Here is a 62766-nt window from a genome sequence, read left to right as displayed (position 1 = left end):
TGGTTTGAGGAGAGACACAGAAAGAACGAGATTGAGAGAGATGAGAGAAGAAGGAAGAGAAAGGAGGGAGGGAGGGAGGGAGGGAGGAGGGAGAGAGAGAGAGAGAGAGAGAGAGAGAGAGAGAGAGAGAGAGAGAGAGAGGGAGGAGAGAGAAGCAAAGAGAAAAGTTACAGAGGCGAGAGGACAGACGGAATAGAAAAAGAAATCAAAGGAGGAATCAAACCACCCGAAAGTGTGTTAGTTTTCCTTCATCCATTCTTTTTGTCTTCTTATTCCTTTTTTCCTGTTGTTTTTTTAAAGCTTTTTCAGTTGATTGGGGTGGGGCAGGGAGTATGGGGCTCTTCACCCCAGTCCCTGGCACCCTCTCTCAGCCCTGCCCACCCGCTTCCACAGGCCCTGCCCCAGCTGCCCCCCTCCGGCTTTCCCGAAGACCACGTCCATGAGGTATTTGTGAAGAGAAAGAAGCATCTGTCCTTCCACCCGCCTCGGGGACCAAGGGCCTGGACAGGGCTTGGCTCCGCCTCGCGGCTCCTTCTTATTCTTGAAGAGTTCTCTTCTTCTTTCCCTTAAATATATATATAAATTCTTTTTTCTAGTTTTAATTTATTGTTTGTTTGGTTTTTTGTTTTTGGTTCAAAACTTTGTTGGCCTCCACAATAGCAGGGGGCAAAGCGGCTCCCAGCGGCGTCTCTCCTCTGTCTGTCGTCCTGCAGATGTGTCCGGGGCTGGGCAAACCCAGGGTCCAGCCAAGACTAGAGGGAGGTCTCATGGGAGCAGCGGCCACCACAGTGCCCTCTCAGATGGGGACCACAGGTCATGGCACTGTCCCCGCCACACGGACCCTGATGGGGATGCCATCTCGAGGAGCCTCACCGCTGGGGTGAGTGCGTGTCTGCATGTGTCAGGGAGAGGAAGAGGCATCTGCCAGTATCAGAGGGGCACAGGGTGGGGCGGGGGGTAGGGGGAGTGAAGTGAGTTCTCTTTTTGGTTTCTGGTCAATGTCAAAGAACGTGAAGGATTCCACGGATAGGCACTGGAATATGAATTTTTTTTTCAGGGAAACTGACAGACAAGGATGGAAAGAAAGACAATTTGGATGCCCTCACCTCATTCCCTCTTTGCCTGGAACTTCCATCTCCCCATAGGCCGGGGAGGGGGGAGGTCCCAGAGGGTGACCCGGTGAGGGGGGACATGTGAGAGCTAGAACTTAGCAAAAATGGCCTAGCCCACCCTTCAAAGGGAAATGGGGGAAGTACAGGGGTGAAAAGTCATCCCAGGCCTTCCCCTGCACTCTCCACTGGCTGGGGGGAGGGAGGAGGTTAAAGCGAGACCCCCTGCCTGGGTGGGGAGAGCTGGGGGGAGGGGGAAGGAGAACGCATGGTGGGGACACATTCTGTTGAACACAACGCTAAAAATTCTGTACATCCTTTGGATGAAGCTACTGAATATTTGGTGTAAGGTTGTTCAGGCCCTTTCTCTTTCACCTTTTGGAAAAGAACATTTGGTGGTGGTTCTGAGCCCCACCCCTCTACCCCAGGCTGCGCCTTCTTCACTGGCCCAGGGCTGGGGGCTGGCGCGAGGAGGCTGGCACGTTCTCTTTTTCCTTCTTTGGCCCCCGAGGGGGGGAGGCAAGGTTGCAGGTTGGCCCCACAGCCAGGGGCTCAGGGTGAGGTCCGCCCTCAGGCAGGCGTCTCGGCCCCTGGCTGGGGTTCTTATTTGGTGTCCTAGCTGTGAGGATGAGCACACTGAGGTCTGGCTTGCAACTGGTTTTTGGTTTGTTTGGTTTGGGGGTGGGGGTGGGGGGGTGTTTGGTCTGTTTTTGGTTTTTGTTTGTTTTTCACCTCTGGTTCCTTTGGGGCAGCTGGTTTTTGTTGTGATTATTTTTGGTTTTCTTTTTTGTTGGTTTCTCTTCTTTCTTTCTTTTTTTTTTGGTTGTTTGATTTTTTTTGGTCTTTTCTCCCTTATCACTCCTGCTCCAAGGACCTCCTACACTCCCATCGCTGGCCTCCTCGCTGTCTTCTAGACGGGGACCAAAGTGGGGGTCAGAGGAGTAGGAGGGGAGGCATGGCGGGCCCTCACTCGGGCTTGGACCCTGCCTCCGGCCCCCCTGGGCCTCCAGGGGTCTGTGCTGTGGCCTCACTGCAAGTGGAGGAGGAGGACGAGGAGGAGGAGGAAGAGGAGGAGGAAGAGGAGAGACCCGGAGACTTGCTGGAGATGGAGGCTGCCACAGCCGCAGCGGCTGCCGAGACCAGGCCCACGCCAGGCGGGGCGCTGAGCAGGGGCAGCCCAGCGTGGTTCAAGAAGAGCGGTGAGGTCACCAGGCCAGGGCTCCCCGGGGCCGCACCAGCTGCCCCCAGCACCAGGTTCCCGCTGCCGTCAAGGCTGGTAAGGGGCAGGGTTCCACCAGAGGCCAGGGCTGGCAGGGAGAGAGAGAGGCTGGGCTGGGGGCACCTTCCAGCATCCTGCCCACAGTGCCCCCTGTCTTCCCATCAGCCCCAATGACCCCCATGAGCAGCCCTCACACCTTCCCCAAAGGTGAGGTGGGTATGAAGAGGTGAGCAATGCAGTGAGCAGGGGCAGATGGCATGGCTGGAGCAGCAATGGAGGGGCTCGAGGCCCGTGAGGGCAGGGCTGGTGACCATGGGAGTGACATGAGGCAGCACGCACCTTGGATAGTAGCCAAAGGGTTGTTGCTCATGAGGGCTGGACTCAGCCCGGAGCTCAACCCCACCATTGTGCTTCTGCAAGAGGCAAAGCAGAGGCATTAGCAGGCGCGGGGCCGGCAGAACTGGGGCTCGGCTCCCCACCCAGGAAGCAGCAGCGACCCTGCTTCTCCCCACAGTCTCCCCAACTGCCCACTTACCCCGCGCTGGGGTTCAGGCCCGACAAGCCGATAGCCGAGTGGCTGCCTTGAGGGCTGGGATTTGTGCTGTTGGTGGTGGCCGGGGGTGGGGGAGTGACAGAAGGAATGGAATTGAGGGGGGGCGCGGCCCCGCCCCCGCCCCCACCCCCTCCGGCTGTCCGGCTGGGGTGGAGCGTCCCCACAGCTGAGGATAAGGTAGTAACTGCCAGAGAGAGACAGAGAGAGGGAGACTTCAGCTTCCGCTGGTCCTCCACTCAGGAGGCTGGGTCACCTCCTGCCTGCCTCCTCCAGCCACAGTCTCCCAGCATCTCCTCAATCAGAGCCGACTCAGGCCTACTGCCCTCTCTTCCCAGGGCTATTTGCCACGGTGGCAGCAATCACAGTCATCGAAGTAAGAGCAGCTGTCACTCACTGAGCCCAAGCTCAGTACCCTGCCCTGAACCTCAGCCCACGGCTCTTTTTATACAGATAAGAACTGGAGGCGCCCAGAAGCCCTAAGGATCCCTCCAAGAGCCAGGCATGCATGAGGGGTGCAGCTGGGCACCAGCTTTCAGCTCAGGAATTGGCAGGTTGAGAGGACTCTGAGCCCAGTCAGGCCAGACAGCCAGGGTAACAACTCCTGGCTTTGTTGTGTCTCACGTGTGCCCTTGAGCAAGCACCTTCACCTCTCTGGCCTTCAGTTCTCTCATCAGGAAAATGGGATGATAAAATGGGTGTGAGGATTAAATGAGGCAATATCCTATATCATAAAACCCTAATATGCAAATCGACCAAACGGGGGAACAACCAGTCCCTATGACACGCACTGACCACCAAGGGGCAGACTCTCAATGCAGGAGCTGACCCCTGTGGTCAGTGTGCTCCCACAGGGGGAGTGCCACTCAGCCAGAAGCCGGGCTCACGGCTGGCAAGCACAGCGGTGGTGGTGGGAGCCTCTCCCACCTCCGAGGTAGCACTAAGGACCCCTTGGGGGATGTCTGTCTGCCCATGGGTAGTTGGCCTAAGCTGGCAGGTGGACATCCCCCGAGGGGTCCCAGACTGCGAGAGGGCACAGGCTGGGCTGAGGGACCACCCCCAGTGCACCAATGTCGTGCACCGGGCCTCTGGTTCTTTATAAAGCATTTAGAACAGTTCCAGGCACACCCTTACTACTTTTATAAACCTCCACTTATTATTTTTTAACTTGGGAAGGGGCAATATGGTGGGTTTTTAAAAACAGTACTCTTATGTATATGATGCTGTGTCCCAGGAAAGGAGGGCTTTGTACAAAAGAGTGTGTGTGGCCCGGCTGGTGTGGCTCAGTGGTTGAGCGTCTACCCATGAATCAGGAGCTCACGGTTCAATTCCCAGTCTGGGTACATGCCCGGGGTGCAGGCTCGATCCCCAGTAAGGAGTGTGCAGGAGGCAGTCTATCAGTGATTCTCTCTCATCATTAATGTTTCTAGTTCTCTCTCCTTCCTTCTTTTCTAAAGTAAAAAAAAAAAAAAGTGTGTGTGTGTGTGACATTTATATGTATATATATATATGCATGTATATGGCTTCTGCATGTATTATACATTCGTAATAATCTTATAAAAACTGAGGCCCAGAGAGGTAAAGTCACTTGTAAAGCTCACACAGTTTATAAATGCCAGGAACAGATCCCAAGTATATCACCTTTCAGCAACTCCATGCTTTTCTCTGGCCAGGAGGGGGGAGCCTGCCCTCTCCCATCTGTCCTCCCTGCCCCCTCATCCCCAGGCTCAGCCTTGAGGCCCATGGACACCCTGAGCCACTTGCAACCCTTGGGCTCAGGCCTGCGTTGTGTTCTTCCCCCCCACCCCAACCCGACCATCTTCTGCCCTCCCTGACCTGTTGTGCTCAGACTGCTGGAAGCTTGGGACATCGGCAAGGTCCCAGCACTCCCTTGGGGTGTGACCTGGGGAGAGAGGAGAGAAGGCATGGTCAGGCCACTGTCTCCCACCAATCCCTGTGGTGCTCCTTTGGGGATGGCCCCTCCTCCTCTGCCCCCAGGATGGTGAAGGGGCTCTGGGTACGACGCTCTATTGGAGTTGTGCCAGGTGGTTTCCGCTTTCTCCACCTGTACCCTAGGTGGTCCTGAGCCACCAGCAGGAGCAAGTGATTCCCCATTGAGGGCCCTCCCCACCCTCTGACACCGTGCAGTGGCAAGTCTGAAGTGGGGGATGATGGCAGGGCGGACTCTGCATCCGAGTCAAATGGCTTGATTTTCTGGGAACACCCACCAGTCTCCTTGGCTTCCCTGCCTCGTCTCATCCTTCCATCAGCCCCAGGAGCCTCACACTAAATGGGACCCCGTCTCTCCTTAGTGCTGCACTGCCCACGTTCAAGTTCAAGCTCCTCAGCATATAACTTGGGTGTCTGGCCCCTGCCTCCTCCCACCCTCCCCTACTCATTCAATACATTCCAGTTCCACACACTGAAATGTACTGGAGTTCCTCAAACTGGGCTCGACAGTCTGGCTTCCAGGCCTTTGTGTACGCCGGTCCCTTTGCCTGTCCTTCGCGTGGCTGGCTCTCTCTTGTCCCCTATGACTAGCTCCCATGGTCTGGTAATCCCAAGCAGGTCTGCTGTGTGCACACCCATGGCTGTAATGTGCCCCCCCCCACCCCCCGCCTGTGTCCGTGTGGCTGTGAACCTGTGTGGGGAGGTGCCTGCATCCCCTACCTGGTCTCTATCCCTGTGTGACAACGTCCTGTGGTAACTGTCTGGCAATGCCGGTATGTGCGGGTGCTTGTATCCCCCACCTGAGACCACAGTTCCCTGGAAACTCGGCGTCCCCGTGTGACAGGGCTCCCCCCATGGGCCACTCCCTGCCTCTGCTCTGGGCACGGCGGACAGCCAGGCAGGTTGTGCTTCACACAGGTGCCTGCTGCGGGGCAAGGAGGCGGCAGAGCTCTGTGCCCCCCAGGGCTCCGGTACCAGATGGGGGCTGTAGCTGGCCGGCTTCCCGGGGCTGGGCAGCATGGGGGCCGCGCTGCAGGGGTTGATGCGTTTCTCCTTCTGGCGCCGGTTGCAGAACCAGACGCGGATCACTTCCTTCTCCATGTGCAGCTGCTCCGCGATCAGCAGGATCTCCTCTGAGGTAGGCTTCTGGTTCTGCGGGCAGAGGGCTCCTTAGCCGGGGCCCTTCTCCCCGGCCCCCCCCCCCCACCCCACCCCGCTGCCGCCCTCGGCGCCGCCCAGGACCGGGCCTCACCGCTAGAAAACTCTTCTCTAAGGCGAAGCGGACATTTGTCTCGATGCTGGTCCTCTTCTTGCGTCTCCGGCCTGGGAGCCCATCGAAACCCAGGCTGGGGCTGCTCAGCTGGTTGGGGCTGGGCAGGCTGGAGTCCACAGACATAGTCTCTGTGCCCGGGAGGAGACGGGGGCATGAGAGAGTGCCTCCCTCCGGCCCGGCCCCGCGCCTGCCGCCCACCTGGGAGCCCCAGTCCCACCTGCGTCGTTGAGCCACTTCTCCAGGAGCGGCTTGAGTTTGCACATGTTCTTGAAGCTCAGGTTGAGGGCCTCGAAGCGGGAGATAGTCGTCTGGCTGAAGTCGTTGCCGTAGAGCTTGCCCATGGCCAGGCCCACGTCACCCTGGGCCGTCGGGGCAGGGCGAGGACTGCGGTCAGAGCTGGCTCCCGGTATTGGGCTCGCCCCCCGCCCACCGGCTCTCCCCGCCCCTCACCCCCACGCCCACCAGACCTGCGTGAAGCCCAGCTTGATGCGGCGTTGCTTGAAGGTGCGGGCGAACTGCTCCAGCTCCTCCAGGTCACTGGGCTCCTCGGGGTGGGAGGGTGGCTCCAAGCATTTGGGGGGCTGCGGGTGCGAGAGGTGCGGGTCGGGCAGCGTGGGGCGGGTCACGGCCTGGTGGGGTGGGCAGGTGGGCGGGATGCAGGACGAAGGACCAGGATGGGGCTCAGCAACGGCTGCGCAGTCCCCCTTCCCCCGCTCCCTCCCTCCCTGCCTGCCTTCCAGCTTCTGCCCGCAGGTCCGGCCAGCCCCACACTGGGCTGTCACGTCCCAGAGTGACTGCGTGGGGCCTCTCGCTGCTGGAACCCTGCAGATCCCCTCCCAGCCTGCAAACTCCCAGAAGGAGCAGGCGGGGTCTTGCAACCGCGGGTTCTTTCCCTGGAGCTGGGGGCCATGATTCCATCTCCTCTCCCACAGGGAGTCAAGGACCGGCTCTGCTAGGAATTGCTGGGGAACTCAGGGTCCCCCACCGCTGCTCTGCCTGTCGCATGGGCTTGTTGGGAAAACTTGGTTAAAAAAATGGTATTTCCCTAAACACGAAAGCTCTGAAGCAGGCGGTGGGTGCAGGGAAGCTGGCCACACAGGTCGCTGATCCATTATCCAAAACCCCTGGGGCCAGATCTGTTTTGGAATTCAGGAATTTCTCATATTTTAGAAAGCCTACAGGGGGCATATATGATGTGACACCACCATCAGGGTCCAGGCATCACCCCGGTACTCAGACACATGAACATTCTCAGCAAAGCCCGAATCACACAAGAGGGATAAAGCAAAGTCACTCATCATCGCCTTGAATCAGGGTCAAGACAGGTTTTGCAGCCAAATGACTTCCGGTGCCCACGTGACAAGAACTTGGACTCTCCGAGCATTTCTGGATTTCACAATTGCACTAGGCCCTCTATTCGTTCCTAAACTTTTAGGGTTTTCTAAAGAGTTCATATAATTCCTTGAAAGGACTGTTACAAAAATGGGTAGAAGGGAGTTTTGAAGTCTGTGACGGATTGTGAACGATTCTTTATGCAAGTCCAGAACCCAGGCAGCAAACCAAGGAAGACCATGGGGACCAGGCAGGGGGCGGCCGAGGCGGCTGGAGAGCTCACGCCCTGTTTGAGGGGACCCCTGCTCTGGCCAGTGACCAGCTGCCATCTGCCACCTAAGCCACACGGACACAGACCAGTTCTGCCAGAACTTCCGGTTTGTCGAGAGAAGCCGGGAATCTGGCGTTTTCTGGGAATTTTGTCAACTAATTCCGTTTTTAAAAATACAGTGTGAGCCCCCCAGTTTTCAGTGCCTGATCTGGAAGGTGGGTGTGAATTAGTACCCAGCAGACCCTTCTTCAGAGAACCTTCCATTTGGAGTCCGGGAAGAGACCCAAGGCATTTGAACCCAAAGACTTTCAAACCTCCCCAGGTTCCTGTGCTTGTGCACAGGTGCACTCAGGGGTAGTGGGGGGTCGGATCGAATCTTCCATCGACTTCTCAAAGGAGTCCGTGTGCCTGAAGGGCTAAGAGCCACTGATTTGGTGGAGTCCCCTCATGCCACGATCTTTAACCTCTTCCATCTCGTGGCACACATAAACTAATGACTAAAATCCTGCGGCACACCAAAAAAATGTATTTTTACCCATCTGACAAAAAAAAAAAAAAAGGTATAATTTTGATTCATTCACACTAGACGGCTATTGTTGTGTTGGCTGTTGTCATTTTTAAATTTGACAATCTAAGGGGGAAGAGGTCAGTGCCCCTGACTTACACAGTCAGGTGTGGCACGTTTTAAAAATTCCTGCGGCACACCGGCTGAAAAATCACTGCTGCAGAGGAAGATCCAGACAGCGAGAGTGACTTGCTTAAGGTTCCACAGCAAATCCGTGGTAGACACTGCTGGGTTCCCGGCCTCCCAGCTCCTGTCCCGGCCTCTGTGGCTGGGGAGTGGGCCAAATGGAGACTAGACCCTCGGCCCCACCTTACCCTCGTTCACCCAGCCTTCCGCTGCCAGGCCACGGCTGGCCCAGCCTGGCACGCTCAGTGGACACTCACCTGCGCGGGCAGCCCGGCCCGGGGCTGGGAGGTCAGTAGAGCTCCCTGGGTTTGCTGAGGTAGCTGGAATAGATTTGGCGTCGGTAGCAGGCCTGGGGAGACAAGCGGGGGGACGCACAGGGTGAGGGGGAGGCGCGTTCTGGGCGGGCAGTGGGGAGGCCACCCGGTTGGGGCCTTACCTGGCTGACTCTGCTGGGCCTGCGGCAGCAGGAACTGAGCAGGGGGCTGGAGGTGATGACCCGGCACAAGCACCAGCTGCTGGAGCTGGAGAAGCTGCTGTATGTCCTGGTGGGAGGGGGTGGACAGAAAGACAGCCTGAGTCCCCCTGCCTCACCTGAGCCTCGGGGGATGCTGCACGGGGTGGCCTGGCACCAGGCAGTGAGGAGGGAGCACAGGCTCTGAGCGGCATCGCTGAGCCAAGAGCACCTGGGAGGTGTGTTCCAACCCCAGGCTTCTGGAGTGTCCTACCGGGGCCGTCCCAGGAGGGCCCACTCCCTGTTTACCTTTTCTTTCCTGGTTAAATATTGACCTCGTCTTACCATCCCACGGAACAAATAGAATTGTTTAAAAATGTAAATCAGACCAAGTCCTTTTCAAGCGCTCCCGAGACAAACGGTATCGCGTCTGGAATAAACTTTAAAATATTCCAGCACCTCGTGGGCGAGGAGGCTAGGTGGCCACTTTGGGAAACTCTCTGGCACTGTTATGGAATCCCCACCCCAGACGCCCAGCGTGTGACCTTCCTTAGAGATCAGGGGCCCCCATCCACGATGACTAGTTTTCATATGAACAGGCGGAAGCTGGATGCAGAGACAGACACGTGCAGAAGGGAGCCGATGGGAAGACACAGGGGGAAGATGTCCTTTACAAGCCAGGGAGAGAGGCCTGGGACAGACCCTTCCCTCCCTGCCCCCAGAAGGAACCAACTCTGCCGTGGCCTCCAGAACTGTAAGAGAATAAACTCCTGTTGTGTGAGACACCCAACCGGTGGTCCTCGGTTACGGAAGCGCTAGCAAATGAATACAGGCACTATTTCTAAAGCCGACTGCATGCCTGGGTATAAGCCACCGCAAGTGCCTACCTGTGTTCACCAGAAGATGAGCTAGAATGTTCATGGCAGAACCATTTGAAAGAGCCCAAACCTGCGGACGGCCCAGGTGCCCGTCAACAAGTGGATGGGGTCAATAAACCGTGGCCCGCGGAATGCTACAGCGGTGAGAATGAGCCGTCTGCCATCTACAGGGACACACAGCGACACACACACACACACTAAACTTCCCAAGTATAGGGATACGTGCAAGAAGCTGGTCAGAGTGGAGGACATCCCGTTCGATCCCTTTTATGCTCCATTTGCATGTTAGACGTTGGGAGGCAGAGACTAGAAGGAAGCCCAGGGAGCTGCCGTCATCAGTTCTTAGATCTGGGCGCCAGCTGGGTGGACGTGCTCAGGGAGTGGGTGCCCCTGAGCTGTATACTTACGATCTGTGCACTTTTTTTTTTTTTAAATATATTTTATTGATTTTTTACAGAGGGGAAGAGAGAGGGATAGAGAGTTAGAAACATCGATGAGAGAGAAACATTGATCAGCTGCCTCCTGCACACCCCCTACTGGGGATGTGCCCACAACCAAGGTACATGCCCTTGACCAGAATCGAACCTGGGACCCTCCAGTCCACAGGCCGACGCTCTATCCACTGAGCCAAACCGGTTTCGGCAACTTTTTGGTATTTGTTATACCTCAGTGAAAAGAATGAGGCAAGGAAAGAGGGAAAGGGAAAAAAATCCAGCCTCTCCACCAAAAAAGTAGGAGTATAGGTGAAGGAAGATTGGCAAGACATTGGTATCTATTGAGCTGGGTGAAGATGTGTGTGGTTCCTTACCTCTTCTCTCTGCTTTTAGGTTTGGACATTTCCAAAAGAAAAAGCAAATCCCCTCTCACACAAACGGTCCAATGGATTCATGCAGCCCACACCACCACCACTGAGTTCCTCCCCTGGCCTCCGAGGTTCTTTCTCCTGAGGCCTGTGCTAGTTTTTCTGACCTCGACTCCTACCGCAGGGCCTTTACACGTGCTCTGCCCTCTGCCAGGCAGTACTGGGTCCTACACTCAGTCACTCGGGTCCTAACACAAAGTCCCTCCTTGGCCACTTAATCTAAACCAGCCCAGCACGACACCTTCCTAGGTCACCTCCACTTCACCTCTCTCATAAGACTTATCATTATCTCAAGACTAGTGTCCCGGTGCATGGATTTGTGCACATGGAAAGGAAATTAATTAGGAGAAATATTTTAATATCACTATTCGCCCTTTCTCTATAATAGAAGTGTCAACCAAATTCACGATCCACAATGACAGATAGAAACACACACGTGCGATTGGCGCCAGCGAGAGCTTTATATGTATCAGGCATGCGCAAGTCAACTTAGCCTTTTATAGATATAGAATAAACTTGCTTAATTAGACCTGCTTTCTGATTTAGCTAAACCTTTTCCAACCCAGTGAAGCACCCCAACTTCTCTTTCAGGTAATTGTCAGCAACACAGCAGTAAATATCAACACCAAGCAGATTATTATTGTAGATCACGCAGGGAGAACAAAGGGTAAAATATTTCACTGCAGCAGTGTTTGACTATATTCTGCGCAGTGAGAAGACCTGAAGTAATTTTCAAGGTCCACCATTTCTTACTTATTTTCAGTCGGGTCAAGTTTCTAAACTTTCTAAATCTTCGTTTTCCAGCTAATGAAAAGAAAATACTTTTTCTACTGAGTCTCCTATCTACCCACTCCAGGACTTCTGTGAGGATCAAATGAGATGAGGCATGGAAAGGGCTTCACAGATATTTGGTTAAACTGTAAAATGTTTGCACCTGGCTATAAAGCAAGTCAGGTTCTTGGGCTGAAGAAACTCTGAGGAGGCTAGTCGCTAGGGAGAAGAAGCCAGGCGTTGCTACGTGACATCATTACCCGGCACCCACAGTGACCGTGTCCGGGCTGGGCTGGGCTGTGGGCCGCATATTGCGCCATGGGGTACTTGGCAGCGTTGGCTGCGATTTGGTGAAGTATCGCTCTGGGGTGGTGGCGGGGCCTGTATCTCACTTGGGGGAAGCCCAGTGTTGGTTTGTCAGCTCCAGGTCCTTGGTGCTGTTTATTTTTAAATGGCCAGTGCGCTTCATGGCAGCTCCTGCGTGGAGCGTCTGACCCCTTGTGGTCAGTGCACATCCTAGCTACTGGTCAGATGGACAGACACTTAGCCTTTTATATATATAGGTATTCCTCCTGTTTCCTCCCTCATGGTGCATCTGCCTCACTGGTACACCATCCCCAGGAGAGCGTGACCTTGACTGTTTTGGTCACCGCTGTAATCTCAGTACCTAGAACAGCAGCTGGCACCCAGTAGGTGCTCCACATTTATTTGTCAAATGAACCAAGACTGAAGTTCCATAGTCTACTTAGCAACTTTTATGTACAGTTGCAAGCTACAGGGTGGGACAAAAGTAGGTTTACAGTTGTGAGTATGCCAAACAGAGTTTACTCTTGTATTATTACTTACTAATCATTGTATTGTTTTCCATACACACAACTGTAAACCTACTTTTCCCCACCCTGTATATTACTTACAGTTACAATATTTTTTCCCTCTGAGAAACTGGGGGGGGGGGGGGCGGTGACACAGGCCCTCGATTCCTCCCAACTTAATGAACCACTGGAGGGTAATAAAAGGAACTCGAGGCTAAGTGCTTATTTCTCTAATATATGAACAGCGATTCAAAATCAATAAGAAAAAACACCTAATGACCCAGCAGTAATCTGGCCAACAGACAGGTCTAGTGAGTGCCCAGCAAAGCAAATACAAACAGCTCTGAATGAAAAGATGTTCCAATTCACTCCCAAGAAGATAAACACAGCCACAGCCGCTCTGAGCTACTCTTTGACCTGTCAGATCAGCAAAGATAACAGTGCCTGACATGCTCTGTTAGGGTGTGACGGCAACACGTGCACATCGCTGGAGAGAGATAATTTGGCAATGTCTATCAGAATTACAAGTGCGTATACCAGTGGTCGGCAAACTCATTAGTCAACAGAGCCAAATATCAACAGTTCAACGATTGAAATTTCCTTTGAGAGCCACATTTTTTAAACTTAAACTTCTTCTAACGCCACTTCTTCAAAATAGACTCGCCCAGGCCGTGGTGTTTTTTGGAAGAGCCACACTCAAGGGGCCAAAGAGCCGCATGTGGTTCGCGAGCCGCGGTTTGCCGACCACTGGCATATACCTTAAAAATGTTTAATCCGTCCTGACTGGTTTGGCTCAGTGGATAGAGCATCGGCCTGCAGACTGAAGGGTCCCAGGTTCGATTCCGGTCAAGGGCATGTACCTTGATTGCGGTCACATCCCCAGTAGGGGGTGTGCAGGAGGCAGCTGATCGATGTCTCTCTCATCAATGTTTCTAACTCTCTATCCCTCTCCCTTCCTCTCTGTAAAAAATCAATGGAATATATATTTTTTTAAAATGTTTAATCCTCACCTGAGGATATGTTTTTATTGATTTTAGAGAGAAAGGGAGGGAGAGGAAGAAACATCAATGTGAGAGAGAAGCATAAATCCGCCGCCTCCTGCAACCTGGGTATGTGCCCTGACAGGGAATGGAACCCAGGACCTTTTGGTATATGGGACAACGCTCCAACCAACTGAGCTACACTGGCCAGGAGACAATTGCACATACCCTATTTTTGGTTAATCCTTACCTGCAGAAATTTTTTCCACTGATTTTTAGAGCAAGTAGAAGCGGGGAGGAGGAGAGAAAGAGAGAGAAACATCAGTGTGAAAGAGACACATCGATTGGTTGCCTCCTGCAGATGCCCTGACCAGGGACGGGGATCGAACCTATCTGCAACTCAGGTATGTGCCCTTGACTGGGAATTGAACCCATGACCCTTTAGTGCATGGGCCAATGCTCTAACCACTGAGCACACCGGCCAGGGCCACATACCTTCCATGTCTAGGAATTTATCTTAGGGATACACTCAAACTTGGGCACAATGATGTCTCTAGAAGGATATTCCCAGCAGCAAGTGGTGTTTTAGCAAAAGAGTGGAAACAAGCTGAGCGTGCAGCAGTAGGGGCCAAGTGAGTACATCAGGGCGGATCTTTACAATGAAATATTATGCTGTCGTGAAAAATAACGAGGATGCCCTTTGTGCCCTGATGTGAAACAATCTCCAAGATGTCCGGCTGAGTAGAAAGCTCAAGAGGCGGAAGAGTGGGTATTGTGTGCTACTATTTGTGTTTTTAAAAAAGTCTATCTAGATACCTGCTTGGGTATGCATGGATTAGATCTAGAAAACTATACCAGAAACTGGCAACGCCATAAACATTCTGTACCTCTTGAATTTTGAACATGTAGTTCGTCCAAATAAAGACATAAACATTGAACAGTCACCTCTGCCCAGCACCTCTGCTTTTCCAACCACTTGTCTTGCCACATTTCAAGGTTCCTGTCCCCCTGCCACGGCCTCTATATTCTCCATGTGCTTTGGAAAGTGGACGGAGTATCCGGATGCTCCGACCTTTCACCTTTCTCACTCCTGCTGCTAATCATCCAAGACTACAGCTGAAGGGGTCTGGAGTCCGAAGGCTCTATCCTTTGAAACCGTGTCTATTCTGACTTCCCTTTCTTGACCCCCCACCCCCATCTATGAACCCTGCATGGCTGCCTCCCGTCTGCATGGGCTGACCCTAAATGAGGGAAGCGGGGTTTCAGGCCCCCCACCCCATTTACACACTTCCAAGACCCCATACCTCATTTTGGCCTCAGAATTTTGTCTTCTTTTTCTCTAAAAGGTCCTGCAAATGATAAAAATGTCACACCCCACAAAACTGTACCCACCCTGCTCCACGAGGCATTTCTCACATGCATTGCATTTGCTTACATACACTCTCCTCTGCCAGACCGAAACTCTAGGAGACAGAGGCGTCTCATTCTCCTTGCAGCCCTAACACTTACCAGGGGCCTGGTAAGCCCCCATTAAATGTGCACTGAATTGATCGAATAAGAATGGAAATAAAGTCTTGTGACTAGTATTTTCTGATTCCCTATAACCCGTAGCTTATTGATTAAAATATTTAACTTCTGTCTTTCCCAAGCTCGACACTCAATGAAAACCCGCCTTGTTCTCTCCAAAAGCCCGAAAGAGTGGTGTGTACAGATTTCTTTCTGAATCAGCAGGAAGTGGAAATGGATGGAGAAGATGAATCAAAATCTGCAGTGGGGTCTCACAGTGGAGTCCAAAGGAAGAACTTAGCCACCGTGACTCAGATTTCAAATGAAATCCATTATATTGAAGTACAGTCATCACAGGTGTTTTGAATTGTGCTCATGGTAATCTATGGGCTTCTTTAATTAGCACATTATTGTTTAAGATCAAGCAAAGGTCAGATGACTGCTGTCATCTCAAAGCCACAGTGAGTGAAAGCAGTATTTTCAGAGATCGGCAACAACTGTACAGAATATGGAAACAGCTGTGCATTCCATTGGTGGCAAAGCCCAAGTCCTGCTGTGCCACTGTCGTCTGTTGCCCACATTCAAGATAGGAGGAAATACCAGGTTTTTGGTCAGAGGATAGCAAAAATCGAGACATAATTCCAAGTTCATGGACCCCCTCCCCCTGAATTCTATCCACAGACCCCTTGAGGGGTGGTCTGTGGAATCCAGGTTCCTGTTCTAAAATATTAACCGAACCAGAAAACCTCCTTTGGGTTTCATCACATTTGTAATAGAACCTAACGCCTTGTTGTGGCCCTGCATGAGCCAGCCGCCTGCTTGCCTCTCCTTCCTCACCTCCCTTGACTTCCTCTCTCCCTAACTCTAATCCAGCCACACCGGTCTCCTTCCTGTTACTGAACCCAGAAAGAAGTCTCTGCCTCAGGGCCTTTGCACATGCTGCTGCTTTGTACCTTCCTTTCCTTTTTGGTCTGCATATGACTGGCCCCTCCTCATCACTCAAGTCTCTACCAAATGCCTCCTCCTCGGGGAGGCCTCCCCTGGCCACCACTCTGGTAAGGAGTCTTCCTTCCCCTCAGTCACTCCTTAGTCCATCACATTCTGTTCTTTCCTTCATAGCAACTGTCAGCTTCCTGTCTGTCTCCCCAACTAGAGAGGGTGCCAGCTCCATGGGGGAACAGACTTGTCTGCCTTGTTCCTCATTGTATAGAAAGGTGCCTGGACATGGAGGATGTTCACAAAGTTTGCTGACTAAAGGAATTAAAGAAAGAGAAAGAGAGATGATTCTGGGTGAGCAGTGAGCTGATTCAGGACTGGGGTTGGCCAGCAGGTGGCCCCATTTCTCCACAATCTAGAGCGAGCGTGCGATCTGAAGCCACTTGGGGGCGCATGACCATCTCGTCAGGTGGTAGGGAAGTTAAAGCTCAGAGATGGCAGTGGCGGGAAGGGTCCAAGCCTGGGATGTTAAGCCTGGGATGTCTTGGGTATCATCCGCTCAGTCCCTAACAAGGGAGAAAGACTAGCCCGGAGGGCCGGCACACCCCATCGATGCCGAGGAGGGCAGAGGTCCATTCTTGCTCATTGCGCTATTCTGATCACCCTCAGCCCGGTGCAGGCACCTAACAGGCCATCAGTGAATTTTCAGCGAATGAATGAGGTAAAACTTAGGACTGGTGGTGTTTGGGGAAGACTGTGCTTTGCTGCAGCTGGGATCTTGGTCACAGACTGGAGGCAAAAAGACTGAGACACATGGTTTGTATGACACATGTCTACACAGGGTAACCTGGGGTGTAACTGCTCATTTTCCCATCGGGCTTGGTTCCATGTGGGAGGGAGGAACTGGAGGAGGCCTGGGCCCAGTGCAGCCGTGGCAACCAGCCTGGGTGCAGCACTTCACCTCCACGCACGGGGAAGGCACCCCTCTCTGGCCATCCCTCATCTGACAAATTATGACCAGTTCCAAGACCTGGACAGTGTCAAGTTCAGTCCAGAGTAGGAAGGACAGGAAGGGATGGGCTCGAGACCACATAAATTACGTGGTGGTTGATGGTGTTCTAATGAGTAGGAGTGCATGTCAGCCTGCCCAGCGGTGGAATGGGAAGGCAGTGAGCACCAGCCTGGGGGCCACCTGGGTGAAACTGCACCCCACCTGCCAGAACAGTGCAGAGGGTAGACTAGAGGGGCGCCAGGGTCCCTTCCACGGAGAACCTTGGAGGCTTGACCTCGGCCCTCTTGCCTGCTGCTTGCTGTGTGACTTAGGGGAAAGCCACCTCGCTCTGGGCCACGGCCTCCTTAAGTGTATAGGGTGACGATGCATGGTCTCCTGGGAAGACCAGGCTCGGCAGATACCCAGAAACCTGGCTCTGTTCCTTACACCCCTAGGTCCATGGGTACCTTCCCTCGTTAAGACTCCGTTTCCTCAGGTGACGCCTCAATACCTCTAACCTCAAGGGGCTGTGAAAGGAATTAAATGAGGCAACATGTGCAGAATGGGTAGGCTGATCCTCGTTCACTTACGTGGTCCTCCCTAAACGGCAGTCATTATTACTGAGTCGTTCCTCTCTCAGGGACTCAGTTTTCTCATCTATAGAATGGGGGTAATAATGTCTAACTCTCCACCTGCCAGTTAGGCCTGAGGCCTGAGGAATATTATTATCATCCACAGAGCATTTTGGAAATCTCAACGCAGTCCTCCAGCATGACCATTTGCTACCCCTGCACCCTCCTGTCGCCCCCTCATGTCACCCCCAAGCTCTCGAGGGCGGCAGCCCCGTCTGGCTATCGATTCCACATAAATTGTGTTGTGACGACTCACAACTTCCAGCCCCCACACAGACTCTCCACTGAGCTCCAGCCTCACATATCCGTCTGCCTACTGGGTGTCTCTCCCTGGGTGATTAAGACTCGTCACACCCTACCAGGTCCAAAGCAAAACTCCTGGTTCCCTGCCCCAGCCCTCCAAAACACCCTGACCACCACACAGATGCTGAAGCCAGCGTCCCAGGAGTCACCCCCCACCTATCCGAACCATACCCCCTGGCCACCCACCATCGCCCGCATCTCCCGCCTGAATGCCTGCAAGGACTGGGCTCCTCGCTCCCACTCCCGTCCTCCACAGTCCATTCTCCCCACAGCACGTGGAGAGAGCTTTCTCAAGGGTCATTTGGGTCATGCCACTCACCTATTTAAAAAACCCCAATAGTTTCCCATCACACTTATCATTCACTTTGAATTTCTTGATCAGGCTGGGCCCTACAAGGAAGGCCCTGAGAAACCTGGTCCTGCCTGCCTCTCCACCACCTCTTGTCTTCCAGCCACACCCCCTTCCTCTGTGCTGGGAACAAGTCGGGCTGCCTTCTGCCCCAGGACCTTTGCACGTGCCATTGCCTTTTCCTAAGCTCTCCCCCTGGCTTCCTGGAGGCTGACTCATTCAGGCCGCGGCTCTCACGGGCCACTGTCTCAGTGAAACCTTTCCTGACTGCCCTTTGAAAAGTGGCTTCCTTCCTCCACGGCACCACCCAGTTTCATTTTCTTCATTGCACTTACTCCACAACAGCCTCGTTTGGCTGGTTTGTTTACTTGTTTACTGTCCGTCTCCCCTCTAGAACATAAAGGTCCTCAAGGGCAGCCACCTCTGCCTTGTTCACAGCGGTCCCCTCTGGGCGGTGAGTGGGCACCTGGCAGACACATGGTGCTCAATGAGTGTTCGTGGAATGAATACCAGGAAATGACTGTGATTTTTTTCCAGCCGCTCCGCTAGGAGATGCTGTGAAAGTGGGAGGTGGGGTGGCGTGAACAGAGGTGCCTGTCTCTAGCCCGGGCACCAATGGCCCCTGGAGGCTGGCCCTGGCACGTGGAGCCAGGAAGTGCCAGCGATTGGGACAGAGCATCACACCACAGAGAACCACTCAAAAGGAAGGAAAGCCACGTGGACGGCGTGTTACGCCCCTGCTGCCTCGTGCTGACGTGCACAGCAGATCCCACCCCGGGACCAGTGGAGGGACCGGCACGCCTCGGCCCCACTCCTGGGCCCCTGGGCCTGTGGGCGCACTGACAACACCCTCCGGGTGGGGGCTTGGCTGGCCTGGCACCAGCTACCTGTTCTTCAAGCAACTGGACCCATCGCTTCCTTTTGGGGCCTTGCTCTGCCCCACTCTCAGGTCACCCGGTCCAGGTTCAGCTCACCCCCCATCTCAGGGGTGGGGCCACAGACTCAGAGCTGGCCACTGGGTGTGCTCTAAGTTCTGGCAACCACTCCGCCCGCCCCAGCACCAACAGGGCCACCTTTCTGGGACGGGCCTGGCGTTGCAGGCTGGGCCTTTTCAGGGACATGAGCCAAATATTCCCTTTTCTTTTCAGCTGCCTGAGTGGCCCGGCTGACACCCCCACTCCCCCCTTCGCCCCCCGCCCCCCAGCTCATCCTTCACTGTCTTCCAACTCTGCTCCCACTCCCGGCCCCGAGCCCACCCTGCTCTCTTAGAACTCCCCATTCCCACGGCCCAGAATCCCTTTCTTCAGCTCATCCACCTGGGAACCGCTATCCGCCCCTCCTTGGTGCAGGTACCGCCCCCTGGCAGCTTCCCGGCTCCCGCACACAGAGGACACCTCTCTCTTCCCACCACACCCCGTAAGCTTCTCGGGGAAACCTTTCTACTGGGCCCGCCCGCCTGAAAGAGGTTCGTCATGCTCCATTTGCCATGGTCATATTACGAAAATAGGGATTTTTTTTCTTCACTCTTCAAGTACAAAATGATGTTTTAACAGTTCATGTAAATTTTCAATCAATGCCTCCGCCTACCCCAGATGTTCTGAATGACCCCCCTGGGGAGCTGTCTGCCCTCCTCTTGATTGAAAAGCTGCAGCCAAACGTCCCTCATTGATTCAGCAAACACCCGTGCGGCCCCCTCGGCGGCAGGCAGGGTCCCGAGCGCGGGGCACACACGTTATCACACGTTATGAAAGCGTGTGGTAATCGCCCCTGTGTCTGTGAGCCAGGAGAAGCTGGCCTTGGAGGGGGGCTTTCCCTTCGTACTTGCTATCATTTTAAAGTGGGAGGGTCACGGGTGATTTGACTTTCCTGGTATTTTCACAACATTTCCTAGTGGCTCCTCAGTGTGTCTGTTTCCCTTACAAGACGGGGAGCCCTCGGGGGCAAGGCCGGGTGTGAGTCACCCGAGGCCCGGCACTCGGGAGGCCGGGAGATGTCTGTGACGTGATCACAGGACAGAGGTGAGTGGCAGGGAACGCGGAATTGTGGGCATGAGACAGGCTGGGAGAGGGCCGGCCGCGCGCCGTGGACAGGGAACAGAATGCATATTTGTCTGTTGTGGAAGGAGGTCACGGGCGACAGAACTCCCAGAAAACGAACTTGGCCCGGCTTTGCACGAGCAGAAGACGGACAGGGGAGGGTGGGAGCTGAGGGAAGCCGGGGTGGGAGGAGCAAGAGGAAAGCCTCGGCAGGCGGCGTGGGGCTCAGGAGGCCTTGAGAATCAGGCCTGGGGGGGATGGCAGGTGACGGGTCAGCCCCCTGCGGGGCCCCCAGGACGCCTGGGGACGTGGTTCTAGGGGTGCATCAACATAAGGGGTGTCTGCACGGGGCTGCCCTGCCTTCCTCCTCCCTGTCATCTTTGGTCCTTACGGACTGGGACACCGCCTGGCGATCAGAAGGAGAGGCCTGGGCTGTGGGCCCCCGAGGAGGAGGCAAGAGACAGGAAAGCAAAGCAGACGGAGACAGGGACGTCCCTGGAAACTTCCCGGAGGTGTGGGCGCCCCCTCCCCCCCCCCCAAGCTGGGGCCTGAAGGAGGCCGAGGAGCTGTCCAGGGAAAGGGAGGAAGCCGCTTCCAGGTGGCAAGAAGGACAAGAGCAAGGACACCGAGATCCAAGACCTCGTGCAGAGCCCGAGCCTCCGTGCTGCTCCGTGAAGGGCCGTGTGTGCTCCGAGGAGTCGGAACGCCTGATGCTGGGGTGCCTGGAGGCCGGGGTGGGGGCGCAAGACACATATCCCTCGAAGGACAGCTAAAAGCAGCGGCCCCAGAGCCTGTGATTAGAACCCTGGACTCCCGGGCCGTCCTGCCACTCATGCTCACGGCGCGACCCAGGGCAGGCTCCTCGCTTTCCCCTCAGAGCCTCGGCCGTGGCGGTTTGTGGGCCCACGGCGGTCACACCGGCACAGTGCCGGGCACCCGTCAGCACCCAGCAGGCTGTGGTTATGGTCACCATGGTGAGCCCAGCCCTGGGAGGCTACGGCTGGGAGGGCTGTTAGGAGCCGCGGACGTGGATGGCTCCGTGGGTTGCCGGGGAGCCAGGCCCAGAGGCAGGAAGCTCTGAGGAGGCAGACACCAGCTCAGGGTGAAGGACAGACTCAGAGGGGGGTGCTGGTCAGGAGCGGAGAGGCCCATGGGAGGCAGAACCCTGTCCAGGGAACGGCCTCGTGGGCGCTGGACAGAGCCCTGGCGTAGCAGCACCAGCCAGGGGTCCCGGGAAGGGGTGGGGAGAGAGAGCGCCGTCCGCAGGGCAGTCGCTGTGGGAAGCCCGGGGCTAAGGGGTTCCCTGCTGTAGACTTCTCAGGCCCTCCACCACCGGGGAACACGGGCCGGGGACTCAAATGCTCCCAGACTCCAGGCATTAGCCCAGAAGGGCGACGTGCCATGTGGTCGGAGAGCGCAGGGCCAGCGGGAGGGGACGTCTGCCCAGCTCCCACTGATTACCCTTCGGCAACTCTGTTGGCCACAGTCACGGGCTGAATTGTTGAAAAAGATAGGGTGGCCGAACCCGGTTTGGCTCAGTGGATAGAGCGTCGGTCTGCGGACTGAAAGGTTCCAGGTTCGATGCCGGTCAAGGGCATGTACCTTGGTTGCGGGCACATCCCCAGTGGGGGGTGTGCAGGAGGCAGCTGATCAATGTTTCTAACTCTCTCTTCTCTCCCTTTCCCTTCCTCTCTGTAATCAATTAAAAAGAAAGAAAAAGATACGGTGGAAGTCCTAACCCACAGTGCCTGTCAATATGACCTGCCTTGAAAACAGGGTCTGTGCGGATGTAGTCAAGTTAAAATGAGGTCATTGGGGGGGGGGGTCCCTCGTCTAATGATGGGTGTCCTTATAAGATGGGGAAATTTGGATACAGAGACAGACACCCACAGAAAGAAGATGGTGGAGGGAGAGATTGGAGCAACCCATTTACGAGACACCAAGGGTTTCCGCACCCCCCCCCCCCCCCCGCTCCCCGCCTTAGCTAGAAGCAAAGAGCCATTCTCCCCGGAGCCTCCAGGGACCCTGCGCAGCCTGCCAGCACCTTGAACTTGGGGCTTCTGGTCTGAGACAATACTTTTTGCTGTTTGAAGCCACCGGGTTTGTGGAACTTTGCCACGGTAGTCCCAGGAAAGCAACACAGCCCACAGATCCAAACAGGATTTGTCCGGAAGTCTCCAGCATGGGGAGAAAGGATGCAGGGCGTCCTAACTCAGAGATCACAAGCCCCTTTTCCGAAAGAGCGATTCATTCACCAGCCGAGCTGGGGATCCCATGCGAGGCCCTAATTCTGACCCTCAGCCTTTTGATTTGCACCCACACAGGCGCCGTCCATGGGTGACTCCCGGCCCCCTCAGCTGTAAGGCGAGGATAACGTGCCAGCCTCCCAGGGGGCTGTGACCCCCCAGCCAGACGCGTAGGAAGCGCTTAGCTGGGCCTTCCCTCCTGTGGAGGACATCCCCTCTCTGAGCCTCGCCTCGCGCCCCCTGAGAGACGGGGCAGCATCTGCCAAGGCTTCCTAGGGTTGCCGGGAACTGCCTGGCATGTGGCTGCTGGTGGGATCGAGCCACGAGGCCCAGTCAGCCCCTGCACACCCCTGCGGGTCCTCCACTGGAGGACTGGGCTCCCGGGCTGCCCTTACCTGTGCTGTGAGCTGGATGGGCTGGGACAGGGTGAGCTGTGGGGTCCCAGGGGGCTGGCTGGCAGGCTGTGGTGGTGGCAGGTCGCCTCCCCCAGAGGAGGCTGGGGGCTGCGAGGTCGAGGAGGAGGCAGAGGAGGAGGAGGAGGAGGAGGAAGAGGAGGTGGAGGAGGCGGCAGCGGCGGCAGCGGCAGCATTGGACTGTTGCACGGCGGCGGCCAGGAGCTGGGCCTGCGCTTGCTGCAGGAGGAGCTGCTGCTGAGCTGGCATCAGCGCCGTGAGCTGTGGGGCGGGTGGGGCAGCGGGGGCACAGGGGGGCATGGGGAGGAGCAGAGAAGGCAGAGAGGGGTTAGTACCCGAGCCAAACAGGCGAGGGAGCAAGTCTTCCAGGAGGCCGAGGAGGGCGAGAGGCAGGTGGCAGTGCGTGGCCGTGGCCCTGGAGGGACACCCAGGCCACGGTCCCGTCACAGATGGAGGCGACTGGCCTGTGCCCCCGGCCCGTCCTCCCCGAGTACTTACCCCGGCGAGCTGGCTGCCCGTCAGCATGAGCTGGGCCTGGGGCAGATGTGGCTGAGCCGGCTGGGGGGGCGGGGGTGCTGCTGGGGCTGAGTCACCACTGGGGTCTTCAGCCTTGATCTGAGGGGGAGAGAGGCAGGGTCCGGGACCCCAGAATGTTAAGTGGAGGCCAGAGAGAATGCCCACCTGCGAACCAAAGAGAGGGCACGAGTGTGGCAACAGCAGCCTCCAGCCAGCACAGGAGGAGTGGACGGGGGTAAGGAGGCCAGACCCTGCACTGACCGGCTGGGAGCTCAGGCCACCACCCCTCGGGCCTGTTTCCTCTCCAGTCAGATGGGCTACCGCACCCCCTGCACCCACACTCCCCACAGAGGAGGGCCACCTTTGAGGAGCACTTTTCCCCTCTTGGGAGCCAGTTTCCCCGTTTGTAAAATGAGAAATGATGCCAGGGGGCCCTGGGATCTCACATAAGGGCGTCTGGGTCCCGCAGCCCTCATCTGTTCAGACAGAGGTGCGTCTCTTATTTGTCCAGTGGAGTAAGATTTTATTGGAAGAAAGGGCCGAAGGGTAGTAAAAAAAAACAACCCTCCACGGCTTTAGAACATGGGTCACGAGTTCAAATGCAGACAGCACCAACGGGTGAGGTGGGCAGAGGGTGATGGGTGGGCTGAAGAGACCGCCCGCCCGTCCACCCTCAGGGCAGGTCTGCCCACCTCCTACTCTGCGCCTGCCAGCGGCAGATTTTAAAACCTAAAGCACAGCCCTAGCCGGTGTGGCTCAGTGGATAGAGTGTAGGCCGGTGGACGGAAGGGTCCCGGGTTCGATTCCGGTCAAGGGCACGTGCCCAGGTTGCAGGCTTGATACCTAGTAGGGGGCGTGCAGGAGGCAGCCCAGCAATGATTGTCTCTCATCATTGAGGTTTCTGTCTCTCTCTCTCCCTCTCCCTTCCTCTCTAAAATCAATAAAAAATATATATTTTTTAAAATAATAAAATCTAAAGCAAGAACGCTGCCGGACAAGGAAAACACACCTGCAGCCCGAGGTGGCCCAGGGCCCCTCAGCTCCTCCTCATTTCTCTGTAGGATGTGGAGGCATCTCGCACCAAAAACATAGGGCAGCCCTGGCCGGTAGCTCAGTGGTTAGAGCGTCGGCCTGCTCACCAAAGGGTCCCGGTCAAGAGCATGTATCTGGGTCGCGGGTTCGATCCCCGGCCCCAGTTGGGGTGCCTGACGGAGGCAACCAATTGATGTGTCTCTCTAACACGGATGTTTCTCTCTCTCTCTCCCCTGCCCCTTCCACTCTCTCTAAAAATCAATGGAAAAATGTGTCCTCGGGTGAGGATTAACAACCGACAAAAAACACCTAGGGCAGACCAGCATAACGCGGCCCTGGCCTCCTTCCTCTCCTACACAAAAAGCCAGACAACGGTGGGCTCGCCTGGGGGGGGGGGGGCGGGCGGGGGCGGGAGGGTCTGTTGGTCAAGGACACATGGGGGTGGGAGGAGGCATGGCTTGATGCACCCCACACTCTCAGGCCCCCGCGGGGGCATCCGGAGCACCCTGCAGCCCAGTGTCCCAGGAGAAAAGGTCCGCTCCCTGGCAGGGAGGGAGGGCGCTCCTGGGAGTCTGGTCGTGTTTGTGTCTTGCTTTGGTGACGCAAAGGTACACGGAGGATCGTGTGTGTGCCATCTTTCAGTTAAAAATTTTAAAAAGCCCCACACAGCACTGATAGCCACGGCGAGAACACTAGTCCTCCTTCAGAGCCCTTTCATGCTTCCCGGCTCTCTTAAGAAAGTCCCCGTCAGCTGCTAGGACGGCTCCAAGGCCTCCCAAAGTTGGCCAAGTCCCCTGCTGACCGAGGGCAGGCCTCAGGCTTAGGCCCTGAGACCCAGGCAAGCGTCTCTGGGTACATTTTAATAATCATTGCGTTTATTTCCATGGCAAGTGATTTTGGTTTTCCATTCGTGAAATTTCCATTAAAAAAAAAACACGTTTATTTCAGCTGCTGAAAGAGCAAGCCGGTTCGTGAGTCGGTGGTTGTCGAAGCTGACTGATGGGTACCTGGGAGGCTATTTTCGTTCTGTTCTTCTTTCCACGTTTGTATCGGCTTCACATTCCCCCCGAATAAAACGGTTTTTTTTAAAAAATGAGCCAATTAACAAAGGTCTGATGTAAATAATTGTACCTGATGGGGGTGGATGTGTCTGAAATCTTGATGGGAGCGTGTGAAGCCTGCATGTAGGACAAGACTGGCGGGAGAGATGGAGGGGGAGGCAGAGGCCCAGGGCGGGGCAGCCTGGAGCTTTCCCTGGGACCAGGGTGTAGGCCTGGGGAGCAAGAACCCTTCCTACCCCCGTGCCCAGTGGTTTCACCAGAGAAACCGGCTGCAGTGGGGCCAGGACAGGCTGCCCAGATCCAGCTGAGGAAGGAGGGCGTGGAGGAGCTGCACGCTCTGAAGGTCAGAGCCAAACCCGAGATCAGAGGGAGGGAGGTCCAACTGGACACCTTCTCCCCTGGGCCCTGTCCAACTCGCTCAGAACAAGACATCTGCCCACCGAGCATCCCCAGGGCACGCTAGCTGTGGAGGGACCTCAGAGGCCACCTCATCTGACTGCCACCCCCTCACCCCGTTAGAGAAGAGGAGACTGAGAAGCCCAGAGAGGGGAAGTGATTTTCCCACGGTCACAGAGCAGCCCCCAGCCCCTCACCATCCTTCTGCCACCTCGGTCAGGATCAGGAGTCCTGCCCCCGCCCCTGCCCGCTGTGCTGCCTTCAGGCCTCTGGACCTGCCGGCTGCCCCACCCGCTGGACGATGGAGACCTGGCCCCAGACACCCGGGAAGCCCAGCAGGGCCCCATCTGGATTTGGGATTTGCTCTGTGTGGCCATTTCCGGCCTCCCCACCGTCCTCTCCTACAGCATCTGCTCAGTCCCCCAGCCACCCTCACTGGGTCTGCCTCCCCCTGACCCCTCCACCCTCCACCTCTCACCCCCTGAGGGTGTCTTGGGGGGCAGAGGGTGGGGTGGGGCAGGCCCCAGTTCAGTCAGGGAAGTTGGGATGGGGGCGGGCCCTCGGCTTCCTGTTGTTCATCGCCCTGGGGCTCAGGGGGGGATTTCCCTGGCCACCCCCACCCCCCAGGGAAGGGGAAGGAGCCCGGGTGAGTCACAGGCCTGGGGCAGGAGCCAGAGGGTGAGAAGGGGTGGGAGGGACCTTTGTCACCGAGGTACCAGGGCTAGGTGCCCCCTTCGGCCCTGGGCCCATGACAGATCCGTGGGACACTTCCACAAGCAACTGCCACCCAGCACCCAGCACCCCACTCCCCTTGCCCTGGCTGTTCTGACAGGTGCTTACCTTGGTGGTGCCGGGGCCAGTTGGGGACACGGAGAACGGGGAGGTCTTATTCTGGGGGTTCTGTGAAGAGAAAGTTGGGGTGGGGACGGGACCAGTGAGACGAAGCAGCTTCTGACACCTGTCTCCCCCCACCCCCGCACAGCCCCCTTCTCACTTTCCCACCCCCCGGCTCCTCCGCGCCCCCTGACCTGGTGGTTAGTGTCGGGTCCATTTCTTTCAGTGTCTGCAATGAGAGGGGGAGGGGAGGTGTCACCCGCTGCCCCGAAGCTCCCACCACCCGCCCCGCCCACCCTCTGCTTCCCACACACCTGTGTGCTCTGACGGGGAGTCCAGACCTTGCTTCTCGGCCTCCAGGGGCTTAGACATTCTTATTTCTGGGGACAGAGAAGGATGGACGTGGGTGAGGAAGGGCAAGGTCCGGCCCCTCCTCCGGCTCCACCGCAGCCTCTCCCCAAGCCCCTCACCCCTGCCACCTGGCGAGTGTCTCTTTCCGGGAGACAGGCCCTTCGCTCGGGCCTCTGCTGGGAGGACACGCGAGGGGCCTTTAGGCCTTGCGGCTGCTGCCTGATCCTTTCCACCCTCGGAAGGTGCACAGGGAGGGTGGCCCAGGGGGCTGTGGGGCAGGGCGGGATGTAGACAGTGGTCGGCGGCCCGGCTGCCGGGGAGGAGGTTGCTGAGGTTCCAAGGGAGAGAGGCTCAGCCGTGGCCTCTGCTCAGGCGCCGCCCAGGCACCAGGCCCCGGGCGGGCGCCGTCCTGCCTCACCAGGTTTCAGCTGAGGCGTGTTTTCCACTCTGAGCGGGGCCTGGGGGATGTGACAGGACGGCAGCATCCCCAAAGGAGCACGTCTGAAGATCTCCGGGGTGATTCAGCGCTGCCGGCCTCCCCGGCCTCCCCTGCCCACCACTTTCCCTCGGCATCTCCCGCCCCCCCCCCCCCCCCGCCGGCCTCCCCCGGCCTCCCTTCTTGCACCGGAGGGGCAGCCCCGCTCTGATCTCAGTAACTCCAGCTCCAACTCCTTCCCGCTCGGCCCCCGACCTTGTCCTCAAACCTAATCCTAGACCTAAACCTCACCTGGGATTTCAGTCTTGAATTCCAACTGCATCCCCAAATCCCAGCAAGATACCTGGCCCCTAAAATGCAATCCTTTTCTATAGTTCTGTGGACCCCGGCAATGAAGGGACGCGGCCAAGGGGAGGGGGCACCAGGGGACACAATGCAATGGAGACCGTGCCCTGTCCCGGCGCTCTGATGCTGGCCACGGGAAGCCGAGTGCTTACCAGTGCCAAGCACCAAACTCACGCTAGTAGTTGGTGCTGATATCACCCCGCTCTCGCAGGGAAGGAAAGGAGGCTCTGAGCGGGTGTCACCTCCCCAAAAGCAGTGAGACAGTAGAGGCTGGACCCCAGCCTCCATGACTCCAGGGTTCCTGCTTTTAAAAAATATGTTTTTATTGATTTCAGAGAGGAAGGGAGAGGGAGAGGCGATAGACACATCAATGATGAGAGAGAATCATTGATAGGCTGCCTCCTGCACGCCCCACACTGGGGACCGAGCCTTTGACCCGGGGGCATGTGCCCCGACCAGAAATTGAACCATGACTTGGTTCATGGGTCGATGCTCAACCACTGAGTCACGCCAGCCAGGCAGGGTTCCTGCTTTGAATCAGGGCTGCTGCAGGCTCAAGAACCCCAGTCCTGACTTCCACCCACCTCACCTCCAACAGCCACCCCACCCAATCTCACCCTGACACTGACTCAAGACCAATCCTTCCTGGTTCTAGACCACCCCCGGCCCCCTACACACACACACACACACACACACACACACACACACACACACACATCTGGGCTTCTGCCTGACCCGTTCTCAATCCCCTTACCCACCCTGGACCCCAACTCCCATCCCAAGAGTCCAAGCTCTTCATTCGGACTCGATTCCCAAGTTGGCCTCAGGCCGGACACATGACCCTGACTCGGACCCAAATCTGTCTCCCAGGGTCACTCCACACCCACCAACCCCGTGACCCACCCTAGCAAGGGAGCTGCCCCACTCTAGAAGGCCAGCCGAAGAGAGAGCTGGGACACCCTCCGCAACTGAGAAGAAGCCCAGGCATCCTGCAGCTGAAGATTACCCGACATGAAACGTCCCTCGGGCTTAAGAGTCCTGATTACAAAGCCAGGCCACACACCGCTGGTGGGAGGGTACATCAATACGAGCTACAACTCCGCACGTCCACTCCCGGCGTCCCGCCCACCCATGCCCACAGGTGCGGGTGTTCCCAGCACCTTCCATTCAGTACAGGCCCTGAACCGGAAATAACGCCAGGGCTTGTCAACAGGGGAATGGGTCAACAAACGGCGGTGTGTCCCCACAGGAAATGTGCCGCGGCAGGGAAAAGCACAAACTCCCGCCTCTCGGACCGCCGGCCTCGCAGACCTGCCGCCGAGGGGAGGACGCCAGACACAAGAGCGGACAGCAGGACTCGCGTCACTCGAAGCTTCAGAAGGAGGCGAGATGAAATCAGATGATCAAGGTCAGAGGGGTGGGTACCTTTGGGGGGGTGCAGCCGGGAAAGGGCCTGAGGGAGGCGGAAGGGGCTGGGAAAGTTCTGCCTCGTGATCCATTTGGGAGTTGACACGAGTTTGTACACAAGTGAGAGTTCTTCAGGCTGTACGCTTAAAATCCGGGCACTTTCCTATAAGTATGTAAGTTTTCACAAAAAAAGAAAAAATTTCAGCCCTAACTGATCTGGCTCAGTGGATAGAACATTGGCCTGCGGACTGAAGGGTCCCAGGTTCGATTCCGGTCAAGGGCATATACCTTGGTTGCCGGCACATCCCCAGTAGTGGGTGTGCAGGAGGTAGCTGGTCGATGTTTCTCTCTCCTCAATGTTTCTAACTCTCTATCCCTCTCCCTTCCTCTCTGTAAAAAATCAATAAAATATATTTTTAAAAAAAGAAAAAAATTTCAAAGCCAAAAAAAAGAATAAGCCAGCACATAGTCCTATTAAGGCGTAGGCTGGTGAGGGTGGGGTGGGCAGTGGGTGCCCGGGATGGTATGGGAGCTCGGGCCCTGGGCACTGGGGACAGGGCACCGAGTGGCCAACGATTCTGAGACGTAAGAGGGCACAAAGGGAGCTGTGGTGAGGCCCTGCTCCAGGCAACAGCTAACGCTAAGGCAGCCCTGAATGCCACCCCTCCTAGCATCCCTGACTCCTCTGCCCAGCCCTGTGCCCTCCCTCCAGCCAGTGCCCACAGAGCCCCAGGGAGATCCTTCCCTCATCCAGCACTTCCTGGCGCTGAACCCTTCCCTGGCTCCCCATCTCCCCCAAGAGCCCAGGCTCCTTGGCCTGGCCTTGGGGTGTGGCCCCTGCCACCCTCCACTGCCATCTCTAACCACTCATGCATCACGCTCTTCCACCACACCAGGCACTCCTTCTGCTGGGGCTTCTGCTTCCTGGGGAGCCCGGACCTTGCAGGTTCTCGGCTCCCCACCTGGCTGGATGCCTCTCCTGCCACAGACCAGGGCAGCCTCTGACCTCACCTCCACCACAGAGAGTCTGTGTTCGTCCTTGGCCTCTGCTACAGGCTACGTTGTGTCCCCCAACATTCATATGTTGAAGCCCTAACCCCAAGACCACAGAATGTGACTGTATGTGGAGATAGGGTCTTTGGATCAGGTGGGCCCTGACCCAATATGACTGGTGTCCTTATGAGAAGAGGAGACTGGGAGAGACACACAGAAAGTGAAGACACAGGGAAAAGACGACCATCCCACGCCAAGGAGAGAGGCCTCAGACGGAACCGGCCTTGCTGACACCTTGACCTTGGACTTCTAGCTTCCAGAATTTTCTTTAAAAAAATATGTTTTGTTGATTTCAGAGAGAGGAAGGGAGAGGGAGAGAGGGATAGAAACATCAATGATGAGAATCATTGACAGGCTGCCTCCTGCACACCCCACACTGGGGATCGAGCCCGCAGCCCTGGGGGAATGTGCCCTGACCAAGAATTGAACCGTGACCTCCTGGTTCATGGATCAGTACTCAACCACTGAGCCACACCGGCCTAGTAGCTCCTAGAATTTTGAGAAAATTAATTTCTGTTGTTTAAGCCACCCGGTTGTGCTATCTGTTACAGCAGCCCTAGCAAACTCATACGGCCTCCCAGGCTTGTGTCTTCCCATCGTCCGAGCCCCGAGCTCACGGGGCTGTGGCCACCTGGGTCCCAGTCCTTTCCCACCAGACCAGGATGCAAAGTTCGGTCTGACTCATCTCTGGCATCACCCCACTCCGAAGAACAGACCATAAATGCTTGCTGATGTCCCTCCCTGCAGCTCTGTCTCTTACTTGTCCCTGCCTCCGTCCTCCTGTCTCTCTGCCATTTAACCAAATTTCCTGAGACTCGTCATGAGCTGGTTCCTCTCTGCCTGGAACACTGTCTACCTGGCGACTCATCCCTCAGGACCCAGCACAAGTCCCATCCTCTATGAAGCCGCCACTCCCGATGCCCCCAGATAGCTCTCCCCGGCTCCCTCCGTCCTGACCCAGCATCTCCTTCATCACTGTCCTAGAGGCTGTAGCCATTTGGGCCCCCGTATATCTCCCCCCATCAGACTAGGATGCCTTCAAGGACAGTCCTGTCTTTTTTTTTTTTTTTCCGGGCAGATCGCAACCCCCAGGCATCCCGCTTGTCACCTTAGGGGTAACCTTTACCTGCTCAAAAATTCATCTCACATTAGCAGTGAGGATTCGGGCATCACCCCGAATCGTTATGTGGGGCGGAGGGGGCAGGTCTGTCTTATCTTGGGGTGCCTGACACTGCCCAGCGTAGGAAGTGTGGGTCCCCTAAACAAGAGTGACCCCAAGCCCTGATCTCCCTCCTCTAGGCCTCTGCCTCTGCTCTTCTCCCACCCGGGCCACCTGCTCCTTCTCTAGCAGCCAACGCCTGCTCCCCGTTAAGGCCCCCGCTCACAGGTCACCTCCTCTGTGAGGTCCTCCCTGACTCCCCCGGTGGCTGGTGTCCCTCTCATCTGGGACGCCCCTGCCCCTAACATACCCTGACCGCCTGGGCGGTGACTCTTAGCCCCAGCCTGGGGACCCGGGCTGCGGCCATCGCTGCTCAGGCTGGGACTGTGTCTTTGGGAGGAATCCACACGTGAAAGACTCTCGGAGGGACCGGGACCCAATCCAGTCCAAACAAGCCCCTCTCCCTGCTGTCACCTGACACTTGGACCAACAGCGCTGACCTCACCTGTAGGTCACCCCCTCGGCAGGGATAGTGGCTGAAGGGGCAAAAGCGGTTTGAGGGGACATTTCCACCGCTCTGATTCCTTCGTTCTCCCTAAACCCACCCGCCTCCCACCGCCCCCCAGCCGGCCACACACACACACACACCACTGCCCGGAGGCTGGGCCGATGGCAAAACGGCCAGTGCAGCCTTCACCCAGGCCTCGCTGGCTCTCTTCCTCCAAGGACGAATAGGGGCTCCATTTCAAGCAGGAACCCAACGCCAAACGAGGGCCTGATGGAGACCAGGGGGGGCCAACAAGCCCAGCAAGAGGCCACTGAGCTGCCCACCCGCAGGCATCCTGCACCTGGGCCCAGGCAGGGCTGCCCCCGCCCCCCCCCCCCCGCCCCCACCTCTCTTGGCTACAGAAACACTGATGTTATTCCCACACCAGACAAGATTTCACTGGGACAGGGTGCAACCTGAGTATCAGATTTTTAAAAATATATGTTTATTGATTTCGGAGAGGAAGGGAGAGGGAGAGAGAGACGGGAACATCAATGATGAGAGGGAAGCATTGATCGGCTGCCTCCTGCACGCCCCACACTGGGGACGGAGCCCGCAACCCCAGGGATGTGCCCTGAGCGGGAATCGAACCGTGACCTCCTGGTTCACAGGCCGACGCGGAGTCACACTGGCCGGGCAGTATCAGATTTTGAAAAGGCCCCCTCCCTGTGATTCTCATGGGCTCCTGCCCCTGGAAACTGCTGGCACCCCGCTCAGAGCCGCATTTGCACAGAAAGTTCGGCTGGTTCCTTACGGCCACCCTGCCCTTCTCCCCTCCCAGGCAGCGTGTACCTTTTTAGCCGAAAGGGCAGGGAAAAGCGGTACAGACCCTATGGGCCCCTTGATTCCCACCATCCTGAGTCAGACCCACCCAGGGTGCCCACACCCCCCGGCCTCGCCCCAGGCGATGGCCCCAGGCCTGGGACGCTGGCTGCCCTCCGCTCCTCACCCCTCCCTCGCCCCTCCCACCCGACTTTCACTTCTCCTCTGCATTTCCACCCCCGCCAGTTTTAGCAGACTTGGGTCAGCTTCTCGTTAGCACTTACCGAAAATGGGGCTAAATATAGAGGGCCCCCGGGCTGCCCCTCACCCCTCCTGGCCCCGCTTGGCCAGTCCCCTGGGTCCCCTGCTCCACAGTCTGCTTCAGTCAAGGCTTGGCCCGGGAGCCCCTCTGGGCTGGGGCTGTGCTGCCGGGAACCTCTGCGGGCCCAGCTGGCCTAGTCCCAGCCTCCCCAGGAACCACACCTCACACCCCCACAGCCCCACAGCTGTCCCTGGGCAGCCTCAAGGGAGCGAACACTTCTGAGCTGTCAGGAGGGCGGGATGGAGATCCGGGCAGACACAACAAGAGATGTGGCCCCACAGCTGCGCTGACAACAGGCAAGAGCTGCCACAGCACACACGCCAGGCAGGGTCCCAGACACACGCAGAGACCTGCAACACACACAGGGTGTGCACAGACCCCACACAGGGATGTGTGGCAGATGAAGGCAGAGGCCCAGACACAATGACACGGGCAGATATGCAAAACACACCAGACGTGAGTGTGCACACCTGCACTCGCTGATACACACTCACACCCCGAGTCACACCGAGAGACCCATTCTCACAGAAGGTTTGGTTGGTTGTTTATGGCCATTCCACACTTACACATCCAGAGTCACTCACAGACAGACAGACACACACTCACATCCAGGTCACTCAGACACACAGACAGACATGCACACACATCCAATCACTCAAACAGGCACACAGACAGACATGCACATGCTCACCATCCAGAGTCACTCAGACAGACAGACAGACAGACACACACACACACACACACACACACACCGATGTTCATACAACTCACCCCCCAGAGTCACTCACAAACAGATGTACCAATAGATACAGATGTGCACACACTCACACATCTACAGTCACTCACCGATAGATGTGCATCCACAGATACACCCAGGTCACTAAGCCAGACACACACACACACACAGATGTGCACACACTCACACATCTAGTCACTCACAGATAGATGTGCATCCACAGATACACCCAGGTCACTAAGCCAGACACACACACACACACACACACACCGATGTTCATACAACTCACCCCCCAGAGTCACTCACAAACAGATGTACCAATAGATACAGATGTGCACACACTCACACATCTACAGTCACTCACCGATAGATGTGCATCCACAGATACACCCAGGTCACTAAGCCAGACACACACACACAGATGTGCACACACTCACACACCCAGAGCCACCTCAGCCTGGGAGATGGCCAGGGTAGACCCCTGAACCCAGTCCACGGATGTGCAGCCCAAGACCAGGCAGCACGAGTGATCTGCCCCAGGCCACACAATGTATTCATCCCTGTCGAGGCGGAGGGGCGGAGGGGGACCCACGGCAGGCCTCCCGGGCAGGCCAATTCAGCGAGAAACCCAAGTAAAGGGTCTAACCCAGTGCCTGGCACGTATAAGACCCCCAATCAACCCCATTCAGGGATTAGTCAGTCTGTGCGTGCAGATGCCCTGGACGTCTGTGCCCACCATGTATGCGAACATACATACATGACTGCACCTATGATCATTTCAGTAAATAATCACGTGATCCTGAAAGGTGTCTTCCTTCCATCTTAATCCCCTCCCCACCTTTTTGCCGTGCTCACAGCCACTCATCCTTCACATGTCAGCCCAGACATCCCCTCCTCCGGGGAGCCTTCCCTGATACCCCACAGTCCGAATCGGACAAGTCTCCTGGGCTCCCACCGTCCCCGGTGCCTCGGCCTCCCAGCCCGGACCCCCCTCCCTGGGCCTGCTCCACTTCCCGGCGACAGATCTGTCTCTCCCACTGGGCTGGGGACTCCAGCAGTACAGAACGGAAGCTGCCTCTCAGCTGTATTTCCAGCACCCGGCACAGAGCTGCCGAAGGAATACATGTGGATGAAGGATCACAGACACCGATGCACACAGGATGGCACGCTCCAAAGCAAGGCTCATCCCCACAGACACCCAGAAATGTGACACGCACCCACAGTCGTGCCTACATGGGCACAAATGAAACAGTCACGAAGTATCGGCGCTTGCCATGTTCCGGGCACTGTGTTAGGCACTGACGTATGGCACGTTACCTCCCTTAACTCTCCCATCAGCACGCTCATCATGCAGAGAGATAACCATCATTATGCGGAGAAGGACACATTACACCAAATGAAGCAACAAACCCAACCCCTCCATGTGCACTCAGTCAACTGACATGGGGCGGGGTGGGTGGGGTGGGGAGCAGTTACATATCCTAACGTTTCAGCGGTGGCAAGTGCCATGAAGAAAAGACAAAGCGGGGCAAGGGGGCTGAGAACGGCGGGATTGGTTGCCAGCTCAGATGGGAAGGTCAGGGAAGGCCTCCCGGAGGAGGTGACAGCTGAGGCCAGTGAAGTGAAGAGGTGAGCCCAGAGATCACTGCCAAGGCGACCCCTACCGCACACACCACAGCCCGCACCCTCCCTCACACGCAGACACGACCGTCACACCCAGGAGACGGGCGCTACCCCTCACAGACGTGCTCACGCTAAAGCCCAGCAGCTCGCTCAGCCTTCCCACCCATCTGCAGCCCTGACTGCTGTCACCCACCCCCTGGTCCTCCCCAGAAGAGCCCACTACCAACCCGGCGTGTGTCCCTCCCCCGGAGCCTTCGGAGCAGGGCGGCCGAGATGGGGAGGAGAGGTCGGAAGCCCCCAGGTGCCTGCTGCGGAAGGGGAGAAGCCAAGGAAGCTGCAGGGGGGACCAGGGTGGGAAGGGGAAGCTGCTGAGGTCCAGAGTGAAAGCAGACAGCCAGGGAGGAAGGGCAGGGCAGGCCCAAGCCTGCGGAGCCGCCCGTCACTCTGCGCCGGGCGGGCGCGGGCCCTTACCTGGAGCCCCCATGCTGGAGTGAACCGTGCTGCCCGCCCCGCGGGGCTGGGGGAACAACTGTGTCACCTCCCGCCCTCTCTGGGGGCCAAGTCCTCTCTGCCGGAAGTCACCCTGGGAGGAAACCGCAGGGTCCGCCCCCTTCGGAAGGGAAAATACCCCGGCGGGAAGGCCCACCCCTGCAGGCAGTGACCCCAGATCAAGTATGCAGGGGAAGTGGGGGTCGTGGGGCGGCGTGGGGCGGGCTGGGAGAGCTGGCTCCACAGCGGTGCCCCTAGGAGGTGCCTGCCGCCGCGCCCCAGCCCCGTGCCGCCTCCAGGGCGAATCTGGAATAGGGCGTGTGGGCCTGGGAGAGAAGGTGGGCCCGTGACAACAACATTAAAAAAAAGGGCTAGAAGTTTTATTGGGGTGGGGGGGGGGGCAGGGGGAGAAGGCTTTCCCAAAGCCAGGCCCTGCAGTTCCCGCTTGACAAGTGTCATCTCTTGCGCAATCACTATGTGCCCCTTTTACAGAAGAGAAGACTGAGGACCAGGGAGCTGGGGTGGCTTCACAGGAGCGCAGAGCCGAAAAGCGCGGCCGGAGGAGGCGTTCGCGGTGGGTTTCCAGCAGGCTGTGTGCAGGGGGCGGGAGGAGGGGGGGGAGGGCTGCCTTACACCTGCCGGCAGGTGCGGCGCCCGGGGCCTCCACGGAGAGGAAGCGGCGCCCGTGGGCGGTGGCAGTGAAGGCGCCGGCCGGGCCTTGCCCTGGAGCAGCAGGAAGTGTGCCGGGGGCAAACACGGGCGCCTGAGGCTGCTCGGGCGGAGGGGAGCGCCGGTCCCCCGGCTGCCGGCTGGCCCCTCGCGCCGCGATGCTCCGGGCCGGCTGCCCTCCGCGCCCGCCAGAGGGCGGCAGCGCCCAGCCAATGGGCGGGAGGGCGGGGCCGGCTGCGGGGAAGGGAGCCCCTCCCTCCGCTCCCCTCCCCGCCCACCCCGCCTTCGCCCCTGCGCGCACACCTGCGAGGGTCACACAAAGGCGTAGGACTCCCGGGTGCACGGCGGCTCAGACAAAGGCGCGGCCCTCTTCTCCTCCGGCCCCCCCCCTCGCCTCCCCTTACCCCTACCCCGGTGCCAGGTCCGAGGCCGCGGGGCTGCTTGGCTCCTCCAAACAGCCCACCAGCCCTCCCGGGCCCTGCCGTACTCACTATGCTAGCCCAAGCTGGGGAACCCCCAAAACACACGTGCGCACCGTGACGCCTGGACTCACCGTCCTCCACCCCCCTCACATACATTCAAGTATTTCTACACACGGACCCCAGCACCTCACACATACGTGTGCACACGCAGACACACAGGAACACTGGGCAGCGGCTCCAACACCAACCCTCCCTGCCCACTCGCCTGTTCAGACACCCCTCTGCTCCCTCACGCTGACACATGGCACAAGGGCACGTCTACACATGTGTGCCCAGGCATGCTTCTGGCCGTGTGTGCCCTCACTCACACCCATGCACACGCACGCAGGCTACAACACACGGGCAGATCTTCACAGGTGCCCTTCCGTCTGCATGGGCCCTGTGCACCCAGACAGCCCGTGACCCTCTGCATACAGAGGGACAGTCCCAGCAGCCGTCCACACTCCACGAAGCCCTGTACTGCAAAGGCCATTTCCCTGAGGAAATCCACACCACCCAGCATCTACTCAGCTCCAACTCATACATGCCGCCTCCTGGTCTCTCTCTCCCTGTCTCTCCCCCCCCCTCCCTCTCTCTCCCCCTCTCCCTTTCTCTCTTTCCATCTCTCTCTCATACAGAATTTCTATACATGAGGGTCTTCCGGACAGCCGTCTGGTGGCAGTGGGGTACTGGAACCTTGTCTTAAAGCCCATTTGCCCAGTACGCTCTGTTTTGATTTAGGATTTCTGTTTTGGGGGATTTGGAAATGAGGGTCATAAGGACACTATGGGAGACCCAAACCCCACAAGCCACCCCGATGCTCCACCCCGGACATAGTCACTATCGCCTGTGTGCGGAGCGTGGTTTCAGACATGACCCGGTGCAGCCCTTTCTGGTGAGCAGAGAGAAGCTTCGCTCCTTTCCGAGCTGCCCTCCCAGGCCTGCAGCTGAGTAAGGAGCCTGGGGGGGGGGGGGGAGGGGGGAGCCGGGAAAGCCGGGGGATGAAGGCGCCCCACCCCGCTTGCCTCCTGTGTTGGCTCCGCTATCATGGCCTCAGGCAGACCAGAATCGAGTCCCTGAGGAGTCAGGGAACCTTGAAGGAGAAGGGGCGTGAGAGGCCCCCTGCCTGAAGGAGGACAGAGGAGCAGAGCTTGGGGCACTCTGGTGGGCAGGCCTGGCAGCCAGGAATGAGGTGGCCACGCAGGGGATGGCGGCCACCCAGCTGGAAGAGAGGCCTCTAGCTATGTTGAGCAAGACAGGTAGGGCACGGGAGCTGGGGAGCAGCAGGGGGCCCGGGGGGGTGCAGGGAGCCTGGGCAGGAGGCGGCGCAGGGAGGCCAGGCTGGGCTCAGGGCTGAGCGGTAATTAAAGGAGACGCAGGGGGCTCCCCAGGGCCAGCGGGGCTGGTAACTGACACGCGGGCCCCATTGCTCCGCTCATATTTCTCACCGGATCGATACGTTTGACTCCCGACAAGACAATAATCGCTTGTACGCGGCCGGCGAGTCGATCAAATACATTATTAGAGCGAGGTCCCCCAGGGGCCTGGCGGGGAGCGGTGGGGGGAGCAGTCAGCCCACCGGGGACAGCAGAGCAGGATTCTTCACCCCTCGGGGCCCCCAGCCACGGCCTCTTCCTCTCGGCTGCCCCTGGGGACCCTGTCTGCAGCTCCGTTCCCCAGCCTCTTTCTAGATGCTGCTGTGTCTGGCGGCATCTCCACTGAGCCCCTGGCTGTGTCCCCGCGGCCGTGCTGCATGGGGACCCAAGGGGTCTTAACGGGTAACTGCTGCCTAACCTGTAGGCCTATCGCATGTGGGAGCTCAGAGGCCTCGCAGACCCCCAGCTTAGCAGCAGGCAGGGAGACCGGGTTTTAGGCCACACTGAGTGGATGGCTGAGCCAGAAGACAACTTGGGCCTGAGATTCATTGACAACAACCTCCCTTAGCATCTCTGCACACTGGCCTTCAGCGAAGCCTAGGCCAGGGCAGCCTTTGGGCGGGGCGGCGGGGGGGCGGTGGCGGGGAGCTGGTTTAGGGACATAAACACATGGGAAAACAGGATGAGGATGGCAGACAGACACACAGACAAAGGGACGCCTGGCTGGTCCTGCTACATGGCCATGCCATCCTCCAATGGGCCTCCAATACTTTCAAACCAAAGCCAGCCTGGCCCGCCCTGGGCACTGCTTGCCCACCTCTTCCCCACCCTGCTGGCTGCTGGGCTGGAGCCTTCATTTCCTGCTTATACACCTGCCTCTCCAGTGGTCCTAAGGCAAGGCAAGGTCAAGCTGTATCCGCCCCATGTTCTGCTTAGGAGCACCCAGCATCCGGGGACTTAAAATATTTCAGCAGCGGCATCACTGTCTAGTCCGTGCTAATGGAGCCAATACATTATTTCTAATCTTCACGACAATCTCAGGAGGCAAGGTCTGTGATCATCCCCTTTCTACTGATGAATTGGAGCTCAGAAAGGTCAAGTCACTTGCCGCATGCCACACAGCATGCGAGTGGTGGAGCAGGATTCAAGGCAGACCTGTCCTCACAGCTTCCTCTTTCTCTACTCCACCATGGGCCTCCATAGAGCTTTGAAATGCTCTCCATCCTCTGGTGGACAGCAGAAAGCCATTCCCTGCCCACTCAGGGACACTGGAACCTCCTCACAGCCCACAGCCCAACCCCCCCACTGCCCTTAGAGTCTATTTTTTATACTCAGCAATGCATTGGACTCCTTCTGTTGAAGGAACCCATCAATTCCCCATTTCCTTCCGTTCAAACATTCCCTACGTGCCTCTTAGTGACAAGCCATGGGCTGGAGGCTGAGGACCCAGAGATGAGCTTGAACCTGCCTCAGGAGCTCATGGTCTGAGGGGAAGACTGGAGTTGATGAAATACCTTGATATTCCATCACTGAGTCAGTAAGTATCCAACAAACGCTATTATGTGCCAGGCCATTGCTAAGCTCAGAGAATGCAGTGGTTAAAAGCAAAACAATCAGTTATACCTCAGTAAAGCTGATTTTTATTTTTTTTTTGAAAAAGCAAAGCAAAGATGTTTTCTCTTCCCCACGTGGCTTACAGTCTTTTGAGGGGAGGGCAATTTAAAAACGTTATCAAATAAATATGCAATTTCAAGTTGGGAAAAGTGCTTTCAAGAATAGATGTAAGATGGAGGGTACACTTACTCAGCAGTTGGACCACTCATAAGACAAAGAGTGCAGGGAAGAGTGTGCAGGCCATAGGAACAGAGGAGGTGATGGCCCTGAGGCAGCAAGCAACATAGCAATCCTCCTATATAATAAAAGCCTAATATGCAAATTGACCAAACGCTGGAACGACTGGTCGCTATGACACACACTGACCACCAGGGGGGGGGGGGGGGCAGACGCTCAATGCAGGAGCTGCCCCCTGGTGGTCAGTGCACTCCCACAGGGGGAGCGCTGCTCAGCCAGAAGCCAGGCTGACAGTTGGCAGCACTAAGGACCCCGCTAAGGACCCCACAGGGGATGTCTGCCTGCCAGCTTAGACCTGCTCCCCATGCAGCGGACATCCCCCAAGGGGTCTCAGACTGTGAGAGGGTGCAGGCTGGCCTGAGGGACCCCCCTCCCCCAGTGCATGAATGTCATGCACCAGGCCTCTAGTTTCAATAGGAAAATGGCTGGACCAGAGTGAACAAGGAGGATGTGGGATATGAAATGGAAAGGAAGGTGGGACAGACCACAGTGCCTTGTAGGGTCAAGTAAGCATTTTGGACTTCACTGTAAGTTCAGTGGGATACCACTGAGATGGTTTTAAGCCAACGAGTGATGTAGTTCTGTGCACATTTCATGGACGATTCCGGCTACTTGGGAGGCTAGTCTGGAGGGGCCAGAGCATGGAGGTCGGCCATGAAGAAATGGATGGGGTCCACATGAGAGCTGATGATAGCTGGGAACAGGGTGGTGGCAGGGGGGAGGGGTGGGGTTAGGTAGAAAAGGAGCAGGTGTCTCCAGAAGCAATTTTGAGAGTAGATGCAACAGGATTGGTGACTGGCTGAAGGCGGGGGTGGGGGACAAGTGAAAAATGAGGGCCAGGACGCAGAAGTGCCTTTCCTGCCATAGAAAGATGAGGGGAGGGGGAATTAAGCTCAGATGAGAAAGTTCCCAGCAGGACACCCTGTGTGCCTTGAGGTTAGATGTGATGTTGTAGGTGGAAGGCTTTTAAGCAGGGAGAGTCTGTGTACGGAAGATCCGTGGGGGGCTGGTGTGAGGACAGGCTGGTGGGGGAATCTGCAGGCAAGATGGCCAGAGGGGAGGCTGGAACAATGGCTCAGACATCAGGGGAGGAAGGGGCCTTCGGATGCAAAGGAGGCTGCGAATCCTAGTGAGAGTCTGCAGGACTCCAGTGAGCCTGCACATGGGTGGCTGTGCAGGGGGGGCTGGGTGGGCCTGAGGCCATCACCGATGGACCGTGGGAAGGGGACCGGGTTGGGGAAGAGACTTGTGTCCGTGCCAAGAAAGAGATCAGGAAGAGGTATCTCGGAATCAGCAAGGTCTGTGCGCCAGGAAGCCGGCAGGTGCTCGGTAAGCACAGGGACACAAACACTTGTGTGGCATCCCCACCACCACCACCAATTTCCCAAACCCACCTGGAGTGAGAAGAAACCGAGAAGCATTGTGATACGGCTCAAAGAAGATAAAAGCCTGGAGACCAACCAGGTCCCCATTCTGAAGCTGACCCTCTGGTGACCGAGGGCCAGCTCCCTGTGCTCTCTGGGCCTCCGTTTTCCCACCCGTAAGCGGGAGGTGGAGCTGGAGGGGCACACTAAGACTTCTTCCAGCTCTAACATTCTGCGGCTTGAAAGAAACAAGAGCAGGCAAGATGGATTGATGAATCCACTAGCTGGAGGAGGAATACAGAATTATGGGCTTAGTCTAAAGACGGCCTGGCTGAGTGTACTCAGGGTTCCACCGACTCCTCAGCTTTTATGAGGGACTTGTACGACCCCCATTTTAGAGATGAGGAAACGGAGGCCCATGGTCACACAGCTAGGCTGGCGTGGACCGAGAGTCTCTCACGCCAAAGCCTGCAGGCACAGGCTAACTGCCGTGCTGAGCTTCTGGCTCCTCATCTTGATTTGTATGTCTCAGACGGTAGCTCCTCCAAAAACGGGGTCCTTGGCATCCCTCACCACGCACCCACTGGCACCCTGAGCCCTCCCCTGACGAGGCTCTGACCTGAGTCCAGAAGCCCCCTCCTGCCCCCATGCTGCACACTCCATTTCAGCCCAGACTTCCCACTCACCCAGCACTGAACTCAGGCTCAAGGCCACAGCCGTGTCCTCCGCACAGGGAGCTATCCGGAGGCTGAAATGCACGGGCCCTTGTCCTCGGTCCAGAAGACCTCCAGCAACTTGCTGCGGCCTCTAGGACAAGCCCAACCCCCTCACCATGGCCTTCAGGCCCTGCAGGACCTTGCGAGAAGCACCACATGTCAGACACACACGTGTGCCCCGACCCTGGGGCCTCTGACCTTACTGACCTCTCCCCTAGAATTCTGTCTCCCATCTCCTCCCATTCTTCTGATCCTTACGGCCTCAGCTCAAAGGCCACCTCCTCAAGAGGCCCTCCCTTCATCCCTCTCCACTTCCTCACGCAGTTTTGTTTTCTTCAAGACAATCTCTGGAACTCAGTGACTGTCAGCGTGCTTTACGGCCTGTTTCCCCCTCCAAAGTGTAAGCACGCTGAGAGCAGGTGTCCTCTTCCATCTTGTTCACGGCGGTATCCCCAGCACCTAAAAACACGGCCTGGCACGTAGCGGGTGCTCGAACCCTGTTTGCTGAAGGAGTGAACCCCTCTCGGTTCCTGTGGCTCACAGGAAGAAGGCTAGCTCTCCAAGCTCAAGTGGATATGGGCCCCCCCGCCAACCTCTTTCCCCATGTTGCCCTCCGAGCTCACTTCTTCCTCTGTTCAGCTCGGGTTCCCTTACCTGCCTGTCCTTTGTGCTTCCTTTGTCACCCAACTTCTGCCCACCTCTGCAGACCCTGCTCCAATATCCCCTCTGGAAGCTCTCGCTGACTTTGCCCCAGGCCAATTAATAGTAATGACCCCAGTCTTCCCACAGCTCCAGGCAAGCATCCTGGGCTTTAGTACTAATCCTACGGCATTGTAATTACTTCTCAATGAGTCTGTCCCCACGGGGCAAGGCCTGGGGGCAGGGCAGGGTCTGATGGCCTCCAGGAATGTTTGTTGAATGAGGACATCTGTCCCACAGACTGTATGTACCTGTACAGGTGTACATAAGCACTGGCTTGGGAGCCAGACAGATGAGAATTTGGAAACTGGTTCCTCCATTCCCTTGCTGTGTGACCCTGGGCAAGTGACTTCACCTCTCTGAGCCTCAGGCACCTCTTCTGGTGAAACCCGGGTAGTAACATGGGCTGACAGAAACCTCATTAATGTTAAATATAATACTTGCCACCATGCACAAGGAATTCAAAAGAGTTCACAAAGTGTTCACCATATCAAGATTCGAAGTAGAGAGAAATCAAACCATTTAGATGCCACAACAGAACAATGGCTAAGTAAATATATTCACAGTCAGTGTGTGGTCATAAAAGAGAATGAGACAGACCTATGGATATAGACATGGAAAATTTTGTAAGACCTACTGAGTGAAAAGGCAAGTTGTAGAGTAATTTATACAACTTAATAGCATTTATGTAACACACACACACACAAACACTACACATTGTCTTTGGGTGGTTGAGGGGCCAGGACTGGGAATGCAGAGGAGACTCGAAGGGGGATTTTAACCTCTGTTATCATTTTGGTTTTAATCATGAGATTGTATTCATTTTTAATTGAAATTAGAATATATTAAATGATACACAGGTGGCTAACACAAGGAAAGCAAAGAAATGATTACCCCAAAGTGAGGGCCGTGGCGCTTCCAGAGGGGAGGGGGGCAGGGATGTGTTTGGGAAGGGGACACCCAGGATGGGGGCTCCTGGACACTGGCTGCCTCCTCCATCCCGACCTAAGTAGTGAGCACACGAATGTTCGCTGGATAAAGACTGATTAAACTGTACATTTATGACTCATCCACATTATTGCGCTTCCTGTGGGCGGGATCAATTCATACTTGTTGCCATATCATCTGCTCCCCACACACCCCCAATTCGCTGCCAAGAAGCAGACCTTAGTAGAAGCCCAGATTGGGTAGGGTGAACTCATGGCTACAAATGCTCCCGGGACCCAGGCCGCTGTCCAAGGTACTCAGCTAGCTTCAAGACTTAACCCAGCCCTACCCGGAGACCCCGCCTGTGGCCTGGCCTCTGTCCGCCTCTGAGAGGTCACCACCTATCGCTTCCTCGCGCACTTCCTCCAGGCTGGCTTCAGTTCCTGCAACCCAAGCCCAAGCTTCAACATGCCTCAGGACCTCTGCTTTCGTTCTCTCCTCCCTCCCATCTTTCCCCAGAGGTCCCGTGGTGTGTTCCCTCACTTATTCCAGGGTCACACTTACTTGTCCTCTCCACAGAGAAGTCTTTTTTTTTTAAAATATACTTTTATTGATTTCAGAGAGGAAGGGAAAAGGAGAGAGATATAGAAACATCAATGATGAGAGAGAATCATTCATTGATTGGCTGCCTCCTGCACGCCCCCTATTAGGGATCAAGCCCGCAACCCAGGCATGTGCCCTGGGCCGGAATCGAACCTGGGACTCTTCAGTCTGCAGGCCGACGCTCTATCCACTGAGCCAAACCGGCTAGGGCCTGAGGAGTCTGTTTGATCACACCACCTGCGTAGCCTCCACTCCCCTCCTCGCTCTGTCCTTTCCCATGCTGCATTTCCCCCCAGCACTGCTCACTGTCTCCATTCAAGTTTCCACTTGAATGTTCATGCCGGGGGGACAAGGAGCTTGTCTGCCCTGTTGGGTTTTCGCCTCCTCTTTCAAAGGGCCTCAGGTGCACAGAACCGCACTAATCATAAGCCTTAGCTCACGACATACTCCCATCAGTGGGCTGGGCAGAGCCCTCTTCCGGTCACTTATTTGCTTATTTGTTTTATTTGTTTTTCACCATGTGCTCACGTGAACCCACGCAGCACTCAGACTGGAACTGTGACAATGGTCATGCTGGCTCGTGTCTGACTTGTTCGCTGCGGTATCCCCAGCACCTGCACATGGGGGCACTCAGGATGTGTTTGCTAAAGAAGAAGCCAAGGGACAGTGACCTCCACGCCATGCCAAGGTAGCTACTGGGAGCGCCCACCTGGCCTCCCCGGGGGTGGATGGGGTGGAGAAGAAATCAAAGGCCAGGCCCTCTGCTCAGCTCCCCTGCCCTCCCCAGGGCTGCCACCCCCTGCTCGGCCCGGCTAAAGCCTCCTCAATAGGATTCTGTTCTACACCTTCACAGAAGGCCCACTACGCCAGTCCCTGTGGCGAGACCCAGGGACACAGGGCGTGTCAGCCTTGGCCATGCCCTTGAGGAGTTCTCAAACCACTCTGCTCCCTGCCCATTGACCATTGACTATATACTGAGAGACGAGAGCAGCTCCCGGGCCTGCTCAGTGCAGGCATGTGCTCCGTGCTTTCCTTGCATTGTCTCTTGGCATCTTCCCAATTATCCAATAAAGCAGGCGCTGTTGTTATCCCCCTTCTCAGAGGAGCACCCTGAGGTGGGTCAGAGCAGGCAGGTCCACTCCAGAGCCGGACTCTCCTCACCACCAGGCCTGCTGCCTGAGTTGCACGGAACCTACACATGTTTCTCCCCTCAAAGGCCCACGAGGTCCTGGGCCTTCTGCGTTTCTACGTGAGCGTCCGAGGACGGTGGAAAAGGCATCCACTGAGCGTCACCTGCTAAGTGGTTAGGTCCCAGCTGCAGGGCCGGAGGTGTGGGCAGGGTGTCACCTGGCCCAGGCCCCACATTCCTGAAGGGCTTCACTAAATGAGACGCGCACTTAGACTGCAATCGGGTGCCACTCCCAGACCGCATCACCTGTAGCACACTACAAACTTTGTCTTATTTAAAATAGTCCTGAAATGGCCTCCTAAGTTTCCGCTGGTGTGGCACTTTGTTGTCATGGCTAAGAGTGAAAGTCTGTAATTCCATTTGGTGTTCCTTCATTCTCAGCACACCGCGAGCCTCAAAAGTTAGAATTCTATCGAGCCTGCCAAGTCTTCGCTGTGTGATTTTAAGCAAGCCACTCAACCTCTCTGCGCCTCTCCTGGAACCGTGCGGTCTCTGAGCAGTATCCGCAGAGGGACCTGCATGCCGGAGATGCTCCACAGGCCTTTACTCAGAGGAGCTTATGAGACATAGTTCCTGCCATCATGAGAGGGATCTCTGAGCTCTGGGCACTTGAAGGAGAGTGAAGGATGAAGGGAAATGGGCATGTTTTTGGTGTGACGTGCGTTTACTGAGGTGGGGACAAGCTCCTGGAGAAGTCCAGGGACAAAGGATCAAGAGTTCGGCTTTAGACAATGCGAGGAGGAGCCCTGAACCTATTGGTTAGAAATACTTTCCACGCCTTTCCTCACTGACGCCTCTCTGCACTGCAGAACAGAACCATCGCCAGCGTGCCCATTTTACAGACGAAGAAACTGAACGCTCGGCAAAGGTGAACCATTTGCCTGGCGTCACACAGTTGGAAACAGGATTAGCATCCAGGCGGTTGGCTTCCAAACTCCATGTAGCCATGCGTGTACTCTGCCTCTGCCCCAGATCCCTGCCGCCTCTTCCCTTTGGCTCCACAGGAAACACGGCACTCGGACCTGGGCTGGCCATCTGAGACACCCACATTGTCTCCCATCCCTGTCCCAGTTGTGGCCTCCTGCCAACATGAGCCGTTCCCTGAGAGTCTCACGCTGGTCACCTGCCTTGGGCCGCAGCCGTGCTGGGATGCACGCTGAGCAGTGTCCCGAGACCCCGGGAAAGACTCCAAGCTTACAGAGCGAGGGCAGCTCTGAGGGAACCCACTCGCCCCTGCACCGCCTTGCTCAGCGCCCTCCTACACGAGCCTCCTGTGCAAAGGCGTCTCTCTCTCCCCTCCGTGCAGGACCTCTGCCTGGCAATGCACTTCTCACGCCAAACACACCTGTCACCTTGAAGTTTGGGTGAAGAACACCAAACAGATACCACCCAGGTCTCTGCCTCCCAGAGGCGTCCCTGGCCTCCGAACCAAGCTCTGTCCAACCCCAGGCCCTTTGCACGTGCCCTTCCCTCCGCCGAGAGCATCCTTTACCTGGTCAAATCCTGCTCACCTTTCCAAGTTCAGTTTCAATCCCTCACCCTCCCTCTGTTGGTTCCCTAGTCTTGTCTCTGTTTTAGGGGAATTTATCACGATTTCCGATTTTGCATTTAACTGATGTTTACACGTAAAGAGCCGCACCCCCTTTAGTTTTTCCGCCCCATGAAAGTCGGCCGTGCCCATTTTGTTCCCTGCTTATCTCCAGCGCCCAACACAGGCCCGGCCCGTGGCAGGTGCTCAGCAGACATGTGGAGCGTGTCAGCTAAGGGAGTCCTTGATGGAGACAAGCCGCCGGGGCAGAGGACTGGCGTCTTCTGAGCCTCAGTTTCCACTTCTGTAAAACCAAGAAAATAATTCCTCCCTTACAGGGTAGTGGTGAGGATCCAAGCAGACAATGACTATGGACAGTGGTTGGGGGCGGGGGCGAGGGGGATGGTCTTTAAATGTAAAAGCTCAAAAGAGCTGGAAGTTAGAGGTCGGGCAAGATCCAGAGAAAGAGCAGGAGAGAAGGGCAAGGCCATTTGTCACATAATCTCATCTGTTGGACAGTTTACATTTCCTCGTTCCCAGACGCCTGCAAGATGGTGGCTATGACCCGGAGAAGGAAACTGAGGCTCGAAGAGGAACAAACTGAGGCTGCCCACAGTGTCACAGCACGTCGGTGGCGGAGATGGGACTGAACCCCCACCCAGGCAATCAGGGTCCCCACGTCCCTCCAAGAAGAACCTGACTCCTAGCGGCGAGCTCTTTTTTTTTTTTTTTAATGCTCACCCGAGGATGTTTTCCCATTGTTTTAGTTTGTTTGTTTTTTAGAGAGAGAGTGAAAGGGAGGGGGTGAGACAGAGAGAGAGAAACATCGATGTGAGAGAGACACATCGATTGGTTGCCTTCCGCACATGCCCCAACCTAGACGGGGATCGAGCCTGCAACCCAGGCACATGTCCTTGACTAGAATCGAACCCAGGACCCTTCAGTCTGCAGGTCGACGCTCTATCCACTGAGCCCTTGACAAACATTTATGGCTGGACCAACGAAGAGGGCCAACCAGCGTCACTCGGGCCTGAATGGCAGTCGTGGCTCCGCCACTCCCTGGCAGGTGACCTCGGGCAAGCCACTTCCCTTCCCTGAGCCTCAGTGTCCCCATCTGCAAAGGGGGTAATGATCATGCCTGCCACCTAGGGTGCCGGGGGGATCCAGCAAGAGCCCGCAGATCGAGTGCTTAGCAGGCAGTACAAAGTCCATGAGCAACCGTTAGGATTGTTACCCTCCCAGCAAGAAAACAGAACGAGCAAAGGGGCAGGTTTGGGGGACGATAGGAGGCCAGGGAAGAGGGGGTCCATCAGAGAGGACCTCTCAAAGGAGCGGCGTCTGGAGCCAGATGGAAAGGGACCCGAGCCTGTGTCTGCTTCTCAAGCCACGAAGTGGGAAGCTGACCTCCCGCCCCCGCTCTCCACCCTCCACCCTCAGACCCCTCACCTCCTTCCAGCTTTCCTGGGCCTCAGCCAGACCCCCATACACCTCGACCACCTGCCAACCTCGTCTCCATCCCAGGCTCCCCCGACCCCGCTCCGGTCTTGCCCCAGCACAAGGCCCAAAGGGATTTTTCTCTCTCCCGTTAGGAAGACCCTTTACTAATTGCAAAACTCTTATCTGAAGGTAGCCCATAAAAACCCCTAATGGTGAAAGGTAAGGACTGTTTTAGGCACAAGCAAGCACATGACATGTGGGTAGGTATGCATGTGTGTGTACATCACCCTTGGGTGGTTTTGTGTTTTTTACAACTTAAAAAAAAATTGATTTTTAGAGAGAGGAAGAGAGAGAGAAACATCGATCGGTTGCCTCCCACACACACGCCCCCACCGGGGATCGAACCCGCCACCTTGCATTATACAGGATGATGCTCCAACCAGCTGAGCCACACCGGCCGGGGCACACACACCACCTTTTTAACACAAATGGCTTCTTCCCACGTGCCAGAGGGATCAGACACAGAGCTGCTTACCCGCCTTCCACACCCAGGGGGCTGTGAGGACTGCGCAGGGAATGCCAGCGCTGCGCCTGCGCCGACGCTGACAGAGGGATGTGTCCCCACCCCTGCCCGGAAGCACGGCCCTCCTCCGGTTACTCCCAGGCCCAGCTCCAGGGGACAACCTGGCATCCGAGGCTCCTCCAGCATCACCATCCCAAGCCGCTGGGAGAAGGTGAGAGGGCAGGCCTGCAGCCTTGAGCTGTCACGGTCGTAGGGGTGCCTGGATGGAGGGGTGACCATGCTCCCCAGCAGGAGGGCCCTGCCACCCACTCTCCCCTGGAGCCTGAGAGCACGGGGTCCCTGCAAGGCACAGGTTTCCCACCCGAGAGGCCACGAAGGCCGTCGGAGCAGCTCATTTTTCCGGGGAAAACGGAGGTTCAGGGCAGGCAAGTGAGTGGAGCAAAGCCACACGGCACACCTGCGGCAGCACGTGGGCTCCGGCTCCAGCTCGCCAGCTCCGTCTCTGAGGTGTGGATGAGCTCTACCTCCTCCGCACGCTGAGGAGAGAGGAGAGGGGCTGGAGGCCTTGTCTCTGTCCTTTCCGCTGACATTGCCAGCCCCTGGGCCTCTGTTAATCTTCACAGCTGCAGGTGGGGCTAGGCCGAGAGAGCCGTGCAATGAGACCGAGGCGCGGGGGGCAGGCAGGTAGGAGAGGCCAGAGGGGGACGCATGTAGCAGAGCAGAGAAAGAGGGGTGTAAGGAAAGAATGGCCGGGAACCATCCGGGAGAGCCGAGAAGAGCGTGGGGTTCTTCAATCCCTGAAGGGGGAGGCAGCAATAAAGGAGAGAGTCCAGTCACCCAGAGAGACAGACAGAAGGAGACGGGGAAAATCGGAGAGACAAAGAGGGAAGAGGGGGAGGAAGAGCAATCCAGGTGGGGCACCAGGGCCTCTGTAAATTGCTTCCCAACAGCCCCAGGGTTCCCAGCCTGGCCCAGGGCCTCTCCCTCTTCCTCCCTTCCTACCTAGAGAGCCATCCTCCCTGCCCTACCCAGGTCCGGGGGAGCTTAGGAGGGGGGCAGGGGGTAGACGGTTCTAACACCCCCTCCTCCAGCAGCAGTCCTGAAGTTTGCATCTGTCTCCGGCCAGACTGAAAGGGGTGGACAAGTGGAAAAGGTGTCCAACCCCAGCCTGTCTCCTCCCCGGCCCCAAGCCGCCTCCCCGAGGCAGGGGCCCAAGTCCCGTGTGGAAGGGGGAAGGCAGGCTCCGGAGGACTGTCACTGAACGGGGCCGGGACCAGAGGGGCCCACCTGCCGTCCCCTACCTGCTCTAGGCCCCAGCCCGCTGCCAATGCCCACACCGTCCTCAACCTGTGGCCATCATCCCTCTGCCCACCCACCTAAGCACCCCCCTGTCCATCCCTATACACCCCAAGACCACTCCTCCAGAGCCCGCCTTCCTGCTCCCTGCAGATTGGGGGCCAGGGAGGGTACCCCGCGGCCTAGCTGGGGAGGGGGCTAGGTGGATTATTGAGGATGGAAGGGGCTGCGGCTGACAGGATGGGGAGGAAGAGGAGGGGGTCTCGGTGATGGACGATGCTGATTCCGCGGTGGGGGTGGCGGGGAGGGGGTAGAGGAGGGCTGGGGGAGGGGTGGTAGGAAGCGGTTTGAGGGGGGAGCAGGACCAGGCTCACATTTGGCATTCAGGGCAGCTGACAATAAAAATGCTTTATTGCCAAGAAACTGGATCGATCGGGGCTGGAGGGGGCCGGCAGGGGGGACGCGGAGGGCTCGGCGAAGAGGCCAGCAGCCGGGCCTCCGCAGCGACCAGGGCCCAGCCGCCCTCCCCCCTGCGCCCCCCTCCCCGCCTCCTGCCCTTTCTCTCTCCTGCAGCCACCGCTTAGTTCTTATTATATTTTTTCTTATATATTTTTCCCCCAGCTTCTCCTGCTCCTGTTATTTTTTTTCCTTTTAATTTTTTTTTAAAACTCACTGCACTCCCAATGCCGCAGGCCGGGGGTGGGGGTGGGGGTGGGGGCGGGCATCTGCCAGACCAGGCCCCTACCCACAGGGCTTCCAGGGCTGCTGGCTCTGAGCAGAGCCCCACTTCGCCTCCACACCCCCCAGTGCAATCAGGCTCCCCCCAGGGTCTGCCCTCGTGGGTGCCTATCTCCCCCTGCTGCTCACGAAACACCCCTGAAACACCCCCCCTCTGATGGGCTCAGGGCCCTAGCCAGGCCGTCCTCCCCTCCCCCCTACCTGGCCCAGCTCACTCCCAGAGCCATTTGGCTGATGGTCAGAACTGTCCGTCAAGGGGGCTCTGAGCCCCTGGGGACCCAGATGGGAGGAGGGAAGGGGAGAGGTCAAGGGTCAAGGCACGTCCCCTTTGCTCGGCTCTCTCCCCTCCCCCTTCTTAACAAAGGGAACAGCAGCCCGACGCTGGAGGGTGGGGGGCAGCGGGTACTCGAGGAAGCAGGGAGGAGAGGGGTGGTGGGGATGGCCAAGGGCAGGGGGTGGGGGTGGGGCCCGCATGCCCCTCCTCTGCCCTCCCTCGGGTCAAGGCTAAGGTGATTCCTCAACCTCTGGGAGGCTGGGCTGGGAGGAGCGGAGGATCTGGACAGACAAAGAACCGGAGCCCCGGGGAGTTGGGGGTTGGGGGAACACCTGGGACCCTGGCAAGCCCCGCTGAGGGAGGGGCAGCAGGCACCCCTCTGGCCCCGGCCCCACCTTCCGGATGGCCCTGCCCCCCATCTGCATCAATCCCTGCGGATCCCAGAGCTGCACAAAACTTTTGAGCTTGGCCATGGTCGGAAGGAGGTGGAAGGGAAACTGAGGCTCAGAGAAGGGAGACAGCCAGGGCCGGGATGCGGAGGGAAGCACAGCCCCAGGGTTCCCAGCCTGGCCCAGGGCCTCTCCCTCTTCCTCCCTTCCTACCTAGAGAGCCCTCCTCCCTGCCCCACCCAGGTCCGGGGGAGCTTAGGAGGAGGACAGGGGAGGGCCCAGGAGGCCGAGGAGAGGGGAAGCTGCGTTTCCTGTCTCAGACATGGGTCCGGGGACAGGAGAGAGGAATTTGAAGCGTGCTCTGTGTGTGGCACGGGCCTGGCACGGCGTCCAGCTGGAACTTCAAGCTGCAAAGGGCAGGCAGCGGAGGGGGGCCGGGCCTCCTGACCACCAGGCCAGCGATGGCCCGGGAAGAGGGCGTTCAGAGAGGTCTGCTCACTTGCCCATGGTCCCACGGCAAAGGAGGAGGATTCGTACTAATGTCTGTCCCCGACTGAACACAGCACTGCCTCAAGGCCTTACACCTGCCCGGCCCGACTGTGGGGGGCAGAGGGGACCCGAGGCAGGGAGCAGCTCTGAGCCCCCACCTGTGCCCACAATGGATGAAGAACCGCCAGAAACAAAAAGAAATGGGCAAATCTGTGTTGAGAATCGTTCACGAAAGCAGCTCTCAGGGAGAGGGCCGCAGCCAGGAGGAAGAGGGGGAGGGTACAGTGACGGGCCTCTTTTTTGGGGGGTGGGCCTGCTGGCGTATGCCCCCACAGCCTGCCAAGAAGGCCCAGATGGGCCAAGGACTATAGGGGTCCCGCTGCCCTCCCCCAAACCTCCCCTCCCCTCACTCTTTCTCTTTCTCGGCTGGCTATCGACCGGGGCTGTGACATGGTGGATCAATACGGCAGGGATATAAAGCCGGCTGGCTGCCTGCCTGCCTCTGCGTCTCTCTCTCCGCTTGCCTTGCTTCCCTTTCCCGGAGCCGCACCCAGGCCCCCCACCCCCAGGTACCCCTCACTCATGCCTCTGAGGGGCCAAGGCGCACCCTCATCACCACCCCCTACAGCGGGAGAGCGTAGGGAAGAGCTTGGACAGCCAGGAAGGGGGTGAGTATGGGAGTGGGCAGGGAATAGATGGGGATGGGGGTCACCCTGGCAGGGAAGGGGGCTGGGAGAAATTGAGGGACAGTCCCCCACCCCGGGGCCAAAGCAGGGAGCCCCTCAGTTGGGAGCAGCTCAGGGAGGTGGGGTCCTTTGAAGGTATGAGAGAGAGAGATCTCTGGGGGTGGGCAGTGGGTACCTGGGGGCTGAGAGACCTTGTCCTGAGCCCCTGGGCAGGGGCAGGCCTGGCGGGGTGTCGGAGTGAGCTAGGGTGAGTGAATGCCAGGAACAGTGGGGCCGCCCCCAGGCAGCCCTTTGCCCACCCACCAGCCCCTGACTGCCCCGTCCTTGGAGCTCCGTGGGCACAGCCGCCCTGGCCTCCCCCAGAGCCTGGCCTGCACGTGTGGGGGTGAGAGGACAGGAGGCTCCAGGGGAAAGGGCTGGGCTGTGCCCTATGTGCAGGGTGTGCGTGTGCCTGTGTGCTGGGTGGCGTGTGCCCTGTGTGCTGGGTGGCGTGTGCCCTGTGTGCTGGGTGGCGTGTGCCCTGTGTGCTGGGTGGCGTGTGCCCTGTGTGCTGGGTGGCGTGTGCCTTTGAGTCTCGGCTGTGGGACTCCCAGACTCTGTGTCTCCGCACGGCTCCGTGTCTCCGTACTGTCATGTCTCTGCGACCACCAGCCTGTGGGTGTGTCTCGGGGAACTGGGGGCTCTGGGTGCCCCTCCGTGAGTGGATCCCCCACTCTGGTTGTCCCCAAATGTCTGGCTGTGCACGGAGCTCTGTCTGTCCCAGGAGCACCTCAGTGACCCCTGTCCCCAGGTAGCGAGGCGGCTGTGCGTTCCTGTGTTCCAGGAAATTGGAGTGTTGGTGTGTCCAACCCCCACCGGGCGTCTCCGTGAGTGTCTGGGGACTGTGGCGTGAGAGCCCGTGTGTCCGTGTGTGCGGGCTCCGTGCCGTGTCGGTGGGTGGCTGTAGGTGTGGCTGTCCCTGCACAATCAGAGACCCTCCCTTTATGAGTGTCAGAGGTCCGTGTGCTTTCTGTGTGTCTACGTGACTCTGTGTGTGTGTGTGACGATGGCCCCGTGTTTCTCCACGAGTGGACTGGAGGCCCTGGGTGTGTTTCCATGCGTGTCATGGTGACTCGGTGCACAGGATGGCGTTGGGGGAGGACTTGAGACCAGCCCATTTTACTGCTGTCTCGCCTCAAATCCGAATGCCGGGGCCTGCTCGCGCCTCCTCCATTCCCGGCCTGAGGCCCAGACCCCCACCGGGATGGGCCCAGGGCCCCTCCCCCTGCCCCTCACGGCGGGACCTCTGCTCCTCAGCATCCCCTGCTTTGGCAGACGCCACCTCAACTCCACTAAGCGACCTCCGTCCCTCCCAACCCCCCCAGCGCCACCCGCTCCCCCACCCTCCCCCCACCACAAGTCCAGTCCAACCCAGACAAAAGCAATTACTCCTGAGGTAGGATGTGAGTGTGGGTGTTAGAATCAGAAAAAAGGGGGGAAGGGAGGGGGAGCGAGAGACACACACACAGAGGCAGGGATGGACGCCAGAGACGCGGAGAGACGAGGGATGCGGTAGAGACCCGCAGAGAGTATGAGAGAGAGACGGAGAGACAGAAGATGAAAGCGATGAGAAGAGACAGATACAGGAGGCAAAGGCAGAGGGAAAAAAGCAGAGGAAGGACAAATGAGAGGGCCAGATGGAGAGACAGAGGAGCAGAGACGGAGAGACAGAGAGAGATACCGGGGAGTGCACACACAACAGAGCAAAAACCCAGTGATGGAGCCACGCAGAGACGGCGGCGAAGATAAAGAGAACGGGGGCCAGAGGCAGGGAGAACGGGCTCAGAGCAGGGGGGGCGGGAGGGGGGAGAGGCACGGAGAGGGCAGATAGGGAGAAAACAGGAGCGATACACAGACAGGAACTGAAAGACTGAGTGAAGAATGAATGAGGTGGAGACAGAGAGATGAAAGGGAGAGAGAGACAGGGAGAGGAGACAGGGAAGTGAGAGACAGCTGGTGAGAGGGGCCTTGAAGGACACGCAGCCAGAGGAGGAAAGTCTCAGATAGCAAAGCAAGAGAGGGCTGGAGGGAGACCAAGTCCACAGCGACCTCTCTCCTCTCTCTCTCTCTCTCTCTCTCTCTCTCTCTCTCTCTCTCACACACACACACACACACACACACACACACACACACACACACGGCTTTCCTCCCACCCACCCCCAGGCCAGAAGCCAGGGGTGCCCAAGCCCTTTCCACATCCTCTGGGCACCTGTCAGATGGGACCGGGGGTGGGTGGGGGCTGGGGAGGGGACCGGATGGACTGAGGGGGCGCCTTGGGCAGCAGCAGACTGGGCGGGTGGGAGCAGGGCATCCCTCCTACCACACTCCTGACCCTCCCCCGCCTCACACAGACAGGTGCTAGGAGCCTTGGTCAAGTTCCTTAGAGTCTGCCCAGCACAGTGGCCCGCTGAGGGGTGGGGCCCCCCGACACCAGGCACAGCATGTCCTTCCTGGCCCATGGGCCCACCTTCCTTGTCCTGCTCTTTCTCGTTGCCCGGTCACCCTAAGCCTCGTGGCTTTCATCGGTCCAGCGCTCGCCCCTCGCTGGCACACTCCCACGGCGCCCTGCTTCCTTCCAACTGTCTCCGGGTCCCCGGCTCTGCTTGCCCGGCTGACTTTTTGCTGCGCGCCCCCCCCCCCCCCCCCCCCCCGTGTCTCTTTGTCTGCGCGGCTCAGTTGCCCCTTCTCTCCGGGAATTTCTCTGTGTCTCCCTGAGTCTCTCGCTCCCGCTCTCTTGTCGGCTGTATTTCTACACTCCCTTTTCTCGGGTGCCCCACGAGGAGGGCCGATGGCCATGCACGAACCTCGGGAGCCACTCTGAAATGGGGGGCAACTCCTTTCTTGCTCTTCCCTCAGGAGCTATGTTTTCCTTCTCCCTCGCCCCTCCACCCCCACAGGGTCCACGTCTCTGTGCGGCTCTCTCCGGAGGCAGAAAGCTAGACTGGACCTAAACACACCCTACATGCAAGACTGGAAACAGGCCCAAGCTCAGAGGAACAGGAGGCCGCTGAGGGGCGTGGGAGAGGCCAAGACCCGGATGAAGACCAAGCAGAGGAGGAGAGACGAGGGGGCCGCGGAGCCCCAGGAAGGAAGAGGAAGGAAGCCAGAGGCGGAGACTTGGCGGCCAGCAGGGCAGGGAGCCTGACAGCCTGCGGGGCCGAGGCCAAGGTCGGGAGAGTGGGTGCATTATGCCTGGGGTCACAGGTCAGAGTCAGTGGCCTGCCCTCCACCTACCAGTGCCCTCGACACGGAGTCACAGCAAGCACCTGCCCGCGGCTCCTTCAGTTACTCTGGGACCGGCACGGACCTCAGGGACCCATCAGGCCCCGAAGCGCCAAGAGACCTGAGCCGCCGTTCCCTCCTGCACCGCTGTGACACCCCAGCCCGTGGCTGGCACCCACTCCCGGTTGTGGGTGGGCATCAGCTGTCTGCCCCCACCCAGAGACGGCAAAGGCAGCCGAAGGAATCGGTGATCCCTTGTCACCTCCCAGCAGCTCCACGGCAACAGCCCTTGCATCCCGAGCCCGGTGAGGAGCACCGCTGCCTGCCGCCTGGCCGACGTGCCTGCGGCCGCACGCCCTGTGGACCGCCCACAGCCACAGCTCACCAGCCACCTCCAAGGAGCCACCCCCACGCTGAAGCTCTTGCCTGCCCCCCCCCCCCAGCCACATCTGTAACAGCACTCACCCTATTCTGGTAGCCAAAGCCAAGCCCCAAGCATCCTGAGGGTGGCTAACGGCCTGCGGGGGGGCGGGTCCCCGGCAAGTCCCTGACCCCACCTGCTGGCTTCTTGGTTCTTGACTGCAGAACACCTGTGCTGCCTCGCAGGCCCCCCCAGATGTCCCTCCTCCCTGCACAGTCCCCTCACCAGACCCAGCAATGGAAGCCTGTCACCCACAGCTAAGGTCCCGCCGCCGGGGCCCTCCAGAGCCCCCTTACGCTGTGTGTGGGCGCCCTGGTGCTTGTGTCTGAGCCACCTGTGACCCCAAGAAGGATGGAAGGACAGAAGGAAGGGCGGTTCAAGGTGGGGGCAGAGCCCTGCTCCTGCCCAGCCCTGGCCGGGCCGTGGATGCCGGCCACGGGAACTCCACACCGCACCAGCCTCCGCGGCCCCGCTCACTCTGCGGCTTCTCACCCTTCAGGAGCTCCCCTAGGACCTCCTCCTCCCAAAGAACGGGAGGCCGCAGCGGCGGGTCACAGCCCACGCCTCCCTGCCCAGGGCCCCGCAGACCTGCCAGTACAGAGCCTGTCCCCCCTCCAGCCCGGGGGACCCTCAGAAGTCACACAGGTTGCCTCTCTGCGTCACCAGACGGAGGGGACCTCAGGAAACCTCCGGAGATGTTGGCTGAAGGAATAAATGAGTGGATGTGGTTTGTGTGTCTGTGTGTTCACTTATTCACTCAACAAATACCATGAGGCTGTGGGAGACACTGCACACGTGACGTGTGATCAGATATGGAAACCGTGCTTGGAAGCAGGAGCGGGCGGGGCAGGCCAGCGGGGTGGGCGGGGTGGGGACCCCGAGGTGGCGGTCTGAGGGAGGTGGAGGGATGAACCCAACCCAGAGGGAGAGAGGGCCTGGCGGGCTGGGATGAAAGCAGAGGGAGTGAAGGGGGGCACGTGGCACCCAGGCCGGCCGGCCGGCCGGCACCACCAGGACGGGAGGGGTCTCGCTCATTCTGGGGTCCCAGGCTCCAGCTCCCACCGGGGCTCGAGGAGGCCTCCATCCCCACCCTCCGAGTGTGGTTATAAAGGAAAGGCAGTGGGGTGGGGCCATGCTTGTTGTAGTTGTTGTTTGTAACGAAATTACAGACCTAACGGGGCGTGGCCTCCTTCAAACACCTGCCGGGAGGGTGAGCTTCCCCTGGAACCACTCAGACACTTTGGCAACAGCCTGCACCGTGAGCTTACAGACCAACCTCTCTGCTGCAGGTTTGTCTCTAGTTTCTATCAAAAAAGCAACAAGTCGCCCAGTATCATCCAATCCCTTCATTCTAAATGTATCAGGTTGACGCCAAGTAAGACTCCAAGTGCTTCCCCAGATTGAATCTGCTCTCAGCCCTGGCCGGGTGGCTCAGGAGTTGAACGTCGTCCTATGCATGTTCGATTCCTAGCAGGGCACATACCCAGGTGGCATGTCTCTCTCTCTCTCTCTCTCTTTCTCTTTCTTTCTCTCTCTGTCTCCCTCCCTCTTTCCTCCTCTCCCTCTAAAGTCAATAAAAATATATCCTTGGCCCTAACTGGTTTGGCTCAGTGGACAGAGCGTCGGCCTGCAGACTGAAGGGTCCCAGGTTCGATTCCGGTCAAGGGCATGTACCTTGATTGCGGGCACATCCCAGTAGGAGGTGTGCAGGAGGCAGCTGATCGATGTTTCTCTCTCATCAGTGTTTCTAACTCTCTATCTCTCTCCCTTCCTCTCTGTAAAAATCAATAAAATATTAATATATATATATATATATATATATATATATATATATATATCCTTGAGTGAGAATTTAAAAAAAAAAATGGCTCTCAGAGCACAAAGATTGGTGTCTGGAGAGGATCCCCACACCTGGGGTGGGTTTTGCTGAGGTGGAAGAACAAGAGGTTGACGTTCAGGCAGACCCTAGTTCAAACTCTGCCTCTGCCACTTACTTGCTGTAACCTTAGGCCGCTTGCCTCCCCTCCCTGTGCCTCAGTTTCCCTCTCTTGTAACAGGTGACGGCCATCTACTTCGAGGGCTGCAGTGAAGGTTAATGCAGTGCCCAGAACAGGCCCTGGCACGGAGGTGACCCCTAGCGACCCTCCGTTTCCTCAGTAGGACTTAGCTCTCGGCACGTTACCCAGTCTGCCGCCTGCATGTCTATGAAAACTTAGCAAACACCTGTTTGAACACAAAGAATGAAAACCAGGGATCTGATCGTTACCTCCACCAGCTCTGAAACATAACCACTTTTAACCTCCTCTGTTGCTCTAGGCCTGTGGTCGGCAAACGGCGGCTCGAGAGCCACATGCGGCTCTTTGGCCCCTTGAGTGTGGCTCTTCCACAAAATACCACAGCCTGGGCGAGTCTATTTTGAAGAAGTGGCGTTAGAAGAAGTTTACGTTTAAAAATTTTGGCTCTCAAAAGAAATTTCAATCGTTGTCCTGTTGATATTTGGCTCTGTTGACTAATGAGTTTGCCGACCACGGCTCTAGGCCAACTTTCAGGCGTTCTGCAAAACCTCTAGCCCTCAAACAAATGCTGCTACCCGGAAGCTCCTTGACCCTCTTTCAAGGTCAAGAGCATCGGAGCACGTGAGTTCCTGGGAAAGCTCCAGTCTGGCTCCCTGGAGAAAGCAGGCAACCTGTACCCAGACCCCTACTTTCTTTACCCGTTAGAAGGGGGTTCACAGATGAATCTCGGGGGCCTGTGAGCATCCTGAGGTTGGAGCACACAGTCGTGCAGATGTAGAGACGCGTTTTCCTGGGAGAAAGTCTAGACTAAAACTAGAAATCTACAGGCCAAAGGCTGCCTGAAACATGTGGTTTGGACCACACATGGATTTTTGACATTTTGTGTTAGTTGCCAGCATTGAAAAATTGGGAGATTTCACATAAAAGTCTGGATTTCTGGCTTCCCTGGGAAAATGAGAAAATCAGGCAAGTGGGGAACCTAGCCCCCCGGCCCCTCTGCAGGGGTACCAGTACACCCGCCGAGCAGCCCGCCCCGGGCACTTTCTAGGCTATAGTTCCCACCACATCAGGTTGCAAACCCTGGACTACAGTTTCATCTGCTTCTTGGAGTGAGTCTGTGACCCCCGGTGCAGCAAGGACGCCTGGGTAAGAGGCCGATGAGGGCAGCCAGAGGACTCCCCGGGGGTCCCGAGGCCTGCGCTAAGCTGCTCGGGTTGGAATCGGGGTGGCAGCCTGGAAGTCCCACCCCAGAGGCCCGGGCCCTACTCATGAAGCTCCTTGCCGGGCCTCCCAAGCTGAGTGGAACGAACACCAGCGCAGCTGTCCCGAGCCCCTGCTTCCCGTGGGGCTGAGGGGTGGAGAGCACCTGCCTCTGCCTGGGGGGGGGCCTCGGCGGGCCCCAGGGAGGGTCTCAGCAGCCCTCACCTGTTCAGGGAGCTTCCCACTCTATCTCGAGCTCCCGCTTCGGAGCCTACATGCTTTCAGGAAGTAGCTTCTCATCCCCACATCCTTTGGCAGATGGGGAAACTGAGGCTCGCACAGCTGGCCTGGGGCACAGCCGGTTACCATTCGGCTCCAGACTGGAATTGGAAGGGCCTCACTAGCCTCCTGTCCTCGGGGCAGCGTAGAAGGTGGCTTCTGTCATTATCCCTTCAATAGACGAGGAAATGGGAGCTCTGACGGTCCCCAGTCACTGGCAGTTAGGAAGGGACAACAGGGGGCTCAGACACAGGTGTGCCTTACCCCACGCTGTGATCTGAGCCCCCAGGTTACCCCTCTGTACCCCACTGAGCCCCGACACTCAGCAGAAACCCCCACGGTCGCCAACACCCAGAACCACTGCGGCCAGAAAGTTGCAAGACACACAGAGGATGAAACTACACATTAGTCAGACAAACCTCGCGGGGGGCAGGGCAGAAAGACAGGCAGCAACCCCGGGGCGGGGCGGGGCGGGGCGGGGCGGAGTGGGGCCAAGGATGAGAAAGCAGGGGGTTCTGAGAGGAAAGGGACCCAGAGCAGACCTCTGGGGCCACCACCCTTACCTCTTGGGTAGACGCAGCGAAACTAATACATTCAGGCCACCAACCCGGTCCAGTTGAGAACCTGGGGAGAAAGGAGAAGGTGGTCAGCATCCTGGGGGGATCCGTGAGGCGTCTCCACCTCGAGCAGATGAGGCACTCGAGTGGAGGGACCCTGTCGCAGCATCAGAGTCCCAACTTGGCGAACGTGGAGTCAGGTCCAGGCTCTGAGCCTCAGTGTCCCCATCTCATCAGTGGGCACACAGCCTCCTGCCCTGGCGAAACATGTTTTCCCACCTGATGGGTCTGTCTTGCAGCTTTAGCCGAGGCCGAGGGCCCAGCAAGGGGGGATATTCAATACATACATGACGGATGACTGAGTGGGTGGATGGACAGACAGAGGAGTTGATTCATTAACAAGCTATGTAGCTCGGAGGAAGGCGGGGAGGATCGAATGAGAAGGAAAGCTAAAGGGTTACTCATTCTTAGGCGCCTAAAGCTGGAAATAAAAGCCACGCTGATGCTTGTGACGTGGATGTCTGCTCCTTCATTTCCTCCTTTGGTTAATGGGCAAACGCTAGGCTTGTCTGAGCCGGGCTCTGGACCAAGTGTGGAGGGTCCGGGGATGGATCAGACAAGACTCCTGCCCTGTCTTCCAGGGGCTCGTGGGCAGGGGGGTGGAATAAACAGGCTATGCCAACACTCGGGTAGGCAGAGGGTTCGGCGGGAATCCCAGGGGAGGGCAGGGGAGGCCTAGGCAGGATGCGGGCCCCGAGCCAAGCCCGGCAGACAATCCCCTCCAGTCAGGCAGAGGGGCAGGTGGGAGCCCAGGGCTCAGCGGAAAAGTGGGAAGGACGAGGCTGGAGAGACATCAGGGGCTGCACCCAGCAGAGCCTGCCCGAGCCGCTGGCGTAGGAGCGCGGTCTGGGTTGTCCTTAGAAAGGCCTCGCCGTGCTCTGTGCGGGAGATAAAGAGGATGGAGGGGTGGACAGGATGTGGGGAGAGCTGTCCCCACAAAGTGTCTGTGGCCCTCTCCACAGCCCCACAGGAAGGCAGTGACCGCCGTATCCTCCCCACGCTGCAGAGGCAGCCGGTGAGAAGTCAGACGAGGAGACCTGACTTCTCGAGGACGCTGTCCCCCCGGGTGCGGGGCAGAGCCGGCTGGAGACGCCCGGCTGAGTGCCTCCCCTGAAACCGGGTGTCCCACCTCGTGGGGACACCGTCTTCTTGGAAAAGCCCTGGAAGGTGCACAGAGACACCCTCGCCCTGCTGGCTCCGGGCGTTCCGAGCCGGGCAGGGACCGTGGCACAGGGACAGATGCCCAGAGGACACATTCCCACCAGGCGAGTGCTGACGAGCGGACGGGGAGCAACGCCGGGAGCCGTGACTCAGAGGGAGAGCCCTGTGGGCGAGGTCCCCAGCCGGGACTCTGACACCTCTGTGTCCCTGTGGTGCACTCCCGGAGGGAAGTCAGGGGGCACAGCGCATCAGCCATGGCCCTTGCCGGTGGGCAGACCGCTTCTCCATCTCATGGCACATCTGGCAGCACGGATGAGGCCCGGGACCAACCAACGACACAAAGAAGGAGCGGAGACAGGACTGGAGTTCAGGGGGAGAAAGGAGAAAGAGCAAAAGACGGGCTGAGACAGTGAAGAGACAGACAGACAGGCGAACCAGTGGATGGACAGAAAGATGGATAGACAGACAAGAAAGAGAAGAGATGGGGAGACACAGACGGACCAAGAGGAGGCGTGGAGGGAGCCACAGGCAGGGAGGCCAGAGAGAAGCCCAGATGGGAAAGAATCAAGCGGGGTAACAGGGCCCAGGTGTCCGCCCAACTCCACCCCATGCCCCTCTCTCTACCTGGGCTTCCATCTGCAGGGGTGGGAGGGGCCCGGGACCCCTGGTTCCTGGGGGGAGGGAGGAGCTGGGGTTTTCCCCCCCCCACCCCCCGTGAGGGGCTGCCCCCCACCCCTCCCCGGAGCTAATCAGCGGCTGTCATCTCCACGGTGAGGTCTTGGTTAAGGAGATTTAGGGCCGGGATCAATAGGAAATTTAAAAATCGATGCAGCGCGCAGGGCAAAATCGATGGCGTTTAATCGCCTTGCCGATTCCCAGTCAAAACAATTAGCCGCGCCGAGTGTTGAACACGGTGGCGACACGGCATTAACCGTCAATATTGGTGTAAGTGATGGCGGGCGGCAGG

At 57.7% G+C, this 62766-nt stretch overlaps 1 protein-coding gene and 1 non-coding gene across 3 annotated transcripts; both read right to left on the bottom strand.

Annotated features, from left to right (window-relative positions):
- Positions 1-2311: 2311 nt before the first annotated feature.
- POU2F2 (POU class 2 homeobox 2) lies at positions 2312-35631 on the bottom strand. Of its 2 annotated transcripts, none has more exons than XM_054710444.1 (15): positions 35613-35631; positions 26715-26780; positions 26595-26629; positions 26407-26466; positions 23060-23176; positions 22544-22822; positions 8832-8937; positions 8653-8744; positions 6569-6730; positions 6319-6460; positions 6081-6229; positions 5804-5980; positions 4715-4781; positions 2864-3065; positions 2312-2416 (listed from the first exon to the last, which is right to left on the bottom strand). In XM_054710444.1, the coding sequence occupies exons 1-15, from the start codon at positions 35623-35625 to the stop codon at positions 2377-2379; spliced, it is 1707 nt and encodes a 568-aa protein (XP_054566419.1). In that variant the 5' UTR covers positions 35626-35631; the 3' UTR covers positions 2312-2376. The 2 variants fall into 2 exon arrangements, with proteins under 2 accessions (XP_054566419.1, XP_054566420.1); XM_054710445.1 differs by having other exon boundaries at positions 6569-6682.
- LOC114229225 (U12 minor spliceosomal RNA) lies at positions 31064-31196 on the bottom strand. The gene has a single exon (XR_003615305.2). It is a non-coding gene; the product is annotated as a U12 minor spliceosomal RNA (small nuclear RNA).
- Positions 35632-62766: the final 27135 nt, after the last annotated feature.

This window comes from Eptesicus fuscus, chromosome 21, assembly GCF_027574615.1.
Source record: "Eptesicus fuscus isolate TK198812 chromosome 21, DD_ASM_mEF_20220401, whole genome shotgun sequence".
Classification (NCBI taxonomy): Eukaryota; Metazoa; Chordata; class Mammalia; order Chiroptera; family Vespertilionidae; genus Eptesicus; species Eptesicus fuscus.
Note: the sequence above shows the minus strand (reverse complement) of the source record. Positions and strands in the feature narration are given on the sequence as shown.

Coding starts and splice junctions, on each gene's coding strand:
- POU2F2 (XM_054710444.1), bottom strand. Junction 22,823..23,059: donor CGGGCAGCCAGCTCGCCGGG/GTAAGTACTCGG, acceptor CCCGCCCCACAG/CTCACGGCGCTGATGCCAGC. Junction 4,782..5,803: donor CCAGCTACAGCCCCCATCTG/GTACCGGAGCCC, acceptor CTCTCTCCCCAG/GTCACACCCCAAGGGAGTGC.